Here is a 72,089-nt window from a genome sequence, read left to right on the forward strand (position 1 = left end):
TTTGTCAGCTAGTCAGCGAAGGGCAGACAGGGGTCAATATTGAGGCACTAGGTTACCTTCCATGGGTGAGTATGGCTGGGATATTCACAAAGAGTGACGGCGTTCTCGGGAGCGTTGATGTGGACACGAGGAAAGAAATGGAAGTCCAAACATCAATAAAGGTATGGAAGCAGATTTACAATGGGGCATCCAATACGTTCTGAGCAGATGCCGTCACGGACGGGAAAAGTCATGATGCAATAATATATAATAGTAGCCTGATTTTCTGCTCCCGGTGAGTGATGGACGTGATTGTTGTGGAGCGCTGCACAAGTGTTTCACCAGGAAATTGCCGAACATGGAACTTCTCCGATATCAGCGGAGAATCTGTCATTCTCTCCTTGAAGCGGAGGACCAGCGGGTGTTACACACAGAAGCTAAACAAGTATTAACGAAATAGTGTGGCTTGCAAAAGTCTGGGGCACCAATGGTCAAAATCTATGTTACTGTGAATATTTAAGTGAAGAAAAGTTGAAATGATCTCCAGAAGCCATAAAGTTAAAGGTGAAACTTTGTTTTCAACATTTTAAGCAAGTTTAGTATATTATTTTTGTCTTCTACAATTTTACAGTGAAAAGTAGGACAGGAGCACCATTCAAAAGTATGGGCACAGCAAGAGATTTGAGCTCTGAGATAACTTTGACCAAGTTCTCAGACCTTAATTAGCTTGTTAGGGCTGTGCCCTGCCGACCGGGCCTACTGCACTTTCAGGGTTCACAATGATGTCTCCACTACATTGGAAAATAAAACACAACCTGGATTTGCTCGGACTGCGAGCGTGGTAGATCCTGAGCTCATCACAACTTAATGCTTAATCCACTGATATTCGGACTTCTTTCCTCTGTCTGGGGCCTTCTCCACTGCCATCGTCGGCATAACATAAATGAGGAGAACGGAATCTCATCTTCCAACTAGACACCTCACAACGTTAGAGAACACACTGCTGTTTTTTTTTTTCATATTCCGGCTGAATTACCTTTCGTTGTTACTCCGATGATGCCCATGACCCGTTTTTGCCCCGGTACCGTATAATCCTAAATAACGGTCAGCATTTCGCATAAAGTTCCATGGTCTAATCGATCTTTCACCGCCTTGTCATCTCCATGTTGAAAATTGTCACACTTGCACCCTTGACTCAATCTCGTGGGTTAGGGTTAACGGGGATTCACTTTCTACAGACTCTCTACTTTGGAGGTGTTCTAACAGTTTTTTTCTCTTTCACACCTTGGAATGACATCGTAGCGAAACACACTTTGGGGAAAAATAATGTGGTCTACATTGTCAAATCCCTGAGGCCAAAACAGGCCGACCTATGGAAGTGGGTGAAGTGGAGGCATTGGTTGACGTGTAAGCTCGGGGAAATCTGCAGATGCTGGAAATTCAAACAACCACACGCACAAAATGCTGGAGGAACACAAAAGGCCAGGCAGCATCTATAGTGAGAAGCGCTGCAGACGTTTCGGGCCGAGACCCTGGTTGACGTGGTGTAATGACAGGTGAATCACATCCAGAAAATCGCGAGAGTTCCTCGAGGATGAAATGCACATTGTGGAAAGCGACTGTGTTATAAAAGAAGAGTAAATACCTATGTTTGAGCCCAGTAAGTTTGTACCCGCCACAAAGAGTCAACGCATGGGAAAGGGAATCCTGGGGGAAAGTAATCCACGCTGGCCGGGCGCTCCTCGTCATCCTTATATAACCTTCAAGATCCCAGTTTTGGGTCATTCACTTCCGCGATGGCTGGACTCCACAGAGTTGTCGCTGCATGTACTCCTGAAAACCTCTATTCCTTTCTTTCCCTTATCACATTAATTTAATAGGCTTTAGTTCCATTGACTCAAACTTTATGGTCCATTCCCCCGACATGTGATCTTGGTAACTGATCTCTGTCCTTCCCAACTCATACTGGTTGAAGTCAAACACTCGCGCAGACCACCAGGTCACAGGCTGTTCCTTCTCATCTGAAAATTGTTTGCTTTCGATCATCAAAAACGAAACAACTCATTGTGTCCACCTGTAGTTGCTTTGATGAAGCCATCCCTGAGAACGGACCTCCATTCCTGCGATCACATGGCAAGAACAAAAGCATCTTCTTTGGCTATTTCTATTGCCTTTGCCTCGTTTCTGTTCACTGATTTGCGGATCATAGTTTTCTGAACGATGTATATGTTCGTCTGTCGATATGCGTGTCTGCACATCTACCTATCTATCCATCTGTCTCTCTATCTATCTGTTCTTCTGCCGGAGTGCCTGTCCTCTGTCTGCCAGTTTCTCTGTCTGTTTGTCTGTGTAACTATATGTCGTTCATCTACTTCTTCCCAGATATTGTGACTTTGATCAAGCGCATTTCACAAGAGTGCGGACAACGAGAAGACGTTTTGAATATTTAAATACTTATTTTCTCAATCTTACCGGATTGATATCCACAAGGTAGATACGCTGTGACACGGGAGTGATGTCTGTTCATCATTCAATTGTCACTTCAAGGGTATTTACAGAGGCCGAATGAATTCCATGATCCAGTAGACAGCGAGTCGGCAGAGTGTAATCCCTCACTTGCTGTCCCAATTTTAACTGTATTGATGATACATGGGTTGTTGAACATGGAGTACAACATTGAAGTGAAGGTACACGTGAACTGGCTGAGACAACCAAGCACAGTGAGTGGACAATCAGCTCAAATGAAAACACAAGATCAAGCCCTAATGTGGTGTCTGGACATACAATGTATTAATGTAAAAGAATGGATGCCGTTCTCCCTTATCAGACTGCCTATTATTGCTGTCATGTTTATTCATGGAAAGTCCCTGCATGAACTCCTCGTACTGAGCGCTCAGGGCTCAATCGGAAGAGTTGCATTTTTCGTATTACTGTTTGAGATTTCGCCAATGGATTGTGTTTGTATCGTTTTGTTAATTTTGAGTCTGAGTCTGATCTAATTACAGACTTTACTCTGCATTTGAGTTCATCCTGTTCCAAACCTCTCTCGTTACGTTCACAAGATCATGTGTCATCCAATCTCAAGGTCGCTGTGTCGTTCGTCCCACAACCGATATAAAATTTGACCAGGAAGTGGAGGACTTTTAAGTGGAACCTAATCAACAAACTACTAGTGGCCGCGAAAGAAGCAACCTTGAATGGCTCCCCGAAATTCTTTTGAAATTTGGTGGAAAATAAAATGCCCGTGAGAAACACAGACTACTGTAAGTCGAATACGCTGCACAGTAAAATTCTGCGGTCAAGATCTAATGTGATAGCTGAAACTGTATGGTCGTAATTTTGCACGTTGCGACATTCCGTCTCCACTAGCAATCCACTAGCAATGATTGTTCTTATTAATGCACACACACACACACACACACACACACACACACACACTGGAGTGGATATTTAACGCATTTTATTGTTTTTTATTTGTTGGACTTGAATTACTTTTACACATTCACCAACAGTAATATGCTAATCTTGCCATCAAATGCACGTTTTTGTTTAATCGAATCCATAATCACGAAGATTTAACGCACAGTCAAGCTGAGATTATGTTTTAATCGGATAAGATACACACATTTTCTTGCTCTACCCCGATGCAGCTTCATGGGGTGTAAATAAATATCCCCGAGTCTAAAAATACGTCAGCCACCTTGTCAAACTGAAATGCAATATTAGTAGCACCACGTTTCAATTATAAATTTCTTTTTTATTGACGACGTGCTTTATGGTCCAGTCTATTGGAAGACACAGCGATGTTTTGCAATCGTTTTCCCGAAATATTATTTCTGGATATTTATAATCTATTATATTTATATAATATTTATATTTATTTTAATATTTATTATAATATTATAATACTGTTTAATTATAGTATTTATAGTCCTTTAGTGGATTTATTTATATTACTAACGCTATTTTCTTCATCTCTGAGACTAGTGAATCCCGTAAACTCTGCATGTGGTTGTGAATGACAGTATTATGGACCCTTGGCTATGAAAATGTGTTTGACGTATGAGTACGTTTGGCATCTCAGACTTACCGGGTCCGAATGCGCTGCTAAAGAGGAAATTAAGTGAGGAAGAGAGTTGTACCACCGACTGCGGCGAACATGACAGTAGTTGACGGGGAGGATTTCACTTTGAAGGCGACGAACAGCTGGTCCTCTCGGATCAATTTAAACAGGGATGACCATATTCAGAGTTCAAAGTAAATTTATTACGAAAGTAGCCACGTGTCACCATATAGGTGGAAAGGACTAGCCACATTTTTGCGGGCATACCCAAATAAACCCAGTAACCATAACCGAATCATGTAACGTACGCACCAACAACGCTAAGTGAACGAGTGCAAAATACAATAAAATGTGCAAGTACAAACATAGTAAATAATAAGAATTATATAGGCCCTCCTCGTGAGCATTGCAATTCTGATAAGAAGTTTACACGACTAAATTTAAGTGAGAGCACATCCTAGAAAAGACAAAAGTTTCAAAGGTTTCAAAAGCAGAGTATACTTAATGTCGAGGAATGTACACAATATACATTCTGAAATTGTTTTTCTTCAGAAGCATCCACGAAAACAGTAGAGTGTCCGAAAGAGTGGATGACAGTTAAATGTTACAACATTCCCCGCAGCTCCACCCTCCCATGCGTAAGCTGCAGCAAAGCAAAGATCCCACCCTACACCACCAGCAATTAAAAAAAATGATCGCAGGCTCCGCTCGCATTCAAACGAGCAACACAACATCAATAAAGACAGAGACTTGCATTGCCCCAAAGACGATTTGTTCACCCGGTGTTTCGACAAACCACAGGCTCTCTCTCTCTCCCTAATAATGGAAAAAGAGTTGGCCCCCAGAATCAAACACTCGCTGATTTATGGTGTTAATAATCTCTTGCTTCACTTTTTCTGCCCAAAGAACTCGGGTCCCTAGGCACACAGCCAACAGACAACTTGCTGCTTTCGATCTTCTGCCGATCAGGAGACACCGATTTCCTGTAGAAGCACCAAACTCGAGTCCGCCCGCTTCCAGGGTCACGAAATCCGGAAGCTCCGAAGGCGCCATGATCTTCTAGGCCGAGTGGAAGAACGGCCAGTCGTGAGACCCCGATGGCGGGTCCATTCCCGCGAATAATCGAAGTCAGCGTGTAACTCCAGGCCACGATCTTCAAAATAAACCTAAAAGGGAACAAGAGAGATATTAAAGACAGAAATAGAGCTGCTTCCGAAGATGCAAACAAATGAGTCGCCGTTAAACGCCATTTTCTCCTGAGCTACAGCCCCGTAACTACCACTATTAAAGAAAAAGTGAACCAATGGAAGACATCCCCACGATCTAAGCAAGCTCGATAAATTTTAAAAAAACATGGACAATCGAAAGCATTACAGGACCCTGTAACCGCTCAACACAATCTGAATTGTTACACAGCCGCAATCAAATGCAAACATCATTCATCCAAATCTGGCTTTAAAATGCAAACCTGGAAATGAAGTCACACCTTACATGCTTGCAATTTCATCCATTTTTAGAGTCAAAATACAACAAATTTTATTATGTCAGATCAACTTATTGGAGATTGGACAATCCATAATAAGAGGTCGGTGCAGTAGTACAGGATAAACAAGCAAGGGCAACTTATTTAATAGATCTTGCCATTCCAAACACACCTAAAATACAGAAATGATTGAGACAGATCCCAAAGAAGAGACCTCGGGGACACGGATTCAGTCTAATTTCACAAACAGGCGAGTTTTAACTGTCTCCGAATAACTAGCCTTACACGTGTTATATGTTCCTCCCACCGGTTAGAAAAGGTCAAACTGTCATCGAGATACCCTCACTATATAGCATTGTCATGGCACTGATGGGGCAGTAGTGTGGTTGCGATCTATTTACTAAACACCTCAAGGATGTCGAACTGTCGGGGGTTGGGACGTATTTGACATCATCAGACGTCACAGTCTCGGTAACTTAATGGAAAGTATTCTAAGAGATGGTATATACAATTATCTGGATAGAGAGGGTCCGATTAGTAACAGTCAACATAGATTTGTGCGTGTAAGATCATGTTTGACAAATCTTATTCAATTGTTTGCCACATTTCTTCATAGGCATTCTACATATTGTGTCAAGAATCCTTCCTGAACACACCTAACGTGGAAGCATTGGAAAGGGTACAGAGGAGATTTACCAGAATGTTGCCTGGTTTAGAGAGTATGGATTATGATCAGAGATTAAGGGAGCTAGGGCTTTACTCTTCGGACAGAAGGAGGATGAGAGGAGACATTATAGAGGTGTACAAGATATGAAGAGGAATAGACAGAGTGATCAGCCAGCGCCTCTTCCCCAGGGCCCCACTACAGAGTACAAGAGGACATGGCTTTAAGGTAATGGGAGGGAAGTTTAAGGGGGATATTAGAGGAAGGGTTTTCACTCAGAGAGTGGTTGGTGCGTGGAATGCACTGCCTGAGTCAGTGGTGGAGGCAGATACACTAGTGAAGTTTAAGAGACTACGAGACAGGAATATGGAGGAATTTATGGTGGGGGGTTATATGGGAGGCAGGGGTTGAGGGTCGGCACAAAATTGTGGGCCGAAGTACTTTAATGTCCTGTACTAATCTATGTTCTAACAAACTCCACTCCAGGTAAACCCCTGGCTCTAAAGGGATGCCAATCAGTATTTGGGAATTTGAGATCTCCCATCACAACAACTCTGTTCTTCTGACACCTTTCCAGGATCAGTTTCCCTATCTACTCCTCGAGATCCCTGTGTTACGTACCCGTGACACGTGACAGAGGTGTACTTGTCACGTGACAGGTGTCGAACCTATACTGGACTTGTGGTAATGGTCTTGTGATGGTGGAGTGACGTCATTTTCCCGCCAGTAGAGATCATGTGATCAGGGTGTCAAAGGAAGACCCCTTTCCTGTGAGAAGGGGCAGTTCGTGGCTGGATTTACTATGTTGACTTCATGCCACTGCATGATTTAATGTTATGACGCAGTTCAGTTGAAAGATGGAGTTTTATTTAATGCCTAAAGTTTAAAAGGTCATTGCCAGCAGTTTCTTTATAATTCGGCTAGTTAAAAATCAGTGGAGAGTCAAGATCGGAGTTCGGGAGTTAAAAGATCGAGAAAAGTTGATTTCGACGGTGAAACAGTTTCGAACTTGTTTGATCCTCATTCGGAAGGAATTCGTTGACTGTGCTCGTGTTGATCCCTGTGAAATAGCAGAAAGGATTGAGTACAGTGTTGTAAAGGAAAGGTCAGTGCCTTTAAGCCGTTTCATTTTCCATCTTCGTAAATTCTTCGTGGGTATAGTGGTTCGACTGGAATTCGCAACAACACGACGTGAAGGAGAATTTAAATCGTCTTAAAAAGTCTCTCCCTTAAATGTACTGTAAGCATTTGAACTTTTGCAATACTACTTTGAAGAACTGTTTTTGCAACATCGCTTTAAGAACTGTTTAAACTTCATTGCTTTAAGAACATAAGCTGATTTCCTGGTACGTGAGTGGTTTGTTTACATTTGGGGGTTTGTTTTTCAGTATTTAATAAACTTGTTATTTGTTATGAAAACCCATGCCACTCTCATATATTTATTGTTGCTGAATCCGTAACACCTGTTACTATTGGGCCGCCTATAAAAAAAACACAGTAAAGTTATTGACCCGGTTCAGTATCTACACAATGGAGTAACTAGCGGCCTCACGGGGAATGACAAGATTCATGAAGATTTTCCACATTTCCTTGCACGCGCAATCTGGACTGAGTCTGTCACTTTAACGTTTATACAGCCTGACGGAGATGGCACGTTACGTTGTCAGATATTACTGACACCCGTCTCTGAGTTGGCGTATAGTTAATGAACACAAACGTCGCCTTCAAATGGAACACAACCCAGAGGGGTTGCTGTTTATATTGGATGATTTTGATGAATTCAATGACAAAATTGATTTTGTTGACAGCCGAAGAGGCAGAGAACCCCAAGACAGATACATAGTTCCTGAATTTCGGTGCAAGATGTCTGACAATGTGTACAGTTTAATCCAGGGCATGCTGCTCCCAGGGTGTTCAGTGCTGCTGATCACCCGCTCCACTGGGTTACTAACGACGCTGAACCTGAGTGAAAAGAAACTGGGGAGATTTAGGATTGTAACTGGTGTCGGCATCACTGAGGAACCCAAACTGTAAAATACAGACACTGGTGATAACTACCAGACTTTGGGAGATCGCGTTTACAGTCACTGGGTGTCGACACTGAATACTAATGTGATCAGTAATTGTGTTCCTGATAAACACTGGGGATTTGTACCGTCTCCTCTCTTTCTGTGTCCTTTACCACCACACTCTCTCTTCTCCAGTCCGCACAATGTCGGCTTCACAGATTCTGGTGCCGAGGATCTTGTCTCCGCTCTCAGTACAAACCCATCACTGACGGTGCTGGATCTGGGATCAAACTGGCTGACAGACCGATCTGTCCCCGCTCTCCACCACCTCATACTGACCCTCCGAATCGGATGAGTGTTTGTGTTAATAACGTGATAAAATTTCAGCCGATCCGTGGGTTTTCTGGCAATATTTGTCAATGAGTGTTATTGAACCATTAACCCACTGTCCTATTACTGAAGCAGATGTGTAATATGCTTATTTCATTTGTATCATTCCATCTGTTTCAGTCCGCCGTACAATCAGTTCAGTCAGAAATGGAAGAAGGAACTGAGATCTCTGCAGGAACCCAGACCCGGACTGAGAGTGGATCTGTGAACATCTGAATGTGGGGAATCGGTTCAGTGAGACCGGGATGAAGGAACTGAGATCTCTGCAGGAACCCAGACCCGGACTGAGAGTGAGATTGTGAACATCCGAATGTGTTAACCGTGGTTTGGGATTGGGGCATTTTGGCCGCGTCCCCGCCCCCCCTTTAAAGCCATCCTCCCCTTTAACGGCCGCGCTCCGGGTTTCATTCCCAACGGTTCCATCGGACCCGGCTCCAGCCGAACGCTGTAACATTGTGGCAGCCCCGCAGTGAGGCTCATTCCTCATCCCCGCATCACTCACGGGGTCAGACACACAGTGAAGCTCATTCGATCTGATCTCCTCAGACACTGAGTGAAACTCCCTGCACGTTCCATTAAGCATTCCGGGGATCACAAACACAATGAAAGTTAAACCCCGTCATCCCGTCATCCGGTCATCATCTCGTCCAACCCGCCCTGGGACACAGAGTGAAGCTCCCTCCCCACTGTCCCATCACACACACCCGTGGTCAGACACAGAGTACATCTCACTCCACACTGTCCTATCACACTCTCCACATGTCAGAAACAGTGAAACTACTTCTTCAGCGACGCCATGGATGAAATGATTAACCAATGGATGAACGTGACCTTCTGACGACATCCCCTCAATCGGAGCAGAGCGGATGTCGACAGGAAGCGTCCAACGCCTGTTTCAATGTTGGAGACCTCCTTCCAGAAACGGAGCGGTTGCTGGTGGTAAAAGGGTGTCTAGTGGTTAGCACAAAAATATCAAAATTACACAATAAAATTCCAACAAATTCAAGACGATTAAAGCAGAGAATGCCGAGGAAAACACATAAGCTATCCAACACATTACGGAGTCCCGCAACAGTTTAATTCAGTCTGATTTCTTACACAGGCAGAAAACAGCGTTAAGAGTTATTCACCAAAACCGTGCTTTACAATACAAACGCATGATACAAAAGGCACCATACATTAGTATAAATACAGTTTCAGAGGCCGAGTCCTACAATTATAATACGACTGATCGTTCATTGCAGATAGAGCAGTACCCGATACCCGTCTGGATATAATATTGCAGGGTAAACCAGTAAAATCAACCTATAAAGAGGCATGGATATCCAAAACACGCAGAGCACCAGAGAAATCAGTAAGGGAAAGTCATCTGAACTATGCTGGCGTGAAAGAGGGAAATGAAAGATTCTGGAAATGAAAGATACAACTATTCCAGATAACACACCACTTACAGAAAATCGAAAAGCGAAGATACCCGAAATATGCTGACTTGAAAGAGGAAATAGAAAGTCTATGGTACACGAACAGGGTAATCAATGTCCCAATATGAATGTCTACAACTGGTGTTATCCCTAAGTCACCACGCAATGACATTAACCTATTACCCGGCAAAATCTATGTAAATCTCCCGAAAGCCACAATGCTAATCACCGCCAGAATAGTCCGAATGTTGCTAGCAATTGAGAAATGAGTGCGCTTTCCCATGTCCATACCTCAGGCTTTACCAGCTTTAGCTGAGAAAAGAGATAATAAACTTGCGACTGTACTGGAGTGAATGCAGAGGCGATTCGACATGCAGTTTCCTCGGGTGGAAATTTAATCGAACTCGTCAGGTGAGATGACATTCTTTCCCTGGAGCAGAGTGGGCATCTGGGTTTTCCATAGGAATTTGCACAATTATAATCAGAATGCATGATTTCTGCGGTGTTAAATATTTCTCCACAACAGGGTTTTCTAAGGCGAAGGACAAGTGTAAGGTTTACTGTAAGTTCGTGCGGACTGTCTAAAAGGGGTGTGGCGGTAACGGGAGCGGGAGTATGGTGAAGAAAATGCTCGAATGAGGTGAGTAATTGTTAGGAGGTGGAGGTCGCGGGCTGCGGATGCTGAAGAGTCTGTTCCCGTGTTGTGTCTATCTCGGGCTATAAAACAGATTATTTCTCACCTCTACCACTTTCTCCGGTGACAGTCAGTTCAATAGTAACAAGATGAAAACACTGCGACCGCCTGTGAGAAGATCTTAGATATTCTGTTCATTAATTTATTGAATAATTGACGTGAGCGGATATTTCGCTGCGCTGATGAACTGCTCTCTGAACTTGGACTGAGTTACCCCATAAATAAACGTGTTTGTGCAGCAACTTAATATCATCAGCATGTATCCAGACTGTTGAAATATGTATTCCGAATCGTTGTAATACTTTGGATCCAATCCGGCGATGGTGTAATAAAGGAATTCGGCAACAGTCACTGACCACAGGATGATGAAGCTTCCGGAGATGGTGAGAAGTAAGATCACAGACCTCCTCCTGCTCTCCATCTCCGGGTCACTGTGGTTCTCCGCCTTGTTCTGACCCCTCAGCCCCTTACGGACGCGACTAGTCACCAAAATATGTCTGACTGTCAAAGCGTTGAGCAGTAGTATTAACACGAACGGGAGTAATGGCGTTAGAACTGTGGTAAACCAGTCATATCCCACCCACCCGGGATCCGTATAGTAGCCCGGCTTTATAATACAGTCCCAGGGTATATTGTCAATCACTTTCATAGAGTGATATATGAAGAAGAACGGCACATTAGTAAAGCAGAGCAGAACGCCGGTTGTTGTGAGAACCACAGCCGCAGTTTTCCCAGTGCAATAATTTGCTTTCCGTTTCTGACAACAGATGGCGACAAACCGATCAAATGTAAACATGACGGTGAACCAGACAGAACAGTGAGTAGCTGCCTCTGCCAGTGCAGAGATCACACTGCACACGGGGGTGATATCCAGGAAAGTCCCGGGGAAGTAATAATAACTGATCCGCCACAATATGACATTAAACATGATGGTTAGTAGATCCCCCGTCGCCATGCCCACCAGGTAGCGAGTGGTGCAGGTGGAGAGGCCGCACTTTCCCCGGGACAGGATCGCAATCGCCACTAAATTCACTGGGGGAACAGCAAACAGAATGAGTGAATTACTGTCTCACCGATCAGTGGGTCTCAGGGCAGAGACAAGCTGGAAATTGAGAACAATCAAACTGTGCAGCCAACTGACTTCTGGGGGTTTAAAAGGAGTAATGCGGGAATCTCAGATCCCTGTCACGAATGCATGCGGGTTGAACGGAGAAGGTACTCGATACTGGAAAAGGAACAGGGTTTGGGAAGGAGGCGTTATCAACGGATCGCCGAGAGCGCTTGAGAGAAATCAATATAAATCTCCCCCCGTCAGGTTTTGGACTGATGTGTAAAACCTGGGTACCTCGGCAACTTTCTCAGCGATGCTGATTACCGCGTTCCTGTCACCTATGTCCTGGCACTCTCACTGTGCAGCGAAGTCCCGCTCCCTCCACCTCTGTCCATCTACAAAGTTCAAAGCAAATTCACTTCCACTGTTCCAATGCCTGCGTCTCCTTCTTGACGCCCCGTTTATCACCCGCACACAGCAACCCCACCCCACCTCCGCTTGAATGGCTTCTTTTAAATTCCGCAACTACCCTTGGCCGGGGTTCCTTCACACGCTCTCAACGAATCCGATCAGACAGTTTCAATTTTCGTTTTTGAGGTTTATGCTTCACCCGCTGAACTTTAAAGTCTGAACGCTAGTGCTTATATAATCAAAGACAGTGTAGGTACTTCAAAAGATCTGCCTCTTTTGGGGCCGCTTCGAATTACTTCAGCATTATTCTAAATGTTCCGAAGCATATTGTACAAGTGCGGAGTATCGCGTGTACCTTACCCCATCTGACCCCTTAACGGACACCGCTGGGCTTGCTCTTAACTCCTGCTTCACTTCACGGATAACAGGGCGTGGTAATAAACCCTGGTACAAAACACGCACACAGGCCCTTACTTGACTTATATTCGGAGTCTGACTTACAACTGCAATCGACCACTCTCCCCTGAATCTCAAAGACCATTCGCTTACCGCGTTCCCTTCAAATTTGCAGGTATTTCTTTAATCAGAGCACAATACCTTGAATTTTGAATTTAAAGCACGTTGCTCTAATGAAACGGTATAAAACCAAATAGCAGTAAAGGTGGCCAGCGCGCTGGATGATCGGGGTTCACTTGACAGCGACTTTGCATTGATAGATCACAACTGCCTGCTATGAATCTACAAAATGAATCCATCTACCCGATCTTCCTCTCTACGGCCGCTTCAGCTGCCGGTATACTTCCAGCAGAAGCCATGAATTAAAAAGCAAGGGAACTTCTGAACGAACGCAGAGATTGGTCGCAATGTCTCCACCGCACTCTCTGACAATCCGACATCACAGCGCTGTCGGTCACTGAACGAGTCCACGGACCGCGCACACAAAACTTAAAAAGTTAATTTGCTTGTGTTCTTACCAGGGACACCGATCACGGCAATGACCAAGTACCATATCTTCCTCACACGGTCAATGGTTTCACGCATGCTGTGTGAGATTCACCCTGTCTTCCAGCTGTCCGCGATCTCGCTGGAGAAACTCTGAGCTGACGAATCTGCACGGCCGTTCATTTACACTCGCTCCATTACATGAACTAATTAATATCACACAAGGCTGAAGTGTTTTCGAAAAGCTGAGTTTAAAATAAACATGATGTCATTCAAGTAAACTCCCAATTGTGATGAGGTATGAATAGCTTAACACGAAATTGCAAAATCTCAAAGATGAAGAAATGACGATTGGAGAAGTCAGTGAATGATGTTGTGAGACAATCTCAGGCTCATCTCTCGGTTTCATGATTGTTATTGTTGATCTTGTCCTTTCCGAGCATCCATGGACTTTGTCACCATAGACCAATGTTATACTGTCAATGGGCTGCTCTGTTTCACTCTGGGAATTGTCTCGGTTATAGATCTTGCAATAGAAATGTAAAATAAAGAATAAGATGTTTGTATGCCCCTGTAACATAGTGAAGAACCTTAAACTTATACATTTTCAGGCTCACGGAGATATTGAACGCATGTAAACGTTTAATCAGATTCACTGCAACAAGCACAAAATGCTGGAGGAACTCAACAGGTTAGGCAGCATCTTTGGAAATGATTAATCTGTCGACCTTCCTGGCCAAGACCTTTCTTCAAGTTAATTAACACTTCGTCGCTCCTAAACTCCATCAACAGAAGCGAAATTTCCCAGTGGCAAACCATGTTCTTTCCGATCCCCATTCACGGTGCGATATGTAGACCTGTGGCTTCCTCTCGTCCCACAATGAGGCTACTCTCAGGCCGGATATGCTACACCTCAAATTCCGTCCAGGTAGCCTGCAAACTCATGGCAAGAACATCGATTTCCGTTGAGTTCCGGTATTTTCCCCTCCTTACTTTTCCCACTTCGGCCTCTTCTCGCTCTGCCTGATCTACCTATCGACTTCCCATGACACCCCTCTTCCTTCCCGTTTCCTTGGTCCACTCGCCTCTCCTATCAGCTTCCTTCTTCTGCCACCATTTGCCTTGTTCAGCTATCATCACCCAGACTGTTATTTCGCCAACCTGGCGACATCCACTCCCTTCTCGCTTGCCCTCTCCCCAGGCGGTTCTTATTCTACCATCTTCCTACTTACTTTCTACCAACACCTTCGGAAGCAGCTCTATTTCTGTCTTTAATATCTATCTTGTTCCCTTTTAGGTTTATTTTGAAGATCCTGGCCTGGCGTTACACGCTGACTTCGATTATTGGCGGGAATGGACCCGCCAAAGGGGTTTCACGACAGGCCGTTATTCCACTCGGCCTACAAGATTAGGGCGCCTTCGGAGCTTCCGGATTTCGTGGGCCTAGAAGCGGGCGGACTCGACTTTGGTGCTTCTACAGGAAATCGGTTTCTCCTGAACGGCAGAAGATCAAAAGCAGCAAGTGGGCTGTTGGCTGTGTGCCGAGAGACCCGAGTTCTTTGGGCAGAGAAAGTGAAGGCAACAGATTATTAACACCATAACTCCGCGAGTGTTTGAGTCTCGGGGCTAAATCTTTTTCCCTTATTAGGGAGAGAGAGAGAGAGAGCCTGTGGTATGTCGAATCACCGGGTGAACAAATAGTCTTTGGGGTACAGCAAATCTGTGTCTTTATTGATGTTTCGCTTCACGCTTGAATGCTAGATGGGGGCGCCGATCATTTTTTTTGCTGGTGGTGTAGGGTGGGATCTTTGCTTTGCTGCTGCTTACGCGTGGGAGGGTGGAGCTGCGGGGAATGTTGTAACATTTAACTGTCATTCACTCTTTAGGACACTCTACTGTTTCTGGTTACTGGATGGTTCTGAAGAAAAACAATTTCAGGATATATATTGTACACATTCCTCCGACTTTAAGTATACTCTGCTTTTGAAAACTTTGAAACTTCTGACTTTTCTAGGATGTGCTCTCACTTAAAATTAGTAGCGTACACATCTTATCAGAATTGCAATGGTCTCAAGGAGGGCCTATATTATTCTTATTATTTACTATGTTTGTATTTGCACATTTGATTTTATTTTGCACTGGTTCGTTTTGCGTTCTTGGTGCGGGCATTCATTGATTCAGTTATGGTTACTGGGTTTATTTGTGTATGCCAGAAAAATGTGGATAGTCGTTACTACCTATATGGTGACATGTGGCTACTTTCGTAATAAATTTTCTTTGATCTCTGAATATGGTCATCACTGTTTGAATTGATCCGAGAGGACCAGCTGTTCGTCGCCTTCAAAGTGAAATCCTCCCTGTCAAATACAGTCATGTTCGCCGCAGTCGGTGGTACAACTCTCTTCCTAACTTAATTTCCTCTTTCGCAGCGCATTCGGACCCGGTAAGCCTGAGATGCCAATCATACTCATACATCAAACACAGTTCCATAACCAAGTGTCCATAATACTGTCATTCACAACCACATGCAGATTTTAACGCTTTCACTAGTCTCAGAGATGAAGAAAATAGCGTTAGTAATTGAAATAAATCCTCTAAAGGACAATAAATACTATAATTATATGATATTAAAATATTATAATAAATTAAAAATAAATATAAATATTATATAAATATAATTTATAATAAATTTATTGTAAAACATCGCTTTGTGTTCCAATAGACTGTACCATGAAGCACGTCGTCATTAAAAAAGAAATTTATAATTGAAACTTGGTGCTAATATTGTAAATATTGCATTTCAGTTTGACAAGGTGACTGACGTATTTTTAGACTCGGGGATATATATTTACTCCCCATGAAGCTGCATCGGGATAGAGCAACAAAATTTGTATATCTTATCCGATTAAAACTGAATCGTAGCGTGTCTGTGCGTAAAGTCTTCGTGATTATGGATTCGATTAAACAAAAACGTGCATTTGATGTCAAGATTAGAATAATATTGTTGGTGAATGAGTAAAAATAATTCAAGTCCAACAATAAAAAAAAAACTGAATATCCACCACAGCGTGTGAGCATCTCTGTGTGTATGTGTGTGTGTGTGTGTGTGTGTGTGTGTGTGTGTGTGTGTGTGTATTAACAAGAATAATCATTGCTAGTGGAGACGGGATGTCGCAATGTGCAAAATTACGACCATACAGTTTCAACTATCACATTAGATTCAGACCTCATAATTTTACTGTGCAGCCTATTCGACTTGCAGAAGTCTGTGTTTCTCACGGGTATTTTATTTTCTTCCAAAATTCAAAAAACTTTCGGGGAGCCATTCAAGGTTGCTTAGTTCGCGGCCACTTGTAGTTTGTTGATTAGGTTCCACTTAAAAGTCCTCCACTTCCTGGTCAAATTTTATATCGGTTGTGGGACGAACGACACAGCGATCATGAGATTGGATGACACAGGAGCCGTATGATCTTGTGAACGTAGCGAGAGAGATTTGATCAGGATGAACTCAAATGCAGAGTAAAGTCTGGAATTAGCTCAGACTCAGACTCAGAATTAACAAAACGATATAAACACAATCCATTGGAGAAATAACAAACAGTAATACGAAAAATGCAACTCTTCCGATTGAGCCCTGAGCGCTCAGTACGAGGACTTCATGCAGGGACTTTCCATGAATAAACATGACAGCAATAATAGGCAGTCTGATAAGGGAGAAAGGCATTCATTCTTTTACATTATTACGTTGTATGTCCAGACAACACGTTAGAGCTGAGAACTTGTATTTTCATTTGAGCTGATTGTCCACTCACTGTGCTTCATTTTCTCAGCCAGTTCACGTGAATCTTCACTTCATTGGTGTACTCCATGTCCATCAAACCATATATCATCAATACAATTAAAACTGTGACAGCAAGTGAGTGATTGCACTCTGCCGACTCGCTGTCTACTGGATCATGAAATTCAGTCGGTCTTTGTAAATACCCTTGAAGTGTAAATTGAATGATGATCTGACATCACTCCCATGTCACAGCTTATCTACCTTATGGATATCAATCCGGAAAAATTGAGAAAAGAAGTATTTAAATATTCAAAACGGCTTCTCATTGTCCATCTGCTTGCGAAGTGGGCTTGGTCAAAGTCACAATATCTGGGAAGAAGTAGATGAACGATATATAGTTACAAAGACAAAGAGACAGAGAAACAGGCAGAGGACAGGCACCCCGGCAGATGGCCAGATAGATAGAGATAGATGGATAGATAGGGAGATGTGCAGGGACGCATATCGACAGAGGAACATATATGTTGTTCAGAAAACCATAATCTGCAAATCAATTGACAGAAACGAGGCAAAGGCAATGGAAATAGACAAAGAAGATGCATTTGGTCCTTGCCATGTGATCACAGGAATGGAGGTCCGTTCTCAGGGATGGCTTCATCAAAGCGACTACAGGTGGACACAATGAGCAGCTTTGTTTTTGATGTTCGAAAGCAAACCATTTTCAGATGAGAAGGAACAGCCTGCGACTTGGTTGTCTGCGCCGAGTGTTTGGCTTGAACCAATCTGAGTTGGGAAGGAGAATATCAGTTACCAAGATCATGGTGAAGCTGAGGCAGACAAATAAAAAAATGAAACCCACACTGTGACAAGACTGACAGATTCAAAATGAAACCCACACTCTCACACTGTAGCAGAGACTGACAGATACATTATGGAACCCATACACTCACACTTTAACAGAGACTGACAGATACAGAATGAAACCCACACTCTCACACTGTAACAGAGACTGAAAGATACAGAATGAAACCCACAGTCTCACACTGTAACAGAGACTGACAGATACAGAATGAAACCCACACTCTCACACTGTAACGGAGACTGACCCATACAGAATGAAACCCACACTCTCACACTGTAACAGAGACTGACAGATACAGAATGAAACCCACACTCTCACATTGTAACAGGGACTGACAGATACAGAATGAAACCCACACTCTCACACTGTAGCAGAGATTGACAGATATAGAGTGAAACCTAGCCTCTCTTCATTTTTACCTTGTACTCAACTGCATGCCCAATCCCATTACTCTGTTCTCCCAATTTATTGTTCTTCTTCTTTAATTCTGCCGCGAATAATCCTTGTTTCTACAAAATGGCCTTGCAGCTGTTTCAATGTCGCTTTTATTTCTTCAATCCTCTAATCTAATCTGACTGCACCGTGAAATATCGTGTTGAACGCGTTCTGACAGGGAGGGGAAAGGCATGAACTGGGAGATCGACAAAGAATTTCATCCATGTTCTGGTACTTATATGCCTACGCGCGCGCGCGCGGGGTTGTGTGTGTGTTTGTGTGTGTCTTTGTGTGTCTGTGTGTGTCTGTGTGTGTGTGTGTGTGTGTGTGAGTGTGTGTGTGTGTGTGTGCGCCTGCTAATAATGGCGTTTAATATGGCTTCATGTGATAGTGTGGTCCTTCTTTTCGGTCCTGCATTTATTTCTGCACGGCACTGCGAAGGTAATGCCAAGAACACGGGCATTTTTACTTTCAACCATGAGAAGAATACGTTTGGAATCTGTACATGGCCGGAATTATTTTGTTATATTATGCCGGTATTCCCACCAGGGAGAAACTTGTGCATGGTTGTGCTCGTAACCCACAGGGCAGTGAATGGCAGCCTTATCAGCTCATTGTATTCCTACAGCGAATTGCGCGCCACAGAAGTTCAGCATCTCACTGTTCCTCGTGTGGATTCATCATCGGCTTTGTCCGTTACTTCACCGTTTCAAAATCCACAGAATCAGTGGGAAATTTTATTCGGATACGTTATAAGATATATTAGAGGTACACACTTACATACGTAACTTCAGCAGCTTTATACGCACTTTTCCCCCGAATCAATTTCCTTCTGAAATCCAACTTGGTGAATCTGTATTATCTTTACTGGTTCTTACTTGCATTTACACCGATTTTGATACAATGCTTACTATTTTTCTCTCTCTCTGGTACAGCAGCGGACAATGTTTGTAATGCTCGGTTCATTGTTTTGCATTTTGCGCCGCATACTTGTCAACATCTGTGTTTGTGACTGACTCGGTAACAGCGCAAATAGTGAGGGTTTGCGCCAAAAAATGCAAAACATTAATGTTAATGTATCATATCCAGGAAAAAGTCACCAGAGTAATGTAAGTGACTCATAGGCGACGTCCGCATTATACCGGATAATTTTGAAAACGCCGGTTTCGCGTAAAAACGATAGGCGTCCACACCACGCGTTTTTGAAAGTACCTCCGTCCACTTTAAAATGATTATTCAGGCGAATCTCCTCCTACTGGGCATGCGCAGGCCACATTTACCGAAATCAAGCGACATGTTTGGTGTCGACCCTCGCCGTGAAGGATTTGGTGCGCTTTGGTCCGACTAGAAAAACTTAAAAGAAAATTGCCAAACGATGGACAGCTGTTGGCTCTCGCGCAGGAGGACTTAAAAAAAGCAAACACTGGAGCGTATGGAGGCACCTGACAGGGAGTTCACGGATAGTCTGACCCGACCAATGACGAACATTGAAAAGCTGACTAACTCTGTTGCAGAGGGATCTGCAATGATGAGTAATATGATGGCTCACCCCGAGTACTTTTCACCGCCACAATACCAGCTTCACAGCCACTACAATAGCAACACATCCGGACACACAGACCACCGGGTGGCCCCAATGCACCACTGCACAACATCTTCCCCACTCCCACAGAGAGGTGACGCTGGAAACAGTTCCTACATCCACCGTGTCTTCACCGATGAAAGGGACGACAGCTACAACGAAATGCAATAAGGCTTGTTACTAGGCAAAAGTGACATTTACTTTTACCTCATTTGTTTGCCTTTACTTCTGCCATGTCTTTCTGTATTATTTTGCTGTATTGAACGTGTACAATAAAACGAGTTACTGGGAAAAGGTGATGTAGTCCCAGCGTTAGCCGTCTCTTGAGGCTTCAAGACTGGTGTTGTTTTCAGTTACATGAAATAAGGCGTGTTATTTCCCCATTGGCATTACGGATCGCTGAAACAGAGAAATAATTGCTAATTAGTAGTAATTATTAGTAGTAAATAGTAATAATGTACAATTTGTTTTCATCATTAGTAACCGATTATTCTATAAAAGTACGCCATTCTGTGCTTCAGCTCGATTGAGGGCGGAAACATCCAGACACGGTGGACTCTCAACAGAGTTTTACTCTGCAGGTGTGAAAGAAATTTGCTCTCTGAGCATTGTTATATCTGTTTGAATTGACTTAGTGGCTACTTACAACTTTTAAGACATTTAGAAATTGTGAATATTCCGAACAGAATTGCAAGTACTAACAGCCTTGGACTAACAATGCTGGAAGAGTGTGCTAATTGTTACACAGTGATTGTAATTGTCGGTATCCCGGGTAAGTGCCTTTCGATTACTTATACGAAAGCACAGAAATCTCGCCGCTCTGAGCTACTGCTGATGTGATTTTAATCGGTGTTTATTAAAAATCCCAAAAATGCCGTCTCGTTCCTCTCAATCTCCTGCCGTGTTAATATTTTAACTTGGCTCATGCAGACTTGTCACTGGAACTGCCCGTAGTCTTCTCAGTTGTGACGTGAGACTTCGAGCTGCACGGACGTAACACACACAGTCCATGTCTATCGAAACCTCCCGTCATGAGCGGACCGCATTCCTTCCAACCCTGTCACGTGAGCAGTAGAATACAGTTTAAACTGGCAGTAAATAGCTTAGATTTCAACTTGTGAAATACTGTTCCCTTTTCTGGTTCAGGTTCACGGGAAGTGAGCATCACAGACAATTCAGATATTATTACCGTCTCTCTAATTTTCCTGATCGGATGATTAACGTAACAATCCACAGCATTCTTGTGTCTCCAGTCACATAAAATCCAGATCAAGGCGAATATTCTCCATCGCTGAAGGACATTTGTGAAACAAATGAAGATTGACAGGAACTCAGTAGTGTCGTGTGCTTTGTCACCGAGGCCGGCTTGTTAGGGAAGAGTGAAAGAGACTCGTCTAAAGACAGTGCCGTGCGGTAGGATTCAATTTCAGGATAAACGATGCGCCGCCACGGCTGTTATCCAGAGATTCTTGTGGCTCCTCAGAAACTCCCGCACGCATCTTCCAGCGGCTGAGCGCCCAGTTGCAAATTTACCAATTTCCACCAAATATTTCTCTTCCATCTTTCTGAAAGGTAAACTCAACTTTTCCTTTTCTATTTTCCCCTCCCAGCGCTGTTCAATTAAAGGACGGTCCGTTTTCTACTCTTTCACAATTCCCAAGTTTTTCCAGTCACAAATTCTGATCTATGTTTCTCGGTGTCAGCGCTGTTCCTTCTCAGATGCGCGGGTACGCAGCTGCGCCAGAACTGAAATGGGTCACTCTGTAAATTTTGTTTTTCAAATCTTTGTTAATATGACGATGAAATAGACCGAAATTAACCGTATTACTGAATATAATCCATAAATGTTCTAAATACTAAATGTACCACATTTACATCGAAACGTTTTAGAGCTTCAACATTGTTGAATCGTCATTGTTGCAAGTTACAACACTGTCAAAAGTGGTAACAATAAAGACAGGAACTCCCAACGCCGTTCAGTCAGAACATTTTACTTCGGAACACTCCCAGTCAGAGGTGACTGCCTAGTAGCGTTTACTTGTGTGTTATCTTTTGTCATTGTTCGACATGCATGTTACAGATAAAAAAAAACATTTAAAGTACTGCACACTTTCCAAACCGTGTAACAATTTTCTGGTCATAGCAATGGTTTGTCCCCGAAAATCAAACAGATGAATGTTTGCTGGGGTGCGAGATCTTGGTTTCAGAATCTGACCTTGAAATCGAATAGTAACTAAAACCTTCGGAAAGAAGTGTAGGTACGCACTTCAATTACACTACCCCTCTCCTTGGAGATACCGCGCTTGGAGCTCTGTGAACAGTTTTGCTCGCCCTGTTATAAGAAAGGCAGAAGTACGCTGAAATTGGTGTTCACCTGACAGAGAATTTCACCTGGTCCTCAGCACCAGCTCCATAGCAAAGAAAGCCCAGCAGCGTCTCTACTTTTTGCAAAAGCTGACGAAAGTCCATCTCCCTCCCCCCACCCTTATCACATTCTACAGGGGTTGTATTGAGAGCATCCTGAGCAGCTGCAACACTGCCTGGTTCGGAAATTGCACCATCTCGGATCGCAAGACCCTGCCCCGGATAGTTAGGTCAGCTGAGAAGATCATCGGGGTCTCTCTTCCTACCATCACACGCTGTATCTGCAAAGGATACAGCATTATGAAGGACCCCATGTACCCCTCATACAAACTCTTCTCCCGCCTGCCATCGGGAAAAGGCACTGAAGCATTCGGGCTTTCAGGACCAGACTATGTAACAGTTTCTTCCCCCATGCTATCAGACTCCTCAGTACCCGAAGCCTGGACTGACACTTTGCCCTACTGTCCTGTTTATTATTTATTGTAATGCCGGTACAGTTTTGTGCACTTTATGCAGTCCAGTGTAGGTCTGTAGTCTAGTATAGCTTTTTCTGTGTTGTTTTTTTTATTACGTAGTTCAGTCTAGTTTTTGTACTGTGTCATGTAACACCATGGTCCTGAAAAACGTTGTCTCATTTCTACTATGGACTGTACTAGCAGTTATGGTCGAATTGACAGTAAAAGCGACTTGACTTGAAAAGTGTGCAGACAGTATTTACAAAGATGCTGCAGGGTCTCCAGGACCTGAGTTACAGGGAGAGGTTCGGCCGAGTGGCATTTCATTCCTTCAGGCAGTTGATTGGCGGATAATAATGTAGAGATACTGTCATTCATCTCCCAGGGGTTCGGCAATCGTGAGCAAAAAGGGGGTAATATTACGATCAGAGAGCAGAAATGTAGTTGGATTCTGAGAGACGTGTTCTCACATAGAAGCTCTGTGTGTTGAACAGCCTGACAAAGGAAATGGGCGATAGAGAATCATTAACAATATTTAAAATACACCTGGGCAGTTTGACAAATGTGAAAGCCTCAGGGAGATGTGATCCAAACGTGAATAGACGGGACCAGCTCAGATGGCCGTGCCGGTCGGCATGGAATTATGGGCCGAAGGGCGCGTTTCTGTTCTCGATCATTCCTGGACTCTACTCATCTCTGCTGCATCGGTAAAGATGAGTAGACAATGCAGCAGGTGCTCCTGTAAAGCGCTTTGTGCTGCGGTCAGGCATTCAAACAAACCGCAAAAACACAGGTATTCTTTACTTCCACTGATAACGTCCAGCAGAGACGAACAAACGATTTTACTTCAAGCGAACAGATAATGGCTGTATCTCCACGCAAAATGTGTTTGATTTTTTTTTTAATTCTAATTTTTGGTCTTTTATGTCACTGCAATTAACCTTGTGGCAATCATCATTTTCTGCTGAGGAAAATGCGGTCTCTCCAAATGTGTCACGCGGTCCCTGGTGGCGATGGCTGCGGCGGATCTAATGGTGGTGATTATCGAAGTCCTGTTCTACCAGATGGGTCGAGCATACGGATTTCATTGCGGAATCCTGGACAACGCTCCGTTCTGCCTTGTCCACTACGTCCTGTGTCACGTGGCCGTTGACTGTTCCGTGTGGTTTACTGTCACTTTCACTTTCGATCGCTTTGTTGCCATTTGCTCCGCTAACTTTAAAACGAAGTACTGCATATCCAAAGTTGCAGGATTGGTAATCGGCGCAGTATCTGTCGGTTTCTCTTCAAAAACGTCCCATTTTATTTACTTTATATGAATGGAGCAGCGTTGTTGGAAAATGTTGAATAAATCGAGGAGGTCAGCACCATGCAGGGAGCAGCAACAATCGTCGATGTAGCGTTGTATGATATGGGGAACGTTGCTGCTGTAGGCTTTGAACAATATCCAGTGATTTTTTGCTGCTGTAGGCTCTGTGCAATACACGGTGACTTACCCAAACTGATGCTTTCCCAAAGCTCCGGCACATCCACTTCCGTAATATCTACATGCTCAAGCGTTTCCGTCCGCTGTAGGTTCTCCCTACATTTGCCAAGAACATTTCTCCGTAATGTATACTGAAGCGAAGTACTCATTAAGTACCCCTGTTATCTCCCCCGGTTCTAGACACTCTTTTCCACTGTCACACTTGATTGGTCCTATTCCCTCACTTCCTATCCTCTTCCACTTCACATACCTGTAGAATGCCTTGCGGTTTTCCTTAATCCTGCCCGCCAAGGCCTTCTCATGGCCACATCCAGCTCTCCTAATTTCTTTCTTGAGCTCCTTTCTGCTGGCCTTATAACCTTCCAGCTCTCTATCAGTACCTAGCTTTTTAAACCTTTCGTCATCTCTTCTTTTCTTTTTGACTAGATTTACCAGAGCCTTTGTACACTTCTTCGGCTTCTCTGCTCCAGAACGAGTAATAACAGCTTTTCCAGTCTAACCTGCGTCTGAGCATCCTTACCCAAGTATTCCCAGGAATATTCTCGGCTACATGATGGAGACGTCCACATCTATCCTAAATTGACGGGACCAGGATTAGGAGCCACAGTCCAGCAGTACCCTGCCCTGCTCCAACATCTTCCTGCTTCTGCCTCTGGGCTTCGAAGTGTCCGATGTCCCTCACTCCCCACTCGCTCAAGGAAGCAGTGAAGCTGCCAACGCATCACAATCACGTCGCTTCCCGGAGTGAGAAGTATCTACTGGAGGCGCCTCCTCAAAAAAGCAACGTCGTCATCAAAGGTCCCGTCACTCAGGTCATTCCGTCTGTCACAGCTGCAGTCAGACAGGACCCGTATGCGTGTCACGTGCTTTTGTCGTCATGCGGTAACCGCACATTGCATTACAGAATAATACAGCTACAAATTACAATGACTGCAGTCTGTACAGAAATAAATTAAATATATCGTGCAGAACGAAAGGGAAAAATACAAAGGGAGATTTCATCAGCGGATCGATCTCCATTCTCATATCTGATTGCTGAGTGTGTGTGGTCGGGCCCCTGTGCCCTCTAGGCGAGCGAGGTGGGTGGGGTGAGCTCTTTACTGATGGACGCAGCATTTTGAGGCATCGTCTTTCGAAGGTGTCTTGGGTGCTTGGGAGGCTAGCGCATATGATGCAGCCTTCTGAGAAAACATCTTCCAGCAGACTGTTCTGATCCTGTGCAGTGGCCCCTACATGGCGGACGGTGATGCTTTCAGTTAGAATGCTCTCCACCGTACATCTGTCGAAATGTGCGAGAGTCCTGCGTGACAGACAGATTCCTCTTAAACTCTGAATGACGAATCGCCACAGTGGTGTTCTCTTTGAGATTGCATCAATATATTGGGCCCGGGATGGATCCTCAAAGAAGTTAACACCAATGAAATTGAAACTGCTCACTCCTTCCACTTCCGGTCCGTCAAAAAGAGGAGTGTCGGATGGTCCCTCTACCTCCCCTTCCTGGGCACAGAGGCTGAGGGGGAGATCCGGCAGAACCTGATAGAGTTATGAGAGGCCAAGAAGGTGAATCGTTGCGGACAAGTGCTGCGGATAAATCTGAGGAGCAGCAGACAGATTAAATCAGGCCGACTCAGAGAATTGTTTCAGACGAAAGGACTTTATTGCATGATATTATGGAGAGCTCGGACACCTAAAAACGGTGCTCAGGGTCTCTGCTTATCCTGCAGACCCGCTTCATTATATAGACCGAGCGTAGGTAACTAAAAACACTGAAGAATAACGTTGCTTGACTGTGAAATTAGTACTAGATAATAACGTGACTTTCAACTTCGGACAAATTTTCAACAAATAAGAGCATGACGTCAATATGATGACGTAGCATTCTTGTTTAGACTTTAGCAAGGATTAGATTCTATGACTTGCAACTCAGACCTCAGGTAAATTTTAGGAGCATTCCTATGCGATTAGGTTAACCCCCGCATGTCTAGAGAGTTTTAAATTCTTTCACACAAAGGTAGAAATATCTAGTGGGCGATGTTCTGTATTTAACACGAGAGGAGAGTAGCTCAGATGCGCGGGACAAGTTTGTTTGTTTCACTGATAATGCTGGGTGCCTGTGAAATCTGTCAATTGTGGCAGTCGGTAATACATTGTTGTTTACGACGTTGTTGGCGTAGCACAGGAAAATGCAGTGAATGAATGGAGATGGGTCAGGTACGGTCATCAGAGTTTAGTCTCATTCGGTATCGTGTTTAGCAGAGGAGCAGTGAATCACAGGGATTGTTCATGTTCTCTGCTGTTCCATGATCCCAACATGTCCAGGTCATGTGTTTACATTGTGATATCAGTCTGTTCAGCATCTTAAGTCCATTCACCCTCATTCGTCTCGGTCTTCTGCACTGATGGGTGTAATATAGGACACTGCATCCGGCAACACAGGAGCAACTCTTCCGCGCATCATGTCCCTGACGGGGGGAACATTCCCGTCTGTGCAGTGACGTAATCAGTGACGCCAAATTCTCAGGATTCTTCCATCAACCGCGTGCTGCAATGAGCAGCTTTGGATGAATCCAAATGAGAATCTTGATGTCCCCGCGCATTCCCACTCACAAACACTTTCAGTGCTGCACGGAACAAGGCTGTCACAATTTTATCAATGAAAAATGCATGGCATATTGCAGAGCAGTCTGAGGCTGTCATATGTAAATCGAAATGAATATTATATTATTTATCAGTGGAAAGTAACTCTCGATAATTCATGGTCTGGTGCACATTGAGGAATCTGTGACAGAATCGGCAAACATAAGAGTTGCGAATACACGGTGAAGGAGCAATTTAGAACTGTGAGAGAAATGTCTATAGCGGGGGGGGGGGGGTGATTGATAAGTTCGTAGCCTGAGGTCGAAGCTGTCAACTTTACAAACCTGGTGCATTTATTTTTCAATGAGTTATGATGAGTTATTAACTTCAAACTTTCTGAATAATCACTCAAAGTGCTGAAATGCACGTGCATGTAACATGAACTGTATAATTCATCTTCTTCGAACTCATCAATCACCCCTGCTGTGGACCACTTCTGGAGGTCCAGGACGGCAACTTCTACAAAGAAGGGATCCGGATGCTTCACGACCGCTGGACTAAGTGTGTAAATGTAGGAGGGGACCATTTTACAGATCGAGTGCTGTTCCATTGGCTCTATGTCTTTTAGCAAGAATCGCATGCCGAGTAATGCTGGGCCGAACGGTCTGTTTGCCGTATGACTCTATTAAACAGGATGTACTGCTCCATACAGCCGTGATCATTCATCAGTTCACTGTCTTTCTCACAATTTTAACATAAACCAAATGCCGGAGACTCTTGTTCTAAAAATAGCTCTGGGAATGCAATATCTATTTTCAGAGTATTTTCTGAATTTGAGGAACAGCGAGAAAGAAGGAGGAAAAATAGACCCGCTCACATTGAATTAGAGTCTCACAGGTGCAGGACTGAGACGCCACACGAAATACTCGAACAGAGACTGACTGATAAAGAATGAAACCTACACTGTCACAGTAATAGAGACTGACAGAAAAAGAATGAAACCCACACTCTCACGCTGTAACACAGACTGACAGATACAGATTGAAACCCAACCTCTCAGACTGTGGCAGAGACTCAGGTACAGAATGAAACCCACACACTCACAGTGTAAAAGAGACTGGCAGACACAGAATGAAACCCACAGTCTCACATTGCAGCAGAGACTGACAGATACTAAATGATGCCCACACTCTCACACTGTAACAGAGACTGACACATACAGAATGAAACCCACAGTCTCACACTGTAGCAAAGACTGACAGATACAGAATGAAGCCCACACTCCCACACTGTAACAGAGACTGACACATACAGAATGAACTCCACAATCTCACACTATAACAGAGACTGACAGATACAGAATGAAACCCACACTCTCACACTGTAGCAGAAACTGACGGATATAGAATGAAACCGACACTCTCACATTGTAGCGGAGACCGACAGATACAGAATGAAACCCACTGTTACGTACTCGTGACATGACAGTGGTACCCTTGACACGTGACTGGGGTTGAAGCTATACTGGACTTGAGGTAATGGTCTTGTGATGGTGGAACGATGTCATATTCCCACCAGTAGAGATCATGTGACAGGTTTTTTTTTACAGGTTATAAAAGGAAGACCCCACCCTGTGAGGAGGAGCAGTTCGTGGCTGGATTTTGCAAGTTGAATTCATGCCACTGCGTGATTTAATGTGATAACGGAGTTTAGTTGAAGGGTGAAGATTTATCTAATGCCTAAAGTTTAAAAGGTCATTGCCAGCAGGTTCTTAAAAATGCTGCTAGTTTCAGGAATCAGTGGAGAGAGAAGATCGGAGTTCGGGAGTTAAAGATCGAGGAGAATCTATTTACGACGGTGAAACGGCCTTATGTAATCCTTATCCGAAAGGAATTCGTGGACTGTCCTGGTGTTAATCTCTGCGGGATAGCAGGAGATTGAGGACAGTGTGATAAAGGAAAGGTCAGTGCCTTTAAGCTGTTTCGTTAAAATCGTCGTGGGAAAAGTTCGACTTCGGGGATCGAAGTAAAGCGACGTGAAAGAGAAATTAAATCGTCTTATAAAGTCTCTCCTTTTAAATGAACTGTGAGCAAATCGAACTTTTGACAATACTACTTTAAAGAACTGATTTTGCAACATCGCTTTAAGAACTGTTTGAGCTACCGCACAGCAGCTGTTTCCGGTTAAGTTAGTGTTTATTTACTTTTGGGGGGTTTGTTTTCAGTGATTAATGAACGTGTTATTTGTTATATAAACCCTCGCCTAACTCATATATTCATTGAGGCCTGAATACGTAACACCCACCCTCTCACACTGCAGCAGAGACTGACAGAAATAGAATGAAATCCACACTCTCACACTGAAACAGAGACTGACAGATACAGAATGAAACCCACATTCTCACAGTATAACAGAGACTGACAGATACAGAATGAACCCACACTCTCACAGTGTAACAGAGACTGACAGATACAGAATGAATCCCACACTCTCACACTGTAACAGAGACTGACTGATACAGAATGAAACCCACACTCTCACAGTGCAACAGAGACTGACAGATACAGAATGAAACCCACACTCTAACACTGTAGCAGTGACTGACAGATACAGAATGAAACCCACACTCTCACACTGTAACAGACACTGACAGATACAGAATGAAACCCACACTCTCACAGTGTAACAGAGACTGACAGATACAGAATGAAACCCACATTCGCACACTGAGACAGAGACTGACAGATACAGAACGAAACCCACTCTCTCACACTGTAACAGAGACTGACAGATACAGAATGAAACCCACACCCTCACACTGTAACAGAGACTGACAGATACAGAATGAAATCCACACTCTCACACTGTAACAGACACTGACAGATACAGAATGAAACCCACACTCTCACAGTGTAACAGAGACTGACAGATACAGAATGAAACCCACATTCGCACACTGAGACAGAGACTGCCAGATACAGAACGAAACCCACTCTCTCACACTGTAACAGAGACTGACAGATACAGAATGAAACCCACACCCTCACACTGTAGCAGAGACTGACATATACAGAATGAAACCCACACTCTCACACTGCAGCAGAGACTGACAGATACAGAATGAAACCCACATTCGCACACTGAGACAGACACTGACAGATACAGAATGAAACCCACACTCTCACACTGTAACAGAGACTGCTGATACAGAATGAAACCCACACCCTCACAGTGCAACAGAGACTGACAGATACAGAATGAAACCCACATTCGCACAGTGTAACAGAGAATGCCGATACAGAATGAAACCCACACTCTCACAGTGTAACAGAGACTGAAAGATACAGAATGAAATCCATACTCTCACAGTGTAACGGAGACTGCTGATACAGAATGAACCCCACACTCTCACACTGAACCCGAGAATGACACCTGCGGAAACCCACACTCTCAGTCTGTACCAGGGACTGATTTCTACAAAATGAACCCTGTACCGAATCTCACATCGCACCAGAACACACATGTTATGCGATGGAATCGCTCCTGTTTGTTGATTGTCTCTGCACTGCTGTCGTTCTCTGTCTCTCCTCTGTAATTTATGTGAATTACAATTCAACCTTCTGTTCAATTTCTGCTTGAAACGTACTGCATCCTGAACCCTCTGCTATCTGGCAGACTGAGCTATTACCCTCTGTTCTACATTTACTGTTCATTTTTCTTTCATGCTCCTTTGAATATCGCTTTCTGCCACAAGTCGTATCTCTTTTTTCTGTCCCTTAATCTAACTGCAGACTGTGATGTAAAATATGTTATTTAACGTGTTCAGTGACGTAAGAGAAAGACATGAACAGAGACATCAGTAAATAATTTACTACATTCGCAGTAAGAGATGGAGAAAAGGACGGGGGAGGGATAGAGTGTCGACGAGATAGAGAGACAGATGGAGGAAGTGTATGCGAGCGAGTGAGATAGAGAAAGTCTATGTGTGTGTGTGTGTCTGTGTGTATTATGGTTTCTAAATTGAATTTACATCATGTGTGACCTTATGTGGAGATCCTGTATTTATTTCTACCAGGGCACAGCACAGATAATCCCAGATACACTGGTATATTAAAGCAGGGGATGAAGACATCTGTTTACGGAGTTGAATCTATAAATGTCAGAAACTATTATGCCGGCATTTACACCAGAGTCAAACGTGTTGGTTGTTGCTCTCGTAACCCACAGGACAGTGAATGGAAGCCTTACCAGACCATTATACTCCTACAGCTAACTGAACGCCACAATATTTAGGCAACTTACTGTTGGTCAGGTGGATTCAACAGTGGCTTTGTCCGTCACCTTACCGTTTCAACTTCCACAGCACGAAAAGGAAATTGTATTCATATACTTTATAAGATACACTGTATAAAAGGTATTTCAGTACACACAACCGCATATACATATACACATACACACTCTCACACGCACACATGGACACACGAACAAACAAATAAACACACAAAATCAAATACACATACACACAGATACTACAGATATGGAGAAGGTAGTTTAAAAGATGGAAGGAACTGTAGACAGCTCTGAAAATCACGGAATCGAAAGTAAATATTATACAGGGAAGCTGGGGATCAAAATGAAGTAAACATTGATATCGTCCAGGGCTGATGGAGAACTGTGTACACAGCGGGTATGTTTTATAACTGGTGGCACCTAGTGGGATCTGGTGTTTTTTCTGCATGAAACAATTTGGATCATTGAACATAGAACATAGAGCAGTACAGCACAGTACAGGCCCTTCGGCCCACAATGTTGTGCCGACACTGGAACCCTCCCTCCCATATAACCCCTACCTCATTCGATTATTACAAATGTGGATCCTGACATTCCTACACACCCTAATCACAAACTTCCTCACTACTACACAGGACAAGGCTGTAACTATTTTGTCAATAAAACATGGAAGGCATGATACAGACCAGTCTGAAGCTCACACAAGAGAATCAAAATTAATATTGCATTATTTACGAGTCGGACATCACTCGAAAAAACTCACACAGTTGCGCTCAAGAATTGTGCAAAAGAATTGTCAAACTTAAGAGGGCAGAGATACATGGTGAAGGTAGCAATTAAAATAGTTGAGGGAAATCTATTTGTATACACACCGCTGGAACATGAAACATTCTGCCTCTATGCGTTCGATTTCTATCAGTTCATGAATTTACTTACGCACTTATATATGAAGACAGCAACAGGTTTAAGAGTAGATACTAGATTTGAGGAACCGCGAAAGTTGGAGAAATAATACAGCTACTCCCATTAAGTCAGTCGGTTACGGGTACAGAACTCAATCGATAACACTTAACGATCAAGCAGAGACAAGCAGATGCAAAATGAAACCCACACTCGCACACTGTAGCAGAGACTGACAGATACAGAATGAAATCCACGCTCTCACACCGTAACACAGACTGACTGATACAGAATGAAACCCACACTCTCACACTGTAACAGAGACTGGCAGATACATAATGAAAACCACACTCTCACACTGTAGCAGAGACTGACAGATACAGAATGAAACCCACACTCTCACACTGTAACAGAGACTGACAGATACAGAATGAAACCCACACACTCACACTGTAACAGAAACGGACAGATACAGAATGAAACCCACACTCTCACACTGTAGCAGAGACTGACAGATACAGAATGAAACCCACACTCTCACACTGTAACAGAGACTGACAGATACAGAATGAAATCCACACTCTCACACTGTAGCAGAGACTGACAGATACAGAATGAAATCCACGCTCTCACACTGTAACAGAGACTGACAGATACAGAATGAACCCCACACTCTCACACTGTAACAGAGACTGACAGATACAGAATGAAATCCACACTCTCCCACTGTAACACAGACTGACTGATACAGAATGAAACCCATACTCTCACACTGTAGCAGAGACTGGTATTTACAATATGATATGTACACTCTCACAATAAACCGGAGAGTGAGAACTATAGAACCACACATTCTTAATCTGTACCAGGGACTGATATCTATAAAATGATCTCCATACTGTCACATTGCACCGGAGATATTAGGCACAGAATGAACACCCCCTCCACTGTATACCGCCGACAGGCAGGTGGAGAATGAAGCGAACACTCTTACATTAACGCGTTTGTCGAGTTTCTCTGTGCTGCTGTCGTTTTCTCTCACTGCTTCAGCATTTTTGCCAAATGCATATTAATCCTCTCTTCATTTTCACCTTGTGGTCAACTGCATGCTCAATCCTATCATCTCACTGGCAGACTGGCCTATTACTCTCTTTTCCTAATTTATTGTTCTTCTTCTTTAATTCTGCTGTGAATAATTCTTGTTTGTACAACATGGCCTTGAAGCTGTTTCAATGTCGCCTTTGTTTCTTCAACCCTTAATCGATAAGCTGACTCCACCGTGAAATATCGTGTTCAACGCGTTGGGAAGAGAAAGCCATGAACTGGGAGATCGACAAAGAATTTACGACATGAATTTAATAAAGAATTTAATACATGTACTGACGTTCATTTGCCTGCGTGCGCGTGTTTGTGCGCGCGCGTTTGTGAGGGAGAGAGAGTATGTTTGTGCGTGTATGTATTGTGCGAGTGTGTGCTGTGTGCGTGTGTGTGTGTGTGTGTGTGTGTGTGTGTGTGCGTCTGCTAATAATGGTTTTTAGTATCGCTTTAAGTGATGCTGTAGTCCTAATTGTCGGTCCTACATTTATTTTTGCAGGGTACTGCGAAGGTAATACCAATAACACAGGCATTTTTATGTTCAACCATGAGAGGAATCGGAATGGAATCTATAGATGACAGAAAATATTTTTTTAAAATTTTGCCGGAATTCAATCCAAGGAGAAACTGGTTATTGGTTGTGCTCAATGTGAGAGTGGAATCAGCGCTGATGAGGTGGGCACGGAGTAGTTTGACAACATCGCATTTGGTGTTATAATTTCAGCATCGGCCGTCTCTTGTGGTTTCAAGACTGGTGTTGCGTTCAGTTCAATGAAATAAGGCTTGTTAATTCCCCATTGGCATTACGGTTCGCTAAATCAGAGAAGTAATTGCTAATTAGCAGTAATTACCACCCGTCAATGTACAAATTGTTATCATTACTGGTAACCGATTAGTCTATAAAAGAATGTCATTCTGTGCTTCAGCTAAATTGAGGACGGAAACATCCAGACGCGGTGGACTCCCAACAACGTGTGATCCGTGAAGAGTTTTAACCAGTAGGCGCAAAAGAAAATTCCTCTCTGGGCTTTGTTATAACTGCTTGAATTCATTTACTGGCTATTTACAACTTTTATGACATTTAGAAATTGGGAACATTCCGAACAGAACTGTAAATACTAACAGCCTTGGATTAACAATGCTTGAAGAGAGTGCTATTTATTACACAGTGATTGTAATTGTCGGTATCCCGGGTAAGTGCCTTTCGATTACTTATACAGAAACAGAGACTTCCCGCCGCTCTCAGCTACAGCTGATGTGATTTTAATCGGTGTTTATTAAACATCCCAAATATGCCGTCTCGTTCCTCTCAGTCTCCTGCCCTGTTAATACTTTAACCTGGTTCATGCAGACTTGTCACTGGAACAGCCCGTAGACTTCTCAGTTGTGACGTGAGACCTCGAGCTGCACGGACGTAACACACACAGTCCATGTCTATCGAAACCTCCCGTCATGAGCGGACCGCATTCCTGCCAACCCTGTCACGTGAGCAGTAGATTAGCGCTTATACGCACATGAAATAGCTTTGATATCATCTTGTGGAATTCTGTTCCCTTTTCCTGTTCGGACTCACGGGAAGTGAGCATCACAGACAATTCTGATATTATTACCGGCTCTCCAGTTTTCCCAATCTGAGGATTAATGTAACAATACACAGGATTCTTGGGTCTACAGTCACATAAGATCCAGATAAAGCCGAATATTCTCCATCCCTAAAGGACATTTGTGAAACAAATGAGATTTTACAGCAACTTGGTAGTGCCGTGTGCTTCGTCACCGAGGCCAGCTTGTTAGGGAAGGGTGAAAGGGACTCGTCTAAAGACAGGAATTCCAACGGCGCGGCCGTGTGGTCGGGCTCCATTTCACCACAAGCGATCCGCCGCCACGGCTGTGATCCAGAGACTCTTGTCGCTCCTCAAACACTCGCGCACGCATCTTCCAGCGTCTAGCGCCCAACTGGAAATTTACCCATTTCCACTAAAAAAAATTCTCTTCCCTCTTTCTGAAAGGGAAACTAATCTTTTCCCCTTCTATTTTTCCCCTCCCAGAGCTGTTCAATTAAAGGACGATCCATTTTCTACTCTTGGACAATTCCTAGGTTTTTCCATTCACAAATTCTGATCTATATTTCTTGGTGTCAGCACTGTTCCCTCGCAGCTGCGCGGGTACGCAGCTGCGCCAGAACTGAAATGGGTCACTCCGTAAATATTATTTTTGAAATCATCGTTAACATAATTATGAAATGCCGTGAAATTAACTGTATTACACAATATAATCCATAAATGTGCTAAATACTAAAAGTACCATATTTACGTTGCAACATTTTTGAGCTTCAACGTATTTGCGTTGTCATTATTTCAGGTTGCAACACTGTCAAAAATGGTCACAATAAAGACAGAAACCACCAACGCCGTTCATTCGGAACATTTCACTTTGGCATACTCCTTGTTAGCGGTGCTGACAGCATTTACCTGTGTTGTGTTGTGTTTTATCATTGTTCCACATGGATATTACATATATAAAAGTACATTTAAAGTGCCGTGCACTTTGCAAACCGTGTAAAAATATTCTGCTCAGAGCAATGGTTTGTCCCCGAATCAGTAAAAGAAAATAGATAGAAGGTTGCTGGGGTGCGAGATCTTGGTTTCAGAATCTGACCTTGCAATCGAATAATAACTAAAGCCTCTAGAAAGAAACGTAGATGCGCACTTCAATTACACTACCCCTCTCCTTGGAGATACCGCGCTTGGAGTTCCGTGAACAGTTTTGGTCGCCCTGTTATGGGAAAGGCAGTTGTACGCTGAACGGAATGTAAAGAATATTTACAAAGATGCTGCCGGAACTCCAGGGCTTGAGTTTCATGGAAAGTTTCGGCCGAGTGGCATTTTATTCTTTGAGGCAGGCAATTCGCGGATGGCTTATTAAAGATGCATAAAGCTATGATAATGTACAGATACAGTCATTCATCTCCGTGTGGTTGGGTAATCGTGAACAAAGGGGGGTAGATTTAAGATCAGAGGGCAGAAATGTAGCTGGATTCCGAGCGACGTTTTCTCACACAGAAGTTGCTCTGTGTATTGAACAGCCTGACAAAGGAAATGGGCGATACAGAGTCGTTAACAATATTTAAAATACATCTGGACAGTTTGAGAAATGCGAAAGCCTTAGAGAGATGTGATCCAAACGCGAACGAACGCGAGCAGCTCAGATGGCCGTGCCGGTCGGCATGGAGATATGGGCCGAAGGGAGCGTTTCTGTGATCTATCATTCTTGGACTCTACTCATCGCTGCTGCATCGGTGAACGTGAGGAGACAAAGCAGCAGGTGCTCCTGTAAAGCGCTTTGTGCTGCGGTCAGGCTTTCAAACAAACCGCAAAAACACAGCTATTCTTTACTTCCACTGATAATGTCCAGCAGAGATGAACAACAGATTTTACTTCCAGCGAACAGATCATGGTTGTATCTCCACGCAAAATGTGGCTGAATTTTTAATAAATTCTTAATTTTGGTCTTTTTTGTCTCACTGCAGTTAACCTTGTGGCGATCATCATTCTCAGCCGGGGAAACTGCGGTCTCTCCAAATGCGTCACGCGGTACCTGGTGGCGATGGCTGCGGCGGATCTAATGGTGGTGATTATCGAAGTCCTGTTCTACCAGATGGGTCGAGCATACCGATTTAATTACGGAGTCCTGGACAACGCTTCGTTCTGCCTTGTCCACTACGCCCTGTGTCACGTAGCCGTTGACTGTTCCGTGTGGTTTACTGTCGCTTTCACTTTCGATCGCTTTGTGGCCATTTGCTCGCCTACTTTTAAAGCAAAATCCTCACCCCCAGAATTGCGGGTATGGAGATGGGCGCACTATCTCTCGGCTTCTTTTTTAAAAACATACCATTTTATTTCAGGTATATGGAAAGAATAGCGTTGTTGGTGAGGGGTAATTGGATTTGTTTCAGTAGACCTGTAGTGCCTTTCTCGCCATCGTTTGAGGGGTTTTATTGGGTGGACCGTCTATTGAATCCGCTACTTCCTTTCTTCCTCATTTTGACCCTCAATGCTCTGACCGTCAGACAGATACTGGCGGCGAGCAGAGTCCGCAGGGGACTGAAGGGACGTGGAAATTGCGGGAAACAGCGAGATTCGGAGATGGAGAGTCGGAGACAATCCATCATTCTGCTCTTCATCCTGTCAGTGAGTTTCCTTCTGTGTTGGGCGACAACCACTCTGGTCTTCATTCTCATGCGATGCCTCTACATAGACCTGGAAACGTCCATTCGGCTTTTTCAAGCACAGTTTTGGGGTTCTGTGATTCAGAATTTCAGTAGCTGCACGAATACATTTATCTACGGTGTGACCCAGACAAAATTCAGAGAGCAGGTGAAAGTTCTTATGCTTTCCCCAGCTGTGTTAATTTTGAAATATTTTAGAAGCCTGTACCGCTCAGTTGAAAGGGTCAAATAATTAATCAATTCAGAAATATAATCAGATCTGCTCTACAAGCATATTGATGAATTGGACTCCCTGAAAACGTTACTTCTCCCAGCAGTTCTGTCCTTCCGTTATTTCAGAAGAAAAACATTCATTTTTTCTTTTATAGATTAGATTGCTCGGGTAATTTCTCTTCTGTAAAATGTATTTTACCTTCCACATTAAATCACCCTAATATCCGGTCTTACAAACACACAGATCCATTGTGGAAGTGCCCATTATCTAAACTTTTGGAGTGACCTGGCCGAGTCTGCCAATCCCTACATCCATTCTGATTCTCTCATGTTTGGAGATTTCTGTTCAGTTAAATTTCCGCTTTGCCGACTGTATCAGCACGTTGCTGGTAGACTTATTGTCTCTATTGTTCTGTCTGGCTGAAGCTACCAAGTTTCAGCAAACACCGAAGCCCCAGTCTACGGATCAGATATGATTTTGCTCGGCCTTACTTGTCTAAAATTTGATACAGTTTTGGGGTTCTGTGATTCAGAATTTCAGCATCTGCACGGATACATTTATTTACCGGAGTCACTCAGACCAGAATCAGAGAGCAGGTGAAAGCTCTTCTGCTCTCCCCCGCTATTTCAGTTTTGAAACATTTTAGCTATCTATGCCGCTCAGTTGAAAGGGTCAAATAGTTTTTCCATTCCGAAAATAAATTCAAACCTGCTCTACAAGCGCATGAATAAATTGAACTTCCTGAAAACGTTGTTGTTCCCAGCAGTTCTGCCTTTCAAATATATTCAATTCAATTCAGTTAACTTTTCTTAAGGCTATCTACCCAGTAGTAACTCAAAATTAAAGGGACGCGCTGACAGTGAACAGTGCCCACTTAATCGGACAATTTAATGTCATTCCAAATCACTTTGCACACACATCCCAATCAGTAGAGCAGCATATTATGAATCTCGCCACAACGGTAAAAATGCCCCTTGGTTTAATTCGGCATTTCTGGAAACATACTGTACAATACAGAGTTGCTATCTCACTTCAAAAACATTGAACTAGTAACCAGACGTTAGCAATTTCCTGAATAGGAAACTTATCTCGAAATTCCTCAATATGCCGTGCCACTTTGCTTCACGTTGCCCTATCCAAAAACAAAGCTGAAGAAAGTTCAGATTAGCTGTAATTTCAGTTCAGTTATCGCTAGTATGTTTATAACTTGAGGTGTAGTGAAATCAGGAATTGACTTCTAATATTAGGCGCGATCAGATCTTGATATTTGCTTTAAAATTCAGACATATTCATTTTCGATCAGACAAATCTACCTTACGGAAGCACAGCTAGTCTCATTCGGTATCTTGTTCAGCGCAGGGGCAGTGAGTCACAGGGATTGTTCCTGTTCTCCGCTGTTCCCTGATCCCAACATGTCCAGGTGATGTGCTCACGTTGTGACATCAGTTTGTTCATCATCTTCGGTCCATTCACCCCCATTCGTCTCGGTCTTCTGCACTGATGGGTGTAACATAGGACACTGTATCCTGCAACACAGGAGCAATTCTTCCGCGCATCATGTCCCTGACGAGGGGAACGTCCCGGCTGCGCAGTGACGTAATGAATGACGCAATCAGTGACGCCAATTTCTCAGGATTCTTCCATCAACCGCGTGCTGCAGTGTGTAGCTTTGGATGACTCCATATGTGAAACTTGAGCTCCACTCGCATTCCCTCTCACAAACTCTCAGTGCTGCATGGAACAAGGCTGTCACAATTTTATCAATGAAAAATGCATGGCATACTGCAGAGCAGTCTGAAGCTGACATAAGTAAATCGAAATGAATATTATATTATTTGTGAGTGGGAAATAACTCTAGTTAATTCATGGATAGATGCACATTGAGGAATATGTGACAGAATCGGCAAACGTAAGAGTGCAGAATACACGGTGAAGGACGCATTAAGAACTGTGAGAGAACTGTCTACACCAGGGGGTGATTGATAAGTTCGTGGCCTAAGGTAGAAGGTCAACATTGGAAAACTAGTACATTTATTTTTAAACGAGTTATGATGAGTTATTAACACACTTTCTACATAATCACTCAAAGTGCTGAAATGCACGTGCATGTAAGGTGAACTGTATAATTCATCTCCTTCGAACTTAGCAATCACCCCTGCTATGGACCACTTCTGGAGGTCCAAGACGGCAACTTATACAAAAAAGGAATCCGTACGCTTCTCGACCTCTGGAATAAGTGTGTAAATGTAGGAAGGGACCATGTTGAAAAAAAATGGTCCTTAACAAAATGGGTTCCACATTAACCCACAAACTTATCAATCGCCCCTAGTAAATCCTACTCAAACATGAAACTAGGTGCCTCTATGGGTTTTATTTCGATCAGTTTACTAATTTAGTTATGCAGTTACTTGATTAAATTAATTAAAATATTTATTTTCCTTATTTTCATTCAACATTTCAGAGATTGTTTAGTCAAACCACAGAAATTTTACAGATCGAGTACTGTTCTCTTGGCTCTCTGTGTTACCAAGAGTGGCAAGCAGAATAATGCCGGGCCGGATGGTCTGTTTGCCGCATGACTCTATTAAACAGGATGTACTGCTTCATACAGCCGTCATTATTCATCAGTGCCCTGTCTCTCTCACAATTTTAACATAAATCGACTGCAGGAGACTTGTTCTAAAAATATCTCAGGGAATAAAGAATCTATTTTAAGAGTATTTTCTGAATTTGAGGAACAGCGGGAAAGAATGAGGAAGATAGACCCGCTCACAATGAATCAGAGGCTCACAGGTACAGGACTGAGACGACACACGTAATGCTCGAGAAGAGACGAACAGATAAAGAATGACAACCAAAATCCCCACTTTCAAACTGCAGTAGAGACGGACAGATACAGAATGAAATGTACTATCTCATACTGAACCAGATAGTGATACATACAGAAGCCCACACTGTCAATCTACAAAATGAACCCCATGCTCTCACATTGCACTAGAGCCAGGTGGATATAAAATGAGCCACAATTCACCGGCGACAATCAAGTATAAATGAAAACTAACATTTTCATATTATTCGACTGAATGTCTCCCGTTGGTTGATTGTCTCTGCACTGCTGTCGTTCTCTCAGTTTGGTGTCTGATGCGGAATTGGACAGGGTGTCTCTGTACACAGCGGGTATGTTTTATATATGATGGCACATAGTGAGACGGGGTGGGTAGGGATTGGTGACTGATGGGGAACTGGACAGGGTGTCTCTGTACACAGCGGGTATGTTTTATATCTGATGGCACATAGTGGAACGGGGTGGAGTGGGTTTCGTGTTTGATGGGGAACTGGACAGGGTGCCTCTGTACTCAGCGGATATGTTTTATATCTGATGGCACATACTGGGCCGGGGTGGAGTGGATTTGGTGTCTGATGGGGAACTGGACAGAGTGTCTCTGTACACAGCGGTTATATTTTATATCTGATGGCACATAGTGGGGCGGGGTGGGGTGGATTTGGTGTCTGATGGGGATCTGGACAGAGTGTCTAAGTACACAGCGGTAATATTTTATATCTGATGGCACATAGTGGGACGGGGTGGGGTGGATTTGGTGTCTGAAGGGGAACTGGACAGGGTGTCTCTGTACACAGCGGGTATGTTTTATATCTGATGGCACATAGTGGGACTATCTGGAGAGGGTTCGGTGTCTGATGGGGAACTGGACAGGATGTTTCAATACACAGAGGGTATCTTTTATATCTGATGGCACGCAGTGGGACCGGGTGGGGTGGGTTTTGTGTCTGATGAAGACCTGGACAGGTTGTATCTGTACACAGCGGGTACGTTTTATATCTGATGGCACATAGTGGGACGGGGTGGGGCGGGTTTGGTGTCTGATGGGGAACTGGACAGGGTGTCTCTGTACACAGCGGGTATGTTTTATATCTGAGGGCCCATAGTGGGACTGTCTGGAGAGGGTTTGGTGGCTGATGGAGAACTGGACAGGATGTTTCAATATACAGAGGGTATCTTTTATATCTGATGGCACATAATGGGACGGGGTGGGGTGGGTTTGGTGTCTGATGGGGAACTGGACAGAGTGTCTCTGTGCACAGCGGGTATGTTTTATATCTGAGGGCCCATAGTGGGACTGTCTGGAGAGGGTTTGGTGTCTGATGGGGAAATGGACAGTGTGTCTCTGTACAGAGCGGATATGTTGTATATCTGATGACACATAGTAGGATGGGGTGCGGCGGGTTTGGTGTCTGATGAAGAACTGGACAAAGTGTCTCTGTACACAGCGGGTATGTTTTATATCTGTTGGCACATAGTGGGACGGGGTGGGGTGGATTTGGTGTCTGATGGGGAACTAGACGGGATGTCTCTGTACACACCGGGTAAGTTTTATATCTGATGGCACATAGTGGGACGGGGTGTCGTTGGTTTGGTGTCTGATGGGGAACTGGACAGGGTGTCTTTGTACACAGCGGTATTTTTTATATCTGATGGTACATAGTGGGACGGGGTGGGGTGGGTTTGGTGTCTGATGGAGAACTGGACAGGGTGTCTCTGTACACAGCGGGTATGTTTTATATCTGATGGCACATAGTGGGACTATCTGGAGAGGGTTCGGTGTCTGATGGGGAACTGGACAGGATGTTTCAATACACAGAGGGTATCTTTTATATCTGATGGCACGCAGTGGGACCGGGTGGGGTGGGTTTTGTGTCTGATGAAGACCTGGACAGGTTGTATCTGTACACAGCGGGTACGTTTTATATCTGATGGCACATAGTGGGACGGGGTGGGGCGGGTTTGGTGTCTGATGGGGAACTGGACAGGGTGTCTCTGTACACAGCGGGTATGTTTTATATCTGAGGGCCCATAGTGGGACTGTCTGGAGAGGGTTTGGTGGCTGATGGAGAACTGGACAGGATGTTTCAATATACAGAGGGTATCTTTTATATCTGATGGCACATAGTGGGACGGGGTGGGGTGGGTTTGGTGTCTGATGGGGAACTGGACAGAGTGTCTCTGTGCACAGCGGGTATGTTTTATATCTGATGGCACATAGTGGGACTGTGTGGAGAGGGTTTGGTGTCAGATGGGGAAATGGACAGTGTGTCTCTGTACAGAGCGGATATGTTGTATATCTGATGACACATAGTAGGATGGGGTGCGGCGGGTTTGGTGTCTGATGAAGAACTGGACAAAGTGTCTCTGTACACAGCGGGTATGTTTTATATCTGTTGGCACATAGTGGGACGGGGTGGGGTGGATTTGGTGTCTGATGGGGAACTAGACGGGATGTCTCTGTACACACCGGGTAAGTTTTATATCTGATGGCACATAGTGGGACGGGGTGTCGTTGGTTTGGTGTCTGATGGGGAACTGGACAGGGTGTCTTTGTACACAGCGGTATTTTTTATATCTGATGGTACATAGTGGGACGGGGTGGGGTGGGTTTGGTGTCTGATGGAGAACTGGACAGGGTGTCTCTGTACACACCGGGTATGTTTTATATATGATGGCACATAGTGAGACGGGGTGGGTAGGGTTTGGTGACTGATGGGGAACTGGACAGGGTGTCTCTGTACACAGCGGATATGTTTTATATCTGATGGCACATAGTGGAACGGGGTGGAGTGGGTTTCGTGTTTGATGGGGAACTGGACAGGGTGTCTCTGTACTCAGCGGATATGTTTTAAATCTGATGGCACATTCTGGGCCGGGGTGGAGTGGATTTGGTGTCTGATGGGGAACTGGACAGAGTGTCTCTGTACACAGCGGTTATATTTTATATCTGATGGCACATAGTGGGGCGGGGTGGGGTGGATTTGGTGTCTGATGGGGATCTGGACAGAGTGTCTCTGTACACAGCGGGTACGTTTTATAACTGATGGCACATAGTGGGACGGGGTGGGGCGGGTTTGGTGTCTGATGGGGAACTGGACAGGGTGTCTCTATACACAGCGGGTATGTTTTATATCTGAGGGCACATAGTGGGACTGTCCGGAGAGGGTTTGGTGTCTGATGGGGAACTGGACAGGCTGTCTCTGTACATAGCGGATATGTTTTATATCTGATGGCATATAGTGGGACTGTGTGGAGAGGGTTTGGTGTCTGATTGAGAACTGGACAGGGTGTCTCTGTACACACCGGGTATGTTTTATACATGATGGCACATAGTGAGACGGGGTGGGTAGGGTTTGGTGACTGATGGGGAACTGGACAGGGTGTCTCTGTACACAGCGGGTATGTTTTATATCTGATGGCACATAGTGGAACGGGGTGGAGTGGGTTTCGTGTTTGATGGGGAACTGGACAGGGTGTCTCTGTACTCAGCGGATATGTTTTATATCTGATGGCACATACTGGGCCGGGGTGGAGTGGATTTGGTGTCTGATGGGGAACTGGACAGAGTATCTCTGTACACAGCGGTTATATTTTATATCTGATGGCACATAGTGGGGCGGGGTGGGGTTGATTTGGTGTCTGATGGGGATCTGGACAGAGTGTCTCTGTACACAGCGGGTACGTTTTATAACTGATGGCACATAGTGGGACGGGGTGGGGCGGGTTTGGCGTCTGATGGGGAACTGGACAGGGTGTCTCTGTACACAGCGGGTATGTTTTATATCTGAGGGCACATAGTGGGACTGTCTGGAGAGGGTTTGGTGTCTGATGGAGAACTGGACAGGGTGTCTCTGTACACAGCGGGTATGTTTTATATCTGTTGGCACATAGTGGGACGGGGTGGGGTGGATTTGGTGTTTGATGGGGAACTAGACGGGATGTCTCTGTACACACCGGGTAAGTTTTATATCTGATGGCACATAGTGGGACGGGGTGTCGTTGGTTTGGTGTCTGATGGGGAACTGGACAGGGTGTCTTTGTACACAGCGGTATTTTTTATATCTGATGGTACATAGTGGGACGGGGTGGGGTGGGTTTGGTGTCTGATGGAGAACTGGACAGGGTGTCTCTGTACACACCGGGTATGTTTTATATATGATGGCACATAGTGAGACGGGGTGGGTAGGGTTTGGTGACTGATGGGGAACTGGACAGGGTGTCTCTGTACACAGCGGGTATGTTTTATATCTGATGGCACATAGTGGAACGGGGTGGAGTGGGTTTCGTGTCTGATGGGGAACTGGACAGGCTGTCTCTGTACATAGCGGGTATGTTTTATATCTGATGGCATATAGTGGGACTGTGTGGAGAGGGTTTGGTGTCTGATGGAGAACTGGACAGGGTGTCTCTGTACACACCGGGTATGTTTTATATATGATGGCACATAGTGAGACGGGGTGGGTAGGGTTTGGTGACTGATGGGGAACTGGACAGGGTGTCTCTGTACACAGCGGGTATGTTTTATATCTGATGGCACATAGTGGAACGGGGTGGAGTTGGTTTCGTGTTTGATGGGGAACTGGACAGGGTGTCTCTGTACTCAGCGGATATGTTTTATATCTGATGGCACATACTGGGCCGGGGTGGAGTGGATTTGGTGTCTGATGGGGAACTGGACAGAGTATCTCTGTACACAGCGGTTATATTTTATATCTGATGGCACATAGTGGGGCGGGGTGGGGTTGATTTGGTGTCTGATGGGGATCTGGACAGAGTGTCTCTGTACACAGCGGGTACGTTTTATAACTGATGGCACATAGTGGGACGGGGTGGGGCGGGTTTGGCGTCTGATGGGGAACTGGACAGGGTGTCTCTGTACACAGCGGGTATGTTTTATATCTGAGGGCACATTGTGGGACTGTCTGGAGAGGGTTTGGTGTCTGATGGAGAACTGGACAGGGTGTCTCTGTACACAGCGGGTATGTTTTATATCTGAGGGCACATAGTGGGACTGTCCGGAGAGGGTTTGGTGTCTGATGGGGAACTGGACAGGCTGTCTCTGTACATAGCTGGTATGTTTTATATCTGATGGCATATAGTGGGACTGTGTGGAGAGGGTTTGGTGTCTGATGGGGAACTGGACAGGATGTTTCAATATACAGAGGGTATCTTTTATATCTGATGGCACGCAGTGGGACCGGATGGGTTGGGTTTTGTGTCTGATGAAGACCTGGACAGGTTGTCTCTGTACACAGCGGGTATGTTTTATATCTGATGGCACATAGTGGGACGGGGTGGGGTGGGTTTGATGTCTGATGGGGAACTGGACAGAGTGTATCTGTGCACAGCGGGTATGTTTTATATCTGATGGCACATAGTGGGACTGTGTGGAGAGGGTTTGGTGTCTGATGGGGAAATGGACAGTGTGTCTCAGGACAGAGCGGATATGTTGTATACCTGATGACACATAGTAGGATGGGGTGCGGCGGGTTTGGTGTCTGATGAAGAACTGGACAAAGTGTCTCTGTACACAGCGGGTATGTTTTATATCTGTTGGCACATAGTGGGACGGGGTGGGGTGGATTTGGTGTCTGATGGGGAACTAGAAGGGATGTCTCTGTACACACCGGGTAAGTTTTATATCTGATGGCACATAGTGGGTCGGGGTGTCGTTGGTTTGGTGTCTGATGGGGAACTGGACAGGGTGTCTTTGTACACAGCGGTATTTTTTATATCTGATGGTACATAGTGGGACGGGGTGGGGTGGGTTTGGTGTCTGATGGAGAAATGGACAGGGTGTCTCTGTACACACCGGGTATGTTTTATATATGATGGCACATAGTGAGACGGGGTGGGTAGGGTTTGGTGACTGATGGGGAACTGGACAGGGTGTCTCTGTACACAGCGGGTATGTTTTATATCTGATGGCACATAGTGGAACGGGGTGGAGTGGGTTTCGTGTTTGATGGGGAACTGGACAGGGTGTCTCTGTACTCAGCGGATATGTTTTAAATCTGATGGCACATTCTGGGCCGGGGTGGAGTGGATTTGGTGTCTGATGGGGAACTGGACAGAGTGTCTCTGTACACAGCGGTTATATTTTATATCTGATGGCACATAGTGGGGCGGGGTGGGGTGGATTTGGTGTCTGATGGGGATCTGGACAGAGTGTCTCTGTACACAGCGGGTACGTTTTATAACTGATGGCACATACTGGGACGGGGTGGGGCGGGTTTGGTGTCTGATGGGGAACTGGACAGGGTGTCTCTGTACACAGCGGGTATGTTTTATATCTGAGGGCACATAGTGGGACTGTCTGGAGAGGGTTTGGTGTCTGATGGAGAACTGGACAGGGTGTCTCTGTACACAGCGGGTATGTTTTATATCTGAGGGCACATAGTGGGACGGGGTGGAGTGGGTTTGGTGTCGGATGGGGAACTGGACAGTCTGTCTCTGTACACAGCGGGGATGTTTTATATCTGATGGCACATAATGGGACGGGGTGCGGTGGGTTTGTTGACAGAACGTTCAAAATGGAGCTGCTGTGTAAAAATAAAATGAAAGTCTGCTGGAGGAGACTGGGAGGGGATTTCATGTGTCCCTGGATCCAAACTGATGGGAAGCCGGATCTAATTATAGATGTAATACCAGGCCTGACACTGAAAATTGCTGAAAATGCTGGAAGCAGCGATTCCGGAATGCTTGTGGAAAGAGAATCAGAGTGAAAGTTTCAATTTGTAAAATGGGAACAGTCGTTACCGCTGTCAATAGAACTGTGGAATGTTGGAAATAGAGCCGCTCATTGCTCACTTAATGGTTTCATTACATATTTTGCTCTAATTACACAGAGGGAGCTGACTGAGTTAATGCCAATGATACTGACGTGTTACTGTTCCATCCCCACATCATTTTCACCTGAGACACTGCCGGTGATGTAATTTGTTTGTTCAGTAACAATGGTGGGAGGTGGGACCTTGTCACTAGAGATCGATCCCCTGTATAAATCAGAGCCTGTTGCAGTACGTCAGCCCAGAGTGTCCTGTCGAGCTGTGGAATTCAGAGCAATAGCGTTCACTGCGTCACTCAAATGGGATATCCAGTAATCTGGCGGATAGAAGACATTTACTACCCTGTTATTTCAGCCGTTGGAATACCTGGTAAGCCGCTGTCCCTCCTGTAAACGGCAGAAACTGAGAGTTAATTCCGATATTCCGAAGTGTTTCTCTCGCTACTTGTTTCCACAGCCACCTGCCCAGTCCACGCTTTTCAGTCATGGGCGGAAGGCGCTGACAATATTAATCCCATTGCTTTCGCAGCAGGAAGCGCTCCATACTGGAGCCGAGATGCTGCCTTTGACTGAAATCCTCTCCGCTGTCTCGATGTCATCAAATAATTGTGAATCTAAATGTCTGCACAGGAGGACACCGGGCTACACTGCATCCGTGGGAGCCAGCCGACCTTCTGTTTTCTCCGTATAAATCGACTGTGAATTTTTTGACTGGGTAATGGAACAACGCGAATGGCTCATTTATGTTAGAAATATGAGCAGAGTGAACCGCCGATGTGGATTTAATTTCATTCCTGTGATGCTCAGACCAGTGACGTTGGTATATCATACCCATTCGTTACTGCGGCCAGGAAGCGTTTAACCAGCTGTCATCTAGTCCGTTTTGGGAATTCCCCCATATTGAACCCATTTACAAAACTCGCGGAGAGTTCTCTGTCACGCCGATATTGCACACTGTCAGCGGGTTCATATGTTCTGGGTGCAGTATCCAACATTTGTAGTAGAGTAAAAACACAAGATGAAGGCGTATAATAATAATTTTGCTCTATTGCCCTGACAGGTCAGTAATTTCTCTGCTCTTTTCCCTACATCTTGCAGTTAACCTGGTGGCGATTGTTATCCTGTCCCGAGGAAAGTGCGGTCTCTCCAAATGCATCACTCGCTACCTGCTGGGAATGGCAGCGGCCGATCTCCTGGTCGTTATCTCTGACCCTCTGCTGAAGTGGACTGTTCTCATATACTTTCCGTCTTCCTTCCTCTATTGGACTCCCGTTTGCAGGGTTGTTCGTTGCCTGCTCATAGGAAGCACCGGGGTCTCTGTCTGGCTGACAGTCGCGTTCACCTGTGACAGATTTGTGGCCATTTGTTGTGAAAAGCTGAAAACTAAATATTGTACCGAAAGAACGGCGGCTGTGGTTATCGGGACAGTGAGTGTTCTGGGCTGTTTGGAAAGTGTCTCTTTCTACTTTACATTGGAGCCTTTGGTGATTATTGATGGAGTTTTCTATGGCTGTGTCACCAAAGTGAGTTTCTATACGTCTCCCTCGTGGGCCGCACTTCGCATGATACATCGCGTTTTCATGCCTTGTCTCCCGTTTGTTCTGGTTTTATTGTTCAATGCTCTGACAGTTAGACGAATTTTGTCCGCTAATAAAGTCCGGATGGGCCTCCGGGGCCGCAGCAACGGGAAGAATGACAAGGACCCGGAGATGGAGAACCGAAGGAAATCGGTCGTTTTACTATTCAGTATAACCGGTAGTTTTATATTTCTGTGGTTAACTCTGCTGGTTTTTGATCTCTACGTGCTGATTGCAAACATCCCTCGTTACACGGACACTGATCCGATTTATATCGCAGAATCCACGGCGACGATGCTGCAGATCCTCAGCTCCTGCACCAACACATGTATTTACGCCGTGACTCAGAGCAAGTTCAGAGAGGAGCTGAAGAACGCGGTGAAATACCCGCTGGAACTGTTAACCAAATTCCTTAAATCATAGAGCAACTCGTTTGTTTCTGCCGGAGATTTCAGTCAAACACCATGTTTCCTCCATAATCTATCCACTTGCCGATATGTGGAACCACGGGTAACAACTAAGCGCTCTGAAATGCGCATGCGTTTTGTGATAATATATTTCACTCGCTGTTTACCCCGTACAGGTGAAATGTGTCCTTCATCAAATATGTAATATGTAGCGGTCACCTCAGCTGTAATTCACTCCGATGGAGGGTCTATCGTCAGATCCCGCCGGTTTTATTTTAATAATCTCCATTACATCTGACAGTGTTTTACTCTGGGTTGGTCCAGTTAGGAAGAATCCTCTCCCTTTTCTCCATTCTCTCCGTTGTTTCCGATTCATCTTTTTCAGTGACGCTCACGGTGTTTTACTGCCAATATCTCTCACGTTGTCCTCGCTCACTCCTCCCCCCCCCCCCCGCCGGTGAGGGGAACGGGATCAGACTGAGACATAGCGGAGTCGTGTGTGTGTGTGTGTGTGTGTGTGTGTATATGTGTATTTCTTTACTTTTCGAAGTCCTTTTCTATCTCCGGACTGCTCAGTTTTGTCCTTTCCTATCTGCCTCTTTATCTCCGTTCACCTCTTGAGGTCCCGTGAAAACTATTTCCTCTAGTCCCTGTTTCTCTCTGTCCGTGCGTCCGGTCCCGTTCTGAACAGAATTTAATCTCATTGCAGACTAGTGAGTTTCACCGTAAGGGAGACATGATCGGGCTGGAACATAGCCTGCATGCGTTCTTTTCCATCTTTTTCAACTCCATCTCCATCTCCGACCTGCTCCCTCGTTGTCCCCGCATTTCTCCGGCTTTATCTCTGTTCACATCCCGAGGCCCCGTCAGTCTGATTCTTTCCCTCTGCTTCCCTCTGTTCTCTGTTTCTCTCTGACCACATCTTCTGTCCGGTCGTGTACTGAGCAAAGTACTCTCATTGCAGGAAAATATATTTATATTGATCATCAATATACGCTGAAATTTAATCAACTTCCAGAGCCACCGGAAAAAAAAAGTTATTTGTTTATTTTTTTTCTCTCTCCAACTAACTAATCTCTACCTGGAAGATTTGTCGATTGATGAAAAATAAAAGAATGATACTGGAAATCCGAATTAAAATTACTTTAACGGATGCTGTACCGATTTCTGACGGAGTATTACACACTCTGTTGCATTTCCAGCTACGTCTCACTGATGTCTGTCCTGCCACCGATCAGCGTTACACAACACCGGTGATTCTCCTCGCCCGGCGATGACGGAGATAAGAGTCGACACCACAGATATCTTTTCGAGAGCAGAATAGGTTTATGCACCTCGGGCCAGGTATAAACAACTCAACGCTTTATCATAAGTAGTGGTTCCAGTGATCCGTCAGGATTTTGTCCAATCTCCGGCCACCGTGAACACAAAAGCAGCGTGAATCCCAAGCGACGTCATTCTAGTCTTGGCCAATTGAACTCCCAATCAGATTGAGTGGCTTAAGGACTACAACATAATTGCCTGACAAGATTAAATGACAAGAGCATCGCATTCCGGTGTTGGTAATGAGCTCGGGTTAATTTTGTCTCGTTTAGGCAGCGCAGGTTCTTATCTTGTTGCCTGTTGTCCAAGTCCAATCGCAAACTGGAGAACATCTACAGGCGCACAGAGAGTGTTGGGTGCATGGAGTACACTGCCAGCGCCGGTGATGGAAGCGAATACAATAGGTTCTTTAAGAGCCTCTCAGACATGTACAGGGCTTTGAAAAGTAGAAGTCTGTGCAACAGGGAAATCCAAGGCAGTTTCTAGATTGGGTGTCATGGTGGGCACAACATTCTGGGCTGAAGGGCCTGTAATGTGCTGTAAGTTTCTGTGTTCTATGTTTTTTAATTGTAGTGTCGGCGACAGATGTTAGACACCCAGACATGCCTCTTACAACTGCTGATAACTGTGCAGAGCACTGTGCACTGGCTTGTCTGCGGCCCCGGTGTCGTTCTGATAAATTACCATTAGTAAACCCTTGGCATGCTATCTTTCTAATCGCCCTTAAGTATTGCAAAAAAAAAAGTCACTCATTATCACGACCTGGATTCGGAACTGGTAAAATAAGAGAATTCCAGGGACTGCAAGTTGGTACAAACCCTTCCTAATCGAAAAGTGTTTTACGACAGGATTCATGCCTTCCATTGCCTCCAGTGGCAAATCATGTTGCCGTGTCGAGGGTAGAATAGCATCGGCCTTCGTGTGCTGGGGCGGAATGTACGTCCCTCGTGATTTTTGTTTATCGCCCACTGGGAGGGAGGTACCTGCGAAAGCAACACGAGTACGACATACTCAGGCAAAGCGGGCGGAGCAAACAGGTCAAACTTTCTTTCAACGATGAAGAAGGAAATATTATACACCCAGCCTGAGCGGAATGAAGTTGTCCAGAAGCGTTAGTATTACGCGGAGTTATACAGTGTGTGCGGTTTAACTCCTGTAAAGTCTGAAGCGCGGGTCCGAGTAGTTCAGGAGGTGCAGGGGGTTTGATGGTTATGGTGACATGAGGGGTTAGGTTCGGCAGTTTAAATCGGTCATTCTGATATTCGAACGAAAACCCTTCTGTCGCTTTGTCCTTTGGACCGTAATAGATGTATTCATTTACAGATAGAGTTTCTGCTCTTTTAGTCACGGAAAGGAGCTTCTGGTGATTGCTCGGCTCAGATGTTTCAGTGTATCGGGCGGTGCGATGGAAATGCTTCAGAGGTCGGCCTGTCAGGATAAGCTGCCATCGGTTAACATCTTAGTCCAAGTGAATTTCCAATTCTGTGTACGGCAGCGTCGAGTTGTTGTGCAAGTCTACCATGTGTCAGGGAAACGGGAAATGAAGTCAGTTATATTGTCTCCTGATTTTTACCTACACTTGGTTCCCTCTCCAAAATCACTATGCTGACCGATTGCCCCACACGGGCAGTCGAGCACGTTCCCCTTTAACGACGTCTCCATAGTAACTGAATATCCATCATTACCAACCCCCCCCCCCCCCCCGCTTCCCCTGGGGAATTCAAACGTTCGTTGTATTTCAGGCCAAGTGGGTTCCGCACACCATTTTTCAGAACATTTGAACAGTTCCAGACACGGAGTTATAAATTTCACAAATTTGTCCCATAGACCGAACTTCAGACGGGGTCTATAGCCCAATTACTGCGGTGGTGCTAATCATAATCTTTTGGACATGATGTAACAGGATCGAGTTCTGAATTCGCTTATTTTTATTTCTCACCGTTTCCTGTTCCAATACGCAAACTATAGTCATGTCCCTTTTTTAAGACCCATCGACGGTTCAGAACCGGTCCTAAAAATGGGCTCATCTTTTCTGCCCCTCTGCTTCGGTTGCCTGAGCGTTATCAGGCGGGTTCGGGGTGTTTGATTCTGTCATGTAGCTTCTGCTGACATGAAAACTTTGCCCAGACCTGATACCGGCCTGGGCACAGGCTGACCAGGTGAGGATAGAGACTTTGAGATTCCTCATCTTTCTTTTGTTTGGACGTGGTTTGGACAGTCAGTCTATTGTTGTTGTTGTTTCGTAGGTTGGTGTCGCGCAGCAACCTCCAGCACTTATTCAACTCAAGTCGACTTGACTGTTATTTAACAACACACTTATTTAACAACTGTTATTTAACCGACAAACACGACAACGTTTCTCCGAACCGGGGTGTAAAGCACAGCACACACACACACAACACACACAACAGACAACCACTTATGAAAGAGAGGACAGCAACCTCCGATGAGCCACGCACAAATAAACAAGGTTGTATAAATCAAAACACGTAATTATATCATCATAATCCCACGTAGGGTCTCCGTCTCCGCTAGAAGTTTCTTGTTTAAAATATTTAGTTTTCTTTATCTCAAAAGGCCTCGATAGTGCCACCGCCCTTGTGTCCAACCGCACATGCTACTTCTAAAAGGGATCACATACCTACAATACAAACACGAGGAAATCTACAGATGCTGGAAATGCAAGCAACGCGCACAAAATACTTTTGGAACACAGCAGGCCAGGCAGCATTTATAGGGAGAATTACTGTCGACGTTTTGGGCCGAGACCCTTCGTCAGGACCATCTGAAAGGAAAGATATTAAGAGATTTGAAAGTAGGAGGGGGAGGGGAAGATGCGAAATGATAGCTGAAGAAGCTCCTTTTGCTAATCACCTTTCTAGCTCATTGCTTCAACCCTCCCCCGTCTTCTCCTGTCATTTCGTATTTCCCCCTCCCCGTCCTACTTTCAAATCTCTTACTAGCTTTCCTTTCAGTTAGTCTGACCAAGGGTCTCGGTCCGAAACGTCGACAGTGCTTCTCCCTGTAGATGCCGGCTGGCCTGCTGTGTTCCACCAGCATTTTGTGTGTATCACATATCTACTATGTCCACTTTCCAACGAGACCTTATCAGCAGAGGAAGTTGGCGGCGTCAGCGGATCTCCCAGGGATTTCTTTACTAGTTCAAACTTATCGTGTTTCTTTCTCGGTTTCTTCTTTACCTTTACAGAGAAAACTCTCCCCGCATTTCACTCATAAACTTTACTATCATTACTCACCATCTTCCTTCAATCTACTTACCTGGTTTTCATCTTTGACTTTACAGGGAACTCTCTCCCCCGCATTCCTGATCAACTTTACTCTTACTATTTTCCATCCTACTTAAACCCACTTACCTGCTCCTGCAACAGAAGGACAGTCAGTCTCAACACAAGCGCAAATGAAATTTCGTTCCGTTCGCCTCTTGACGTCTTATTTATATTTATTACTTTTATTTGCTAATCGGAGAAAAGCTCAGCTGGGTCTAGGATCCGGAGCCGGACTTCCTTATTTCACACAACACTTCACATAACGCTGCCGTCTTTCCTACCTCGTCTCGCCGATCCCCTCCTTTCCACACGGTCATGGGCCAGGGTCATGGCGAACTCGTTCTTGCCTTTGCTGCCCTCAATTTATCTATCGTTCGACGGTTATCTCGAAATCCTGCTCGACTACGCCAATTTGCCAAAAAATGTTTTAAAATCAAATTCAGTGCCAGACTTCAATTGGCGAATCTTTCATGTCGTGGAGAGTCCCGCGTGTGTGGAACTTCAAGGTACAATTGGAAAGCTTGTCTTTATATCTATCAGTAAAAAGCGCGCCAGACCTTCCCAGAACAGTGGAATTAATAAATAATGTTCTTCTCGCAATTTGTGGCTCATCCGATTACACTCATCGCACGTGTAGCTCTGTTATCGTTCGAAGGAGTAGCAGTGCTAAGCACGATATTCGCCTGGAAAGTCCACAATGTCACTGAGCTACAGCAACATACAGCCCTGTAAAACTTATATTCGGAAATTTCATCCACGTGCAGGGAGGTTGGAGTTCAGACAGAAAGGGAAAGTAATGGTGGCGAAGAAGGCTTGGAGGGAGGCAGATTGTGGATGCGAGTTGGAAGGAGAGGGGTCGAGGGAAAGAGTCACCGAGACGGGAAGGATTGTATGTTTCGGCAGCACTTTACAATGGGGGAACAACAATCCCAAAATGCAAAGCGTGAAGGAAAGCCCTCTAGCTCCTCACTGTCCATTTTTTTTCTGGATTTTGACATACTTCCCCACACACCCTCTTCCCAGGCATCCCTGCTACGGAGCCTTTCTCTGCCCAGCCCCTGTCCCATTCTTGGACCAGTCTCTTTCGCTACACCCCGTCTCTCTCTTTAACAGGCTCTATTACCCATCGCGCCGCACACTGAGTGCCCTCTCTTCACAGTGTCTATTTCCCAACTCGTTCACTCACCATCTCGATACCGTTCCTGTCTCTGTCCTCCATCCACCGGTGTCTCCTCAATCCTATCCTCGGCCCCTCCCCCTCTCAGATCTCTCTACCCATTCGAAATCTCTCTCATAACCTTGGCATCGCTCTCTTCCAAATATCCCTCTCTCCCGATCTTTTCCTCATTGTTTTCCCGTCTGCACTCTGCCCTACAGTCGATCTCTCCCAGGTTCTTCCTCTTCCCAGTTTTCCAACCCCAGATCTCTCTCTCTCTTCACACTCGCTTTCTGCCTAATCTCTGTCTCTCCCACTTTCTACTCCTTCCCCATGCCTACTCCTCAACCATCACCTTCCCTCTCTCGCTGACCTCCAACTTCCTTCCCCGTGGATGAAATTTCCGAATATATATGTTACAGGGCTGAACGTCTCTGTAGCTTAGTGACATTGCGGACTTCTGTGTTTTCCACCAGAATATCGTGCTTGGCACTACTACTCCTCAGAACGATAACACCGCTGTACAAATGAAGTGTATGCAATCGGATGAGCTACAGATCAAGAAAACAGCATTATGAACTAATTCCACTGTTCTGGGAAGGTCTGGCACGCTCTTTGCTACTAAACATAAAGACAAGTCTTTTGCTTGTATCTCAGAGTTCCACACATGTGGACTCTCTATAATAGCATAATGAAATAAAAGATTCGCCAATTGACGTCTGGTATTGAACTTTATATTAAAACAATTTATACCCTGGGCGTAGTTGAGGAGGATTCCTACAAAAGGAGGCCGAACGATGGAGTATCTGAGGGTCGGAAAGGCAACTTCGAGTTCGATCCGGTTTGAGCCTTCCTGAACCTGGGCCACGGCCGGGAAGAAAGGATTGGATAAGTGATGGAGGTACAAAAGCGACAAGAAAATTCGTGACAGATAATAATAGACTGACTGACCAAACGGAGTCCAAACAAAAGAAAGGGGAGGCGTCTCAATTCTTCTATCCTCACCTAGAGAGCCTGAGCCCAGGCCGGTTTCAGGTCTGGATAAAGATTTATTGTTAGCAGAAGCTATACGACAGAATCAAACATCCCGACCCTGCCTTATAACACTCAGGCAACCGAAGCAGAGGAGCAGGAGGGGAACAAGCGGCAAGACATCGAAGGAAAGGTGAGCCTATTTTTTCAGGTCGCTTCTGCACAGGTCGAGGGGACTGAAAAATGGGACGACTATAATTTGCGTATTAGAACACGAAACGGGGAGAAAGAAAAAGAAGTGAAATCAGAACTCGATCCAGTTACACAATATCCAAAAAAAAAATTATGATTGGCACCTCCGCGGTATTCGGGCTGTGGACTGTTTCTGGAGTTCGGGCTAGGGGACAATTCTGTGACATTTGTAACCCCTTTTCTGTGGATTTTCTGAAAAGTGTGCGGAACCCACTTGGCCTGCAATACAAAGCGAGTTTGGATTCCCCAGAGGGATGGAGGGAGAAACGACAATGTCGGATATAACGTCACCATGGGGACATGGTTAAAGGTGACCGTGCTCGGCTGCCGAGTGTGGCAGTCCGTCAGCAGAGTGATTTTGGAGAGGGAACCAGATGCAGGCAAAAAGCAGGAGACAATATAACTGACTTCATTTCCCGTTTCCCTGATACACGATGGAGTCGAGTTGCAGAACAACTCTGTGCTACCGTTCACATAGTACAGACACTGTTAAACTGCCCAACAACGCTTCACTATCTACGACAGCTGATTCTGACCTGCCAACGCCTGATGTATTCCCATTACACCGCCCGATACACTGAAACATCTCAGCCGAGCTATCACCAAAAGCTCTTTTCCGTGCTCAACAGAGCAGAAACTCTTCCTTAACCATACGGAACTATTATGGTCCAGAGGACAAAGTGGCAGAAGTGTTTTTTTTTGAGTGAACAACGGAATGAGCGATTTAAATTGGCAAACCTAAACCCTCATGTCACTATCGTCATCAAACTCCCCGCAACCCCCTGAACTACAGGGACCCGCGCTTCAGACTTAATTCGGACCCAGTGTATAACTCCGTCTAATACTAATGCTACCCGACAGCATCATTCGGCTCAGGACGGTTGCACAATATTTGCTTCTTCATCGTTAAAACAAAGTATGATCTGTTCTCCCCCTCCCGCCTCCACCCCGGATATACCGGAACATATTGATCCTTCCTGCTCTGGCAGGTGCCTCCCTCACTGTGGGCGACACACAGAAAGTCAAGTGGAACCTATACATTCCGCCCCGCCACACGGTACATTTGAAGACCAATGCTATTCTACCGTCAATACGACAATATCATTTGTCACCGCAGACGGTGAGTAGATATGAAACCTGTCAAAAAAGCACCTTTGGATCAGGAAGTGCTGCTGCCATCCTGCAGTCCCCGCATTGTTCCTGCTTCACTAATTCCGAAACCAGGTGGTGATAATGAGTGATTTATTTTTTGCAATGCTTAAGGGCTATTAACAAGGTAGTTGTACCTCATCCTCCTGTTGTACCCAATACTGATGTCATTCTCTGCATATTCCTGTCTCATCTCAATATCTTTTTCTGCCACATACCCTGTTCTGCATTTTTCTCCATCCCATTACACAAGGAGAGTCAGTATTTGTTTGCTTTCACTGACAGTGGTGGACAGTGAACTCGGACCAGGTTGCATCATGGGTAAACTGAGAGACCCTCGGTTTATGCCGCAGCAGTCACACGAGATTTTAGCGCCCTCCGGTTGCCAGGGGTAGGTAGAATTTTCCAGGGTGCTGAATATCTGCTTATTCTCTTTCCCGCCCCGTTTAATTGCTTTGCTGTAAAACCTGGCTAAAAATGCACACAAAGTATCCCTCAATATCTGCAGCTTTGCCAGACCACTGTACAGTATTTGGGACACATGCTTACTCAAGGAACTGACCAACTTGCCGAAGAACGAACTGCAGCTTTTATTAATGTACCACGTCCCCCCACCCGGACTGAAATGCTTCCCGTTTTGGGAATGGTCGATTAATTTAGACATTGGATTCCTGCATATCGAATGATTGAGCCTCCTCTTCGTGAAGCCTCATTACCGATCATGTCTGTCGAAATACAATGGACTCAGGGAATGAACACAGCCTTTAATTCTCTGAACACCCCTATTTCAACGGCCCGTCCTTTAGGTATATCTGACTATCCAGTTCCTTTCCAATTATTGATGAATGAACAGCAAGTGGAAACTTAACACAACGACATGGAGACCTCAGACGGCCCATTGCATATTCTGTACAATTTCCCTCATTTGCCAGAGGCATGCCTCGTTCTCTAAGAGCTGTCGCCGACACTGTTATGGTGGAAATGTCCAATCCTATTGTATGGAATCACCCTGATGAAGGGTCTAGGTCCGAAACGTCGAGGGTTCACTCTTTTACATCCATGCTGCCTGATCTGCTGAGTTCCTCCTGGACTTTGTGTTTATTACTCTGATTTCCAGCATCTGCAGATTTTCTCTTGTTTGTGATTGGGCGTAGATAGCAGTCAACAACAGAAGAACATGCGCTGCATTCACACAACGAAGTCAACCCCAGGTCGTTGCCATCCCCGGACTGCAATGATCTTGTCATTTAGTCTCGCCAGACAGTTATTTGTACTCACGAAACCACTCAGTTTGATTGGGAGTAACACGCTGTAAGGTTTCACTGCTAACGTAATGGCCCCTCGGCAATGTTTCACTGCTAATGTAACGGTTTCTCTGCAATGTTTCACTGCTAATGTAACGCTTTCTCTACAATGTTTCACTGCTGATGTAATGGCCCCTCTGCAATGATTCACTGCTAATGTAACGGTTTCTCTGCAGCAGCAATGTTTGGGTTATGGCTAGAGATAACGGGGCTTTGTTTGCCTGGGTTAGTCAGTGAGGAAATGCTGGTCTTTCTTGTGTGTGTGGGAGCTGGGTTTTCGCGGCCTTTCGTTGGGGAGCGATGGAGAGAGTCGGAGGTCCACTGGTCGGAGTGGAATGAGGAGCGAAGGTCCGAAATTCGGAGACGCTCGGAGAAGCTGAACAAATCTGAGTTCCAGCGATGCGCAAAAGACTGCGCCATGAGAATAGGCCTTTATCTTTATTTTGTTTCTTTACTAAACGTATAGTTAAATTAAGAATTATAAAAAACAATCGTTTAACCGCATATTGTGTGGAGTTTGATATTTTGCGGAGCGGATTTGTAGCTGGGCAGCTCATCCCGCAGCATCCACGCAAACGAGTTCTCAGTTTGGTGGAACCAGATGTCGTTTAGTCCCAGACGTGCACGTGATGGACGAGCCTGAGGGTCACACTGGAATGAAGTCCCTTGGGATTCGAACTGTTATTGTGTTCACGGGGTGCCGGGGATGGGACATAATCCTTACGTATCATTGGAAACGATATTTGTGATGAAGTGTTTAGTTACTAATAACTGCCGCGTGGCGCATCAATCTAATTGGCGCTCGAAAAGTTACCTGTCCTGTCAAGTCTTACTTCCGTCAAACCTCGAGCAAGAATAATCACTGTTGTTGTATGAGCTGATTGGTTGCAGGACAGGCATCAGTGAAACGGAACTGGGAATGGAACAGAGTGAGTAATGTTCCGTCCTAAAGCGGTAGAACATTATTTAAAGTAATTCTGCGTCACACAATCAATGTACAATTAACGATGAACGATAAGCATAGATGACTGAAATATTAATAAATATTTTAACCGAACCGTACCTTACAAGCAGAGAGTTTCCAGTAGTTTATACTGAATTCGGATTTCCAGTATCATCCTTTCTTTTTCCCAAAAATATCGATTACACTTTCAATTAGTTCAATTAGACAGAGAGCAGAGAGAGAGAGAGAGAGAGAGAGAGAGAGAGAGAGAGAGAGAGAGAGAGTGAGAACCAAGGAACATTTTGCCGTGGCTTTGCAAGTTCTTTAATGTTTTCAGTATATTTATTATCAGTGTCAATATATTTTCCAACATACTGCAATGTGATTTATTTTGGTCAGTCCGGGACAGGGCGCGTGGACAGGGAAAAACAGAGAACAGAGGGAAAAGTAAGGAAACAGATGGTCACGGTGCCTTAGGGTGTCAACAGAGATAAAGAAGGAGATACGCAGGGACAAAGTGAGAACAGCCCGGAGATGGAGACGCAGTTGAAAAAAAAGAACAAAACGCTAATGTCTCTGCTCTCTTCCAGTCCGATCATGTTTCCCTCATGGTGAAACTCATTAATCTAAACCAGAGTAGAGGCGTCGGGGAAGAAATAACCGGGGAAGTTTCTGGTGAAATCGAGGGCATCCTGAGAGAGATTGTGTTGTAAACACCGTGTGTGTCACTAAGAGGAACAATCAGGAAATAAGACCAAAATTGGGCCAAGAAAGACAGAAACGGGTGAGTTTATTATGGGGAACAAGGAAATAGCAGCTGAGCTGAACAGGTAACGCGGATCTGTCTTCACTAGGGAAGACACAAACAATCCCCCAGATGTAATAGTGGTCAAAGGAACAAGGGTAAAGGATGAACTGAAGTAAATTTATATTAGGCAAGAAACGGAGTCGGATAAACTGCTGAGTCTGAAGGCTGATAAGTCCCCGGGACCTGATGCATCCCATTCTAGGTGGCTGTAGAAATCGTGGACGCATTGGTAATCATTTTCCAATGTTCTATAGATTCAGGAAAAGTTCCTGCTGATTGGAGGGTGGCTAATGTTGTCCCACTTTTAAAGAAAGGTAGAGAGAAAACAGGGAATTATAGACCGATTAGCCTGACGTCAGTGGTGGGAAAGATGCTGGAGTCAATAATGAAAGAGGAAATTACGACATATTTGGATAACAGAAGAATCAGTCAGAGTCAGCATGGATTTATGAAGGGAAAATCATGCTTGACTAATCTTCAGGAGCTTTTTGGGAATGTAACTATGGAAATAGACAAGGGAGAGCCAGTGGCCAGTTTAGTGTACCTGTACTTCCAGAAAACTTTTGATAATGTCCCACATAGTAGATTAGTGGGCAAAACTAGGGCACGTGGTATTGGGGACAGAGTACTGACATGGATTGAAAATTGGCTGGCTGACAGGAAACAAAGAGTAGCGATTAACGGGTCCCTTTCGGAATGGCAGGCTGTGACCAGTGGGGTACCGCAAGGTTCGGTGCTGGGACCGCAGCTGTTTACAATATACACTAATGAGTTAGATGAAGGGATTAAAAGTAACGTCAGCAAATTTGCCGATGACACAAAGCAGGGTGGCAGTGTGAAATGTCAGGAGAATGTTATGAGAATGCAGGGTGTCTTGAACAGGCTAGATGATTGGGCGGATGTATGGCAGATGCAGTTTAATGTGGATAAATTTGAGGTTATCTACTTTGGTGGCAAGAACAGAAAGACAGATTACTATCTAAATGGAGTCAAGTTAGGAAAAGGGGAATTACAACGAGATCTAGGTGATGTTGCACATCAGTCAATGAAAGCAAGCATGCAGGTACAGCAGGCAATGAAGAAAGCTAATGGCATGCTGGCCTTTATAACAATAGGAACTGAGTATATGAGTAAAGAGGTCCTTCTGCAGCTGTTCAGGGCCCCGGTAAGACCCCACCTGGAATATTCTGTGCAGTTTTGGTCTCCAGATTTGAGGAAGGACATTCTTGCTATCGAGGGAGTGAATCGTAGGTTGACAAAGTTCATTCCCGGAATGGTGGAACTATTATATGTTGAAAGATTGGAGCGACTGGGCTTGTATACACTGGAATTTAGAAGGATGAGAGGGGATCTGATTGAAACATATAAGATTATTAAGGGATTGGACACACTGGAGGCAGAAAGCATGTTCCTGCTGATGGGTGAGACCAGATCTAGAATAAGGGGTAGACAATTTAGAACAGAGATGCGGAAGAACTTTTTCACCCAGAGAGTGATGGATATGTGGAATGCTGTGCCCCAGAAGGCAGTGGAGGCCAAGTCTCTGGATGCGTTCAAGAGAGAGTTAGATAGAGCTCTTATAAATAGCGGGGTCAAGGGATATGGGGAGAGGGTAGGAACGGGGTACTGATAGTGAATGATCAGCCATGATCACAGTGAATGGCGGTGCTGGCTAGAAGCGCCTAATAGCCTACTCCTGCACCTACTGTTTACTGTCTATTGTCTATTGCAACAGCGCAGGGGCTGCAGAAAAGGGGACGGATCCAAGCTAACATTACAAATCAGGAGTGAAATTCTGTGAGCATCAACAGAACGAAGAATGAGACGCAATGGACAGAATGAAATTAAAACGGGCGTGAACTGACTAGACCGTCCCCGACAGTTACCGAGTTCGACACCGCGCCTATCTGGGTGAATTACTGCTGAAGCGAGCTTTACATATTTGAGAGGAATCTGATGAAGAACAAATTTCATCTGATGGGGTAGACAGCGAGTGAACTATACCACCAATAATACATCCGTATTTCAGAGCGCACAGCTGTTAACCGTGGTTCTACATACCAGTGGATAGTGTATGGAGGAACACAGCGATTAATTTAATTCCGCTGCGGAAACCAGCTGGTCGCTCAATGATTAAAAAAAAATAGTTAACCATTTCTGCGCGTATTTCACCGCGTTCTTCAGCTCCTCTCTAAATCTTCCCTGAGTCACGGCGTAAATACATGTGTTGGTGCAGGAGCTGAGGATCTGCAGCATCGTCGCCGTGGGGTCTGCGATAAAAATCAGATCAGTGTCCGTATAACAAGCAATTTCTGCCAAAGGTAAGTAGATGTCAAAAACCACCCGTGTTAACCACAGAAATATAAAACTACCGGTTATACTGAATAGTAAAACCATCGATTTCCTTCGGTTCTCCATCTCCGGGTCCTTGTCATTCTTTCCGTTACTGCGGCCCCGGAGACCCATCCGGACTTCATTGGTGGAAAAAAATCCGTCTGACTGTCAGAGCATTGAACAATAAAATCAGAACAAACGGGAGACAAGGCATGAAAACGCGATGAATCATCTCAAGTGCGGCCCACGCGGGGGACGTAGAGAAGCTCTCTTTGGTCGCACAGCTACAGAAAACTCCATTAAATCTCATCGAAGGCTCTATTGTAAAGTAGAAAGGAATACTTTCTAAACAGCCCAGAACACTCACTGTCCCGGTAACCACAGCCGCCGTTCTTTCGGTGCAATATTTTGTTTTCAGCTTTTCACAACATATGGCTACAAATCTATCACAGGTGAACGCGACTGTCAGCCAGACAGAGGGATTAACATTGTCAGCGCCTTCCGCCCATGACCGAAATGCAGGGACTGAGGATTCCGTCGAGTCATCAGTCGGATCCACCCGTCTCCAGACGTTTCATCCTCTAACCCGGAACATCCTCGGGATGGCGGGACAGCAGAGGGTGATCAATCTTCTAACCCCCGACGGTCAGACCTCCAGCTACTATCGAAAGTCAACTGGACGCACGCTCCGCTGCTTGAGCTATGGTGTCAAAGGCAACCAGTACCCAGAGAAACACTTCAGAACATAGGAATTAACTCTTATTTTCTGCCGTTTACAGGAGTGACAGCAACTTACCGGGAATTCAAACGGCTGAAATAACAGGGTAGAAAATATCTTCTAAACGCCAGATTACTGGATATCTCTTTTGAGTGACGCAGTGAACGCGATTGCTCTGAATTCCACAGCTCGGCAAGACACTCTGGGCTGACGTACTGCAACAGGCTCTGATTTATACAGGGGATCGATCTCCAGTGACAAGGTCCCACCTCTGATCATTGCTATTGAACAAACAGATTACATCAACGGCAGTGTCTCTGGTGCAAATTCTGTTGGCATGTAACACAAACACATCAGTATCATTGGCATTCCCTCAGTAAGATCCCTCTGTGTAATTCGACCAAAATGTGCAATGAGACCAGTAAGTGAGCAATGAGCAGCTTCATTTACAACATTCCACAGTTGTATAGACAGCGGTCACGACTGCTCCCATTTTCCAAAGTGAAACTTTCACTGTGGTTCTCTTTCCACAAGCAATCCGGAATCGATGTTTCCAGCATTTTCGACAATTTTCACTGTCCCCTCTGTTTCATTTACAAATAGATCCGGTTTCCCCTCAGTGTGCCCTGGATCCAGGGACACAGGAGCACCCCTCCCAATCTCCTCCTGCAGACTTTCAGTCAATATCGTTCAGTATTTCTTAAATCTGTAGCTCCACTTTGGCCGCTCAGACGCCAAGCCCACCCCACCCCGTCCCACTATGTGCCACCAGATATAAAACATACCCGCTGTGTACACAGACAGTCTGTCCAGTTTTCTTTCAGCCCTGGACGACATCAATATTTACGTCATTTAGGTTAGACTCCCCTGTATAATACTTATTCTAGATACCTTGAAGTCCTCAGCTGTCCACGGTTCCCTCCATTTCTTACACTATCTTCTCCATGTCTGTATTTACTTGTGTATATATGTTTGTGTGTGTGTGTGAGCGCACGCGTGCGTATACGTGCATGCGTGAGTGTGTGTGTGTGTGTGGATATGCGTATAGGAGCGGTTGTGTGCGTGCGCATCTGCATGTATATTTGTGTGTAACTCTTATCTATCTTATAATATATATGCATGGAATTTCCTACTCGTGCCCTGGATTTTGAAACAGTAAAGTGACGGACAAAGCCGCTGTTGAATCTGCCTGATGAACAGTTAGATGGTGAAATACTGTCCTTCATTTAGCTGTAGGAACATAATGGGCTGATAAGGCTGTCACTCACTGCCCTGTGAATTACGGGCACAACTACAACACGTTTCCTCACGGTGTAAGCCGGTATGATTTGACAAAATACTTTCTGACATGTATAGATTCCATTCCGATTTGATCTCATGGTTTAACATAACGGTTCCCGTGTCTTTGGCATATCCTTTGGAGCGCCCTTCGCAGGAGCGTCAAATCAGGCCACGTCATCCAATAAAACCATATTTTAAAAACAGTATTATCAGCACGCGCGCACACACACACGTATACTTTCACACACACAGACAAACACACATATACACTCTCTCACACATATATACACACATTCACACACGCGCAAACAGATACTCTCGCACACCTCACACACAAACATATGCATACACGGATACACTCACTCTCTCTCAGACAGATACACCATCACTCAGACACATCCACACAGACACACTCTCCCTCGCTCATAGAGTGTGAGTCTATGCATTTAGATCTGGACATACATTCTCTAAATGTCAGTCTCCGTTACAAAGTGAGAGTGTGGGTTTCATTCTGTATCTGTCTGTCTCCGATACAATGTGAGAGTGTGGGGTTCATTCTGTATCTGTTAGTCTCTGTTACAGTGTGAGAGTGTGGGTTTCATTCTGTATCAGTCAGTCTCTGTTACAGTGTGAGAGTGTGGGTTTCATTCTGTATCTGTCAGTCTCTGCTACAGTGTGAGAGTGTGGGTTTCATTCTGTATCTGTCGGTCTCCGTTATAGTGTGAGAGTGTGGATTTCATTCTGGATCTGTCAGTCTCTGTAACAGTGTGTGAGTGTGGATTTCATTCTGTATCTGTCAGTCCCTGCTACAGTGTGAGAGTGTGGGTGTCATTCTGTATCTGTCAGTCGCTGCTACAGTGTGAGAGTGTGGGTTTCATTCTGTATCTGTCTGTCTCTGTTACAGTCTGAGAGTGTGGTTTCAATTCTGTATCTGTCAGTGTCTGTTACAGTGTGAGAGTGTGGGTTCATTCTGTATCCGTCAGTTTCTGTTACAGTGTGAGAGTGTGGGTTTCATTCTGTATCCGTCAGTCTCTGTTACAGTGTGAGAGTGTGGGTTTCATTCTGTATCTGTCAGTCTCTGTTACAGTGTGAGAGTGGGGTTCGTTCTGTATCTGTCAGTAGCTGTTACAGTGTGAGAGTGTGGGTTCATTCTGTATTAGCCGATCTCTGTTACAGTGTGAGAGTGTGAGTTCATTCTGTATTTGCCCATCTCTGTTACAGTGTGAGAGTGTGGGTTTCATTCTGTATCTGTCTGTCTCTGTTACAGTGTGAGAGTGCGGGTTTCATTCTGTATCATTTGCAAGTGTATCTCTGCTTTCTAAGTCCTCTGAGCCCAGCAGAACTGCTTCTACTGATAGGAGAAAGGGTGAAGGCGGGTCCTGGTGCCTTAAAACCGCTGCTGCGGGAGGATGGAAGTCGTCAGCTTGGGAAGAGAGGGCAAACTGAGAGTGTGGGGTTCATTCTACATCTGTCAGTTTCTGCTCGAGCGTTAAGTATGTAGGCTCAGTCCTGTACCCGGAAGCCACTGATTCAGCGGGCGCGGATGTATCTTTTTCTCCTTTTTCTCAAATCTAGATGCTACTCTTATAATAGCGGTTGTCTTCCCTGAGCTATATTTGGAGCAAGAATCTCCTGCAGTTGGTTTCCATGATAATTGTCACGCAGACAGATCACTGATGAATAATAGCGGATGTATTGAGCAGTACTTCCCGAATCAAAGAGTCATAGGTCAAGCAGACCATTCGGCCCGGCATCATTCCGCATGCGATTCGTTACTCAACTGCATAGAGCGAACAGAACAGCACCAGATCTGTTATTTTCTATGTCTTGGCAACGCAACTACTTCAATGTTGATTGAAAATCATCATCATCATCATCATCATCAGGCGCCGTGCCCAGTTTGAGCTTTGACTGCCATGGCCCACTCACTCCTGTTTCGGGTCAAGTGGATGAATTCACTGGTATCCATTTCCAGTTCTCTGGCTGCTGTCTCCATCATCTTTGTCTTTGCCTTCTTCTTGCTTTCTTCCCTCCAATCTTCCCCATCATCACTGTGCATTCTAACTCTTCTTTCCTAATCACATGTCCAATGAAGTTACGTTGCCTTTTCTCGATCTCATACATTATTTCATTTTTTGTGTTTGTTCTGTTCATGACATTCTCGTTAGATATTCGTTTCGTCCATGCTATTCTTTACATCCTCCTCAAAAAAAAAAACACACATCTCTGCTCAGGTTACGAGGTATTGTCCAACATTCTGAGCCATATAACATAACTGGATAAACGTTAACATTTCAGTACTCTGGGGCAGGGTAAATGAATGCCTTAATTTAAATATATAAGTGCAAAAGTAAATTCATGGATTGATAGATATAAAACCCGGAGGCTGAAAGCTTCATGTTGCGACCGCATGTACATGAATTGGTTTCCTTGAACAATTCTAAATTGCAGCCTTCACCGTGTATCTCAGCTCTCTAATGTTTGCCGATTCCTTTATCCGTTCCTCAATGTGCACGACTTTTTTCATGTGATGTCCCACTCATACATAATGTAACATTCATTTTGATTTTCTTATGTGAGCTTCAGACTTGTCGGTATCACAGGTTTTATTGACAGCCTTGTTCAGTGTGGTACTGAGAGAGTGTGTGAGTAGGAATGTGAGGGAAATTCAGGTTTCACTTTTGGAATAATCCAAATGTTCCACATTGCAGCATGCGGCTGACTGATGAACTACTGAGAAACTGGCGTCTCCGCTCACGCAACAATACAGAACTCCCTGTCCCACTATGTGCCACCAGGTATAAAACATCCCCGCTGTATACACAGACATTCTGTCCAGTTCCCCATCAGACACCAAACCCTCCCCACCCCGTCCCACTATGTGCCACCAGATATAAAACATACCCGCTGTGTACAGAGACACCTTGACCAGTTCCCCATCAGACACCAAACCCACCCCACCCCGTCCCACTATGTGCCACCAGATATAAAACATACCCGCTGTGTACAGAGACACCCTGTCCAGTTCCCCATCAGACACCAAACCCACCCCACCCCGTCCACTGTGGGCCATCAGATATAACACATACCCGCTGTATACACAGACACCCTGTCCATTTCCCATCAGACCTGGACGGCATCAGTGTTTACATCATTTAGATCGGCCTTCCCCGGATAACATTTATTTTCGATACACTGGTCTAGAGCTGTCCACGGTTCCCTCCATCTCTTAAACTATCTTCTCCATATCTGTGTGTGTGTGTGCGTGTGTGTGTGTGTGCGTGTGTGTGTGTGTGCGTGTGTGTGTGTGTGTGTGTGTGTGTGTGTGTCTATCTCTCTCGCTCACATGCACTATCTCCATCTGTCTCTCTCCTCTCTCTCTCACTCTCCCCCTCTTTTTCTCTCTCTCTCTCTCTCTCTCTCTCTCTCTCTCTCTCTCTCTCTCTCTCTCTCTCTCTCTCTCTCTCTCTCTCTCTCTCTCTCTCTCTCTCTCTCTCTCTCTCTCTCTCTCTCTCTCTCTCTCTCTCTCTCTCTCTCTCTCTCTCTCTCTCTCTCTCTCTCTTCCTCTCTCTCTCTCCCTCTCTCCTGTTCAGGTCTTTCTCTTCCGACACTGAACGCGTTAAACCACATACTTTACGGCGGAGTCTGCAGATACAAAGTAATATGCATAGGAGCATGAAATAAGAATAAGCAGTGAATTGGAGAGCAGAGAGTAATAGCTCAGTCTGCCGGAGAGCAGTGTTCAGGATGCAGAACGTTTTAAGCCGAAACTTAAGAGAAGATTGATTTATAATTCACATAAAATAGAGATTGGAGATAGAGAACGAAGGCAGTCACAGACAATCAACAAACGGCGGAGATTCCGTCGGACAATATGACAGTGAGTGTTTTATTCTGTACCTACTTGTCGCGAGTATGGTGTGAAGAGGGGTGGTTCATTCTGTACCCACCAGTCTCCGGTGCGATGTGAGAGTGTGGGGTTCATTTTGTAGAAATCAGTCCCTGGTACAGACTGAGAGTGTGGGTTTCTGTCGGTGTCACTCTCGGGTTCAGTGTGAGAGTGTGGGGTTCATTTTGTAGAAATCAGTCCCTGGTACAGACTGAGAGTGTGGGCTTCTGTCGGTGTAACTCTCGGGTTCAGTGTGAGAGTGTGGGGTTCATTTTGTAGAAAACAGTCCCTGGTACAGACTGAGAGTGTGGGTTTCTGTCTGTGTCAGTCTCGGGTTCAGTGTGAGAGTGTGGGGTTCATTTTGTAGAAAACAGTCCCTGGTACAGACTGAGAGTGTGGGTTTCTGTCGGTGTGACTCTCGGGTTCAGTGTGAGAGTGTGGGGTTCATTTTGTAGAAAACAGTCCCTGGTACAGACTGAGAGTGTGGTTTTCTGTCGGTGTCACTCTCGGGTTCACTGTGAGAGTGTGGGGTTCATTTTGTAGAAACCAGTCCCTGGTACAGACTGAGAGTGTGGGCTTCTGTCGGTGTCACTCTCGGGTTCACTGTGAGAGTGTGCGGTTCATTTTGTAGAAAACAGTCCCTGGTACAGACTGAGAGTGTGGGCTTCTGTCGGTGTCAGTCTCGGGTTCAGTGTGAGAGTGCGGGGTTCATTTTGTAGAAAACAGTCCCGGGTACAGACTGAGAGTGTGGGCTTCTGTCGGTGTCAGTCTCGGGTTCAGTGTGAGAGTGTGGGGTTCATTTTGTAGAAAACAGTCCCTGGTACAGACTGAGAGTGTGGGCTTCTGTCGGTGTCAGTCTCGGGTTCAGTGTGAGAGTGTGGGGTTCATTTTGTAGAAAACAGTCCCGGGTACAGACTGAGAGTGTGGGCTTCTGTCGGTGTCAGTCTCGGGTTCAGTCTGAGAGTGTGGGGTTCATTTTGTAGAAAACAGTCCCTGGTACAGACTGAGAGTGTGGGCTTCTGTCGGTGTAACTCTCGGGTTCAGTGTGAGAGTGTGGGGTTCATTTTGTAGAAAACAGTCCCTGGTACAGTCTGAGAGTGTGGGTTTCTGTCTGTGTCACTCTCGGGTTCAGTCTGAGAGTGTGGGGTTCATTTTGTAGAAAACAGTCCCTGGTACAGTCTGAGAGTGTGGGCTTCTGTCGGTGTCAGTCTCGGGTTCAGTGTGAGAGTATGGGATCCCTTCTGTATCAGCAGTCTCAACTCGAGCGTTCAGTGTGTCCCAACTATCCTGTACCTGTGAAACTCTGATTCATTGTAAGCGTGCGTATGTTTTTCTATATTTTTCCCGCTGTTCCTCAAATCTAGTAAATATTCTTAAACTAGGTTCCGTATTCCTGAGATATTATTAGAACAAGAGTCGTCTGCAGTTGGATTATGTTAAAATTGTGAGATGGACAGCGCACTGATGAATGATGACGGCTGTACGGAGCAGTACATCCTTCGTAATAGAGTCACATGGCAAACAGACCGTTCGGCCCGACTTCATTCTGCATACTATTCGTTGCTCAAACACAAAGAGCCAAATGGGAAGCACCTGATCTATAACTTTCCATGGCTCGCAACACAACTTCCTAAACGTTGAATGAAAATAAACGAAATCATGAAATTGATAAAAGTAAATGAGTAACTGCGTAAGTTCATAATCTGATCGAAATAAAACTCTCAGAAACTGCGCGTTTATGTTCCAGCGCATTTATATGAATACGTTTCTCTCAGCAATTGTATGTTGCTACCTTCTTGTCCACGGGAATGATACTGGAGAGAGGCGAATGTTGTCCCCTTGTTCAAACAATATAGTAGGTATAGTCCGGGTAATTATAGTCCAGTGAGCCTTACATCTGTGGTGGGAAAGCTGTTGGAAATTATTCTTAACGATAGGATCTATGGGCCTTTAGAAAATCATGGTCTGATCCGGAACAGTCAGCATGGCTTTGTGAAGGCAGACCGTGTCTAACAAGCATGATAGAGTTCTTTGAGGAGGTGACCAGGCATATAGATGAGGGTAGTACAGTGGGAATGGTCTACATGGATTTTAGTAAGGCATTTGACAAGGTTCCACACGGTAGGCTTATTCAGATGTGAGATGGCATGGGATCCAGGGAATTTTGGACAGGTGGATCCAGAATTGGCTTGCCTGCAGAAAGTAGAGGATCGTGGTGGAGGGAGTACATTCGGATTGGTGAGTTGTGACGAGTGGTGTCCCACATGTATCGGTACTGAGACCTCTATTTTTCGTGATTTTCATTACCGATCTGGATGTGCAGACGACACAAAGGTCGGTGTTGTTGTAGATAGTGTAGAGGATTGTCGATGATCGCAGAGAGACATTGATAGGATGCAGAAGCGGGCTGAGAAGTGGCAGATGGAGTTCAACCCGGAGAAGTGTGAGAAAGGACAAAATCCAAGGCAGATTACAAAGTAAACGGCAAGATACTTGGTAGTGTGGACGAGCAGAGGGATCTGGGGGTACATGTCTACAGATCCCTGAAAGTTGCCTCACAGGTAGATAGGGTAGTTAAGAAAGCTAATGGGGTGTTAAAATTCATAAGTCGAGTGATAGAGTTTAAATGTCACGAGGTGATGAAGCAGCTCTATGAAACTCTGGTTCGGCCACACTTGGAGTACTGTGTCCAGTTCTGGTCGCCTCACTAGAGGAAGGATGTGGAAGCATTCGAAAGGGTACAGAGGAGATTTACCAAAATGCTGCCTGGTTCAGACAGCATGCATTAATGTCAGAGATTAATGACGCTAGGGCTTTACTCTTTGAAGAGAAAGAGGATGAGAGGAGACATGATAGAGGAGTACAAGATATTATTAGACAGAAGAGGCCAGCGCCTCTTCTTCAGGGCACCACTGCTCAGTACAAGAGGACATGGCTTTAAGGTAAGGGGTGGGAATTTCAAGGAGGATATTAGAGGAAGAACATATTACTCAGACAGTGGTTGGTGCGTGGAATGCACGGCCTGAGGCAGATATACTAATGTTACTTACGAAGCTACTAGACTGTTATCTGGAGGAATGTGAGTTTGGGGGTTATATGGGAGGCATGGTTTAAGTGTCGGCACAACATTGTGGGCCGACGGGCCTGTACTGTGCTGTATGTTCTATGTTATATCTCTGCACTCTTATGATTGCGTTGTTATCCCTTCCACCATGTGCATCAGAGTACCAATTTATTCCAGCGGTCGCATTCATAATTAAAATAATATTCATTTCAACCTCACACTGATCCCGGTCTGCAATATGTCCTTCATTTTTCATGGAGTGTGATGGGACACTGCGGCAGGAGCAACACTCTGTGTCTGCCCTCGGGAGAGTGTGTGACGGGACAGTGTCGAGAGAGCTTCATTCTTTTCGGATATGCGTGATATACTGTATTTAATGAAGCTGCTGATGTTGTAAAGCCCCTGGCATGCTATCGCGATAGCGTTAATGTGCAGGATCTGTGATGGGTTCTCTGAGATATTGTTTTCCCCAGTCCTAATGCATTTCTGTTTTCTAAATTTGTTTCACGTTTAAACAAAATTCTATTCCTTTATTCCTTGCATTAAAGCGCATGGCAAAGCAACTCCCTGCTCAATATTCCATCTGTCACTTACTGCATGCTCAATATTCCATCTGT

Source organism: Hypanus sabinus, unplaced genomic scaffold, assembly GCF_030144855.1.
Source record: "Hypanus sabinus isolate sHypSab1 unplaced genomic scaffold, sHypSab1.hap1 scaffold_107, whole genome shotgun sequence".
Lineage (NCBI taxonomy): Eukaryota > Metazoa > Chordata > Chondrichthyes > Myliobatiformes > Dasyatidae > Hypanus > Hypanus sabinus.